This window comes from Thalia democratica, chromosome 6, assembly GCF_965202585.1.
Source record: "Thalia democratica chromosome 6, ktThaDemo2.hap1.1, whole genome shotgun sequence".
Classification (NCBI taxonomy): domain Eukaryota; kingdom Metazoa; phylum Chordata; class Thaliacea; order Salpida; family Salpidae; genus Thalia; species Thalia democratica.
Window position 1 is genome coordinate 33,157,401 of NC_139170.1, and position 72,089 is coordinate 33,229,489.

Here is a 72,089-nt window from a genome sequence, read left to right on the forward strand (position 1 = left end):
AAGCTTGGACATTGTAACCTAAAAATTAACTCGTTTTAAGTGAGTAAACGAAAATACTTTACACGCCACCAGTTAGTTTTTAGAAATTTTTCTCGTCGACAGTAAAAACAGTTGAAAAGTGTCACAGCTTTTACCTCTTGATTACGTTTATTAACTCGATAATACAACAATCGATAATCGCGCTAATACCCTTTACAATTGTATTAGATGACCGGTGGTTTTTATTTTTTGCACCTGTTATAATCTCCAAAATAACCAAGTTCACCTTGACTACTGATGATGCGTTACTCTATCGTTATAGCAACATATGCGGATAATGACTATCAAATTGTCGTTAGTGGTTGCCATGACTACTACAAAGAGTTACAGAAACTTTTATTGTGTTAGGTGATTTTGATAGTCGAGAAAATTACACCTCAAACTCGATCTGTTGCTAGGCAGCTCGGCACACCTGGTTGTCATTAGCGATACCTGAAATGAAATTAAAAAAACAGCTGAATAATTTCTTAATATTTTTTTGTTTTGAAAAATCAGTTTTGTTTCATTACTTTTGAATTTATAAGTACTTATTTTTCTTATTAATAGTTTTTCATAAACTTTGTATTAGAATTTCTTAGTTATTAATTGCTGTTTATAAAAAGTTTATTAGTTAATCAATAATTTTTTTAGCCGTTGGTAACAAGTTATTTTTTTGATTAACAGTTTAAGATTTAGCATGAATAATGTTTTAAGTTACCAACTTATAAGTATTATACTCGATCTTAAAACTTAAAAAACTTTAATACATATAATTAATTACTTTTTACAAGCATTTTGTTTCGCATTTCTCGGGCCCATACAGTTTGCATGTGAGTAGTTGCTAGAAAATCGAATGGTGTTAAGGTTAAAATTACTTTAAATTATCTTAAATTTTGCATAGAGTGTTTTAATATTTACCAATAAAAAAAAAAGCTGAAAACTCAAAGATCGCCGTATTAATAAGCACCCTAATAAATATAAATAGTTTACAGTTTTCACCGGAAGAACTAAATCTGTTTTTTGTTTTCAAGAGCTCGGTAGACTGAGACCAGTTTCGTCCTATCTATTTATCAAAAGTTGCACGTTGTTTCATGTAAAAGCATTATAGTCCGTTTGTAGGTTGATGACTGGAAGTTTTTTAATTGTGACTGACTGATGAGTCATAATAAGGACGAAACTGGTCTCAGTATACCGAAGGCTTTAGTATAAAGTTTGAATTGGTATGATAAACCAATTTTTTAGTACAACTTATTAACTCATTTTGTTTATACGTCATGATAAACTTAATTCTTTAATTGACAAAAAAATTATTTGTACGATATATTAGTTTTAGTGGTGTAACTTTTCTTTAAAAAAATGATAAAAAAGTTGCGTTTGATCAATTTTCTAAAAATTAAGAAAAAATAAGCTAATATATGAAATATTGTTGCAGCGTTTTGTGTTATGTTAGGAAACATTTGCCTAACGCGGCGCCGATTGTAACCAAAATATCACAAACAAACAAATATAAACCAAATTAAGCGAGTCAAAGTGACAGTTTGTATGAAAACAAAAGCTACTTACGATTTTGTTTTCTTGTTAATTCCTTTTAAATGATGTTACATTATAAAAAGTAATCCTTTGAAATTTAAGATAACAAGATTTCAAATGGAGAACGAAAGCTGATCTCATTGAATCGAGAAATTTCTATGTGTTAAAAAAATAAACTGGTTTAAAGGCTTTGTATTACTATGTTTAAAATGTATAATATTTTTATCTATTTTATATAAAACTAAACTAAACGTTTAGAAAACGTGAAATCGTATTAGATTAAATGATACGATTAGATTTTAAATGTATAATACTAAACTAATTAGAAAACCATTAAAATTTTTGTCAAATTAAATTTTCAATAATTGATTATTCATAAACATATTACTGAATTCAAATCAATCAAACTTTATCAAAAATAATAAAGACAAAATTTTGAAAAACATTATATATACTAATAAATTAACAAGTTTAATTTTTGTGCATAAATTAATTGAACTTTAAAAAAAAAGTTTTTTGTTTCTTTAAGTTTTAAGAGTTTTTTTGGTTAATGCTTCAAAACTTAAAAAAATAAGAATTAATGATTTACATGAAAATAATCCTGTTTAAAAAAAATTACATGTTTTTTAAGAAGAATGTGTTTAAACTACTTTAGAAAATGTGTTTTGAAACTATTTTAAACTTTTTTTTAAGAAAAGATTAAAATAATATGAAATCTAATGTAAAAACATTTCATTAACTTTATGAGGTAATAAAAGACTTTGATAACTTATTTTTAAATGCAAAAAAAAAATTTTTGTTGTTTGTTGTGCTATTAACAAAAGCTGTTTTACTTCACTAAATTAGATGTAATAAAAAATAAAATTGATTTGACGTAGGTTTTATAATCGAAAATTGATTTGTTTTAGTAATGTTTGCCAATCAATAAATGAGACAAACATATTTACGATCTCATATCATGTTCAGTAATTAATTGATGTTTTATTGGTCGTTTAGTCTGTTAATTTGTCTTGTATTTGGTTTAATTGACATAGATATTAGTAACTAGTTTTCAATATATAAGTTCTCAAACATTTACATAAAAAAGTTTTATAGTTATTTTACATTCTAATGTAATAGCCATGTAAAAATAACTAAAACAGTTACAAATTTTTCAAATTCATTGAAGTTTATTGTTTCAGTTTAATAGCTAATCAAAGTAATTTGATGTTTCTTATTTTCAATGATAATTAAGTTTGAAAACAAAATAGTTTAAACAGATTGTTAGGCTTTCAAAAACAATTAAAAATATATCCAGTTTCAAAATTTAAGAATGTTTTTCAATAATTGTTTAGTATTTCAGACGTTCGTCATAACACATGGTTTTTAATATAAATAAAACTACAAGTATGTTTATTCTAGTACTAAAAACATTTGCTACAAATTTAGATGTCAAAGTTAATAAAATGTTAAGGTGCTATAAAAGTTTAAAATGACAAAAAAATTCATTTAGTTAAAATAAAAAGCTAATTTATTGGTAAGCCACTGATTTTTTATCGTCATTAGTTGCTTTAAAAAGGCCAATTTCGGTTAAAACACAAGTTGGAAAACATGATAACACAATCTTGTATAAATACCTATAAAACTAAAGATTAATAAAAATATATTTTGAATATAAAAATTCGTTGTAAAAACATTAATTGCTTAAAAGATAAAAGCTAAAAAGCTATTAATCTTTTTCTGAAAAATAAATCGGTAATCTTTTTTAGTTATTGAAACGTAATAATTTAAGTTATTTATTACCTGTTATCGAAAGTTAAATTTCTTTTCTGCATTACTTGTGGTTGCAATTAAAAAACTAGTATATTTTTATATAATTTGTAATTTATTAGTAAATTAATGAAATAATAAATTTGTAAAGAAATTCCATTTGAAAGTTCTAGGATTAAATTAACATTAGTTGGTCAACTTGTGCTAAATTGGCCGAATTTATAAGCATATTTATTATTGAGTAATTCTTATGGGGTTCACTGCAATATATACCAATTATTTTTATTTCTCGAAGTTATAAAGATAAGTTAATTTAAAAACATAGTAAAAAGTTTTCTACAAGAAAAATAAGAAAACAAATTATTTCAACATTTTGTTTAAGTTCTACGGCGTTTTTCTACTGTTTGGTCGACGTAATATTAATACAAATGTCAATTAAAAATTTATAAAAAAGCAACGTTTTCACAGTGACCACTTAATAGTTGCACTTGTGACGTCATAAAATATAATATTTGGAATTATTTGCTTGCAATATTTTAAGTGCCTAAGTATTCTTGAGAAAATTTAATTTATTCTTTGCACAGCGTGTCTTGCCAGTGAACTCTGATTTGAACTCTTAACAAAAATCTCTTATTCAATAAGATATAAAAAGCTTGATTATTAGTTTATCAAATTATCATTAGGCTCATTAGCCATAAAATCAACTGATTATATAAAGCTAATCTACTACAAAGACAAAAGCGTCTGTAAAGGTCACGATTACTTCAAATGCAGCGCTAATTACCGTTTAATGATTATCGCGGATCGTGAATTCTTTTCAACCTTGAATGTTTGTTTAAAGGTGAGCATTTAAATCATTATTTATTCTTTAGGTCATGTATATACTTTAATCAGATCACATAAGCTTTTACTTACAAAAATATATTATTAAGTCAAAATGTTTTTGCAAAAAGACTTAATGATATTGAACAAAATATAACTAAGAAGTAACCATTTCGATAAAAATTTAATTAAGTTCAAAACAAAATACGTAATCCTGTTTAATGTAATAAACTGCATTTTTTTCTGACTTTTTTGGCATTTTTCAAACAAATTATATTTACTTTCAAGTGTTGTTTCAGAACCAAAAATCAAATGGCAGAAGCTTCACGCCGCCGATATGGCCACGGCAAATAAACGTCAGGACTGTGAAGTAGATGAGAAAATTCTCGACGACGACAGCAGAAAACATGAAAGTGTTATGACGTCACAATCTACACTCTACAGAATCCTTCTTTCCAAATCACTTATAAGAGAAGAGATTTCCTAGACGACAGTGGATTGACTAAAAAAGGTGAGGATTTAGAAAACAGCAACACTTACCAAAACAACTCTTCCCAATATTTACTTGAAAATCACCACGGAGGTTTCCATGGTAACCAGCAATAGCCAATCAAATTCGTTAAATCCGATGACTAACTTGTTTTCGGGATTTTACAGGCAAAATGTAACTCAAAACAATTCACTGGGTGTCACCGTGTTTGGAGAAGGAGAAAGTATTCATCAGGGATTTTCCCAACAAAGAAAGATTGCTAAAAGCTAATATTTATTACACTTCTGCTGATATTTACTTTGTAAAGCGTATTACAGTTTTAATTTATTAATAAAAATTTACGTACAACCAAGCTGTTTAGTAAGAAAACCAATTAATTTACTGCAATTTAAAAAAACTCTTTAAAAGTGTTTATAATTTCTTATTTGAGTTTTTATAGAATATATTTATCTTGCTATTTTTACTATATAAAAATACTTTGATTTTTTGATAGTAAATTTTAAAATTTATTCAACGTGATTAAATAGTTTGAAAAAATTATGATAAAAGACAAACACTTATGATTTAAAAATAATTTGTTTACCTCAATACTTCGATTTCTTTATAGGGTTATATCACAGTGATTGACCTTTATCGTGCTAAATAAAAACAAATCAAAATTTCTTTTGACCACCTAAAAACGTCAAATTGATATTTAAAGAGATCTGAATGAAAGTTTCATTAACATTTTTAGAATGAAATCAAATAAACTTATTTAAGGGCGGAAATTTATTTATTGAAGTTTTTAAACACAAAAAGCAATCCATCTTCAGACAAAGATCGCTAAATTTGTTTTTGACTACGTAACTAATTTCTTGAGTGGCAAAATTTCATTATTGATTACTTAAAAAAAACAGATTTGAAATTAAAAAATAATTCTAATAAATTTTTTAGCAGTTTTAGCTCACTCCGATTTTTTTAAGATATGTGCTGTTATTGCTGAATTTACTCAAAAGTTTTTAAAAACATATTATTAAATTACTATTTTGAAGTGACTTTATTAAACGCTTAAACTACTTTAATGCGATCATTTAAAACTCTTTTATTTGATGTATTAAGAATTGAGGTATCTGTTTTTGAGTTAAATAGTTCACCATACGTTTTTAAAAAAGAGTATGTTTTTAGACTTTACTTTACTAATTCATTTTTGTGGTTTGTGTGGTTTGTCTTTAAAATTAATACTTAATTTTTAAAAACTAAGCAGTTAGAAAATACTTCAAGCCTCTTCTTCACTGTGTCTTTATTGTTTGCTTTCTATACCTGTTATCTGGTTAATTTGAAATTTATATCTTTTTTATATTATAAACTTTAAACTAAAATGCTTTTCTTTTTCAATTTATAATTATATAAAGTCTAATTGATTGAAAAATCAAAATGAAGTTTGAAACTTAACTAAGTTATTTTAAGAAGTTCACATTATAAATATTCATTACTGTTTTTCATTTAGTTTCAGATGTTTTTTTTTTTAATTTTTACCAATAGTTTGTTTTTTATTTTTACCATTTATTTTATCAAAAAAGTAAACCAAAAAAAAAAAAAAACAACTAAAAATTTTATAAACTATAGTTAGATAGACTGTAAAATAAACTAACCTTAAACATTATTCATAAAGTAGAAATTTATTATATTATGAGTGGCGGAAGTAAACTAGTTTATTAAATCTTTTTTTTTATAAACTTAAGAAATTTAGAACCATGTAGAGATACATGTAGCGTTTTATAGAATATTTACGACTACAGTACAAAATGCTCACTGTATTTTATTTATAATAAAAAAAAAGCTGAATAATAATAGTTATAACTTAAAATTTATTTTTTGAGTAACCATAAACTATAGCATTAATCTTAGTTTTGTTTTTGTGTTTTTTTTTCTTTTTGCATTATTTAAAAACATCATTACAATAAAAACCAAAATTCTGCTAGTAGTGTTTACTAATAGCTTAAAAACTTAAAATACATGATAGTTAAATAGTTCTTTTTAAATATAATCCCTTAACAAAGCTTCTGTGAACTTATTACTGTATACAGTGTTAGAAATCGTACATTGAACAAACTATTTAGTTTTTACTACTAAACTAAAATTTAACGAATTTTAGTTATTTTAAAGAAATATTTAAAATCTCATTTGCTAAAAAAAGATTAATTTTTTACCATAAAACGGTTACAAGACATTTTGAACGCAAACACATTATTTAACTATTAAATTTTCTATCGTTTAAAGCATTGTTACTTCGCAAAGCAACAAAAAATCGTTGTAGCTTTTGATTTACTCTTTGTCCTGCATAATTTGATTTAACACTCATGTTTTAATATCGAATATCAATAAAAGTGAGTTTTCGTGATGAGATGGTGCGTGAACGGCATTAAAATGGCTCGTAGCTATGAATGAGGGTGTTAAAAGAATGATCACAAACAGTAATGCTTATCTGTCTGCAGTTTGACAAGAATTAAAGACAATTAAAAAAATTATATGAACAATTTTTTAAAAAGTATAAACTGTCACATGTTTTTTTTTTGTACGAATAACAAATAAGTTTGTACTAGTTTGTACTTTAATTTAGTTTTCAGTAAATTTTATAATATTTTTGAATTCACATTATTGTTTTAAAAAATTACTTTTAGTTTGGCCTAGTAAAATCGGTAATTTTAAACAATGAAAAATTTGTTAAATTAAGTTAAAAATTTTTGTCATTTTGAAGACAATTTATTGTAAAAATGTTTAAAAAGTATGTTTTTATTGAAATAATGTTTTGTTTTTGTTGTAATAAAATTGTAATAAAACCTTACTTGCAAGTTATAGTAAATATATAGTTGATTTTTTTAACTATTTTTAAACTTATGAAATTAAAAACTCATAAGCCCTAAGTGTTTTTTTTAGTTTAGAAAGGGTTCAAATAATTTTTTTTTCATTAAATAACCTGTTATATAATTAGCGAATCTGTAAATGTTTTGAGTTGTTTAATACATAATAATAGTTAATTGTCAAAAATATCGACAAATTAGGCTCATTTTGTTATTAAATTACTTTCAAGCCGTCTTCAGCAAGCAATAAAAAGTTTGTAATACATACTATGTATTACTATTGTGTATTATATTTTCATAACCTTTAAAAATTGTTGCCACAAAGTACGCTATCGAGTTAAAATGTAGTAAACGTCTGAAGATTTTCTCTTCGACAATATAAACAGTTTACAAAATTTTACAGCTTTTCATTGTCGATGATTTTTTTTTAATAGATAATACAACAACAAATGAATTTCTTTTCGCAATAATTAGACTACAAATAACGCTACTAATAACCTTAAAAACTGCGTAAGGTAATCGATAGTTATTTTTGTGCACCTGTTATCACCTCCATAGCAACCAAGTTCACCCTGACAATATGACCAAGCGTAACTTTGTCTTGACAACAACACATGCGGATGATGACCATCTAATTGTCATTAGTGATCGCCTTGCCTTTTTGATTGTCATGACAACTGTAAAGATATACAGAAGAATTTATTGTTCTAGGGAGTTTGGGTGTTGCAAAACTATATTTAGAACTCGATTTGTTGCTAGGCAGTTTAGCACACCTGGTTGTAATTAGAAATGCCTGAAATTTTCAAATAAGAGCTGAAATAAGTTTAAAAAGTTTTTTTTTTTTAAGCTGGGCTCATGTTTACCTGAGTCTGTGATTTGTTATTAGGTGTTTACTAACTTTGTTTTTGTAATAAAACTGAATGCGTTTAAAGTAAAGCGTATTGACTAGTTGTTTACAAGCTTATTTGATTAACGTGATCTTTTTAAATAGTTTTCAATATAGTTTCAAGTTCAAAGCTCTCGATTATAAACTTAGTCTGCATTCTTGAGTTATATTTCTTAAGTTACAAGGCAAAAATGAAGCAGCAAAAATATGTTGAAAATTGTAATGATGTGAACGTATGAACAATTGATTAGTAAGTTAGTAAATGCACAAAATGTATATTTATAGTGTTCTTTCTAACAAACAAACAAGTAACTTCTAGAATGTGAGTTTAAGCTACATTAAGTTAGTGTATAAATAAATGTTCTAGATACTAATCGTTATTTACCAAATATTTCAATTTTACTTTACACGAATCTTTTTTACTACTGATAAAATATTTTTTATAACAGTTTAAGATTTACAAATACTAACTTCTAATTTATTTTCTTGGTTTTATAATTTTAAAACCAAATAACTGTATATGATTTATTTACAGTTTCCTAAAAATATTAAATGGTAAAAATGCTTTTTAAATAACACTTCGTGCAATTATGAATTAATTGTTTCTTTTTTAAAGTCAATTCAAAATTTAAACACATGTTATAACTGCAAATCATATGACAATCCTTATGCCTTTGAAAAGAAGTTAAACAGACTGATGGGAAAATAAAATGAATAACTAATTTAGAGTTTTTCATCGCTGTAAAAACATCTTTTAGAAATAACTAAGAAAAAAGATTTAATTTCTAAATATTGACACGTTTCAAATTTATGCATTACAAACTCAATTCAAATTAAATTCAATTTAAATTGACGCTATAAGTAATTAAAATCTGTAGATAATAATAAAAATATTTATTCACTTGCGTCTGGGGATGCATGAAATAAAAACTTTTATATTTGTAAACGCCTAAACATTTTACACATTTGCCAAGTTTTTTTTTTAGTTTCTAAAGTTTAACTTTTTATTTATTGACGTGAGTCCAAATAATTATTTTGAAGTTAATTTGCTTTGATATGCTTTGCAGCTTTGGTATTATTTGAAGTAATTCGGTTAAGGATGATTTAATTAGTTGATAATTTGTTTATAAAATTGATATAAAAATGTTTATATACATTTTATTATTTAATAATTTAATTATAATTAACCAAAAATGCATTAAAGAATACTTTTTCATTTAATAAACTTGAAAATGTTTTTAATAAACTATTAACAGTTGATTGTTCGTAAACAATTTAAGCTTAATTGAAAGCCAGTTGTGACTTGCATTCCTACATTTTCAACAAATTTAGTACTATCTGTATTGACATTTAGTTAAAATATAAAAATAATTAATGTTAATAAGTTTATTAAGAGAATACTTAAATCCATATCATCATTGCCCATCTCTTAGCAACGAAGTTTGACGACTCTTTGTTGCTAGGCAACACGCACAAAGGTTTGTTGCTAAGCAAGTTGAGAACACCTGGGCCTAACGTGCGTCTATGATGACTTAAGGTTGTGAGATGAAATTGGTTAAGACAATATCTCGACGTTTTTATTCAAAACCTGACCTTTTTCTAAAAGCACCTTTTATATTCATGCCGCTTATGACAGACTGTTTTTTTATTTCAACTTAAAATTGTGTTGATCTTATACTAAGCTTCTGTTTAAGATAATTTGCTGATTATTAAAACTTAAACAGCCTCGCTAATAATCGATAAAAACTTTTATCAATTTTATAAAACATTTTGATTCGAACGAGTAGTTTACAAAAGCCAGAATTTTTAATAATAAAACGTGACAATTTAACGCGGTTCGATGCTTACCGTGTTTGTTCGTGCAAATATTAACCAGGAAACTTTATGACGTCATTATTCAATCAAGTAGCTTGTAAATCGCAACTCTTTACAGCTGATTTACTGGAAGAAAAATTAAATCATTCTCTTTCATAAATTTTTCCAATTTCTTGCATCATTGTAACTCTTGTAGTTTTTGTATGACAAGCTTAATAGTAGGATATTATATACTTGTTTATATTTAATTGATTTTGTTGTGTTAATCATATATCTGAATTTCGTGAACGTAAGTTGTTTTAACATGATGCAATCAAAGAAGCAAACTGGTTTAACAATGTTTTAAAGTAGATAATATTTAGCCCTTCGGTTTAAATATTGTATGAAACTATTGTCTTTTTTCGCTCGTAACAAAAAAAAGCAAAACCAAAAAAACTTGTTGTGTGAACTGTTAAGCTGTTTTAAAGCTCAATACAATTTTGATAGCATATAAATTAAAAACTAACCGGCATTATCTATGAATTTTTTTAACTACAAATGGGTGCACATTATTGTACTATAAATCAGAGTTGCTTAGTTTTTTCCATTTGTTTAGAATAAAAATTTAAATTTGAGCACAATATTAAGTAACTAAAAAAATGAAAAACTTCACATAAAAGCATTTGCTAGAAAAAGCGACGTAAAAATTACAGGCGAGCAAAAAAAGAAAACTTTTTTTTGAGAGAGAAAGCAAGAGACTTGTATTCAAAAATAACATCAGTCACTACAAGCAGACGATGATATGTACAGCAAAGTTGTAAAAAATTGAATGCATTTTAAATATTTTTTTATTTATTTGGAATAAAATTTATTTTCACATGTTTTTAAACTTTAAGCAGAAATTTTTTTTGGTAATAGAAAAACATGCTGTTTTTTTAGTTATCGCGTGATTGGTGGTATTTGGCAACAAACAATAATTGTATATTTTTTGCAATCAGAGCACATGTTGGTTTATGCGATTTTTTTATATTATAATTATGTTAACTATATCAAGTGTTTGTTTTTTTAGAGCTTTATAACTTATTGTGCATAAAAACTGTCGAATTTCCTTAGTTTTTGCAGTTTTTGAGTGATTTAGTGAAAACTCACATTAGTTTTAAACATTTAAAAAATAAATTTTTTAAGTTTTACTTTTTGTTGTAACATAAATTAAACTTTTATCTTCTGATAATTATGTGTAGTTTTTGAACTCAGTATGAACTCCGAGTAAGATTTTCAAGATAACATTTGAAATAATGTTTGTTTATATAACACAACCTTAATGGTTTAAAATTAATAAGTAATTCACAATTCAGTGCTAAAACATAAAATAGAATTTATGAGGCTTTTTGACTTTATTTTTATCTAAGCGATTTTTTTTTACTATTTTTTAAGCAGCTGTTTTGAGTTCACTTTAAGAAATAAAGTTCAATTGAAATTTAGTGTTTCAAGCTAAAACCTTTTTATGGACGTTTTCATTTCGTTGTTTGAATAATACATTAACCAAAAAATTTTTTTAATATACTTTTTTCAAAACATCTTTACTGGTAATTACGCAACACTCTGAAACTAATAACAGTTTTCTAGTTAAAATAAAACTTAAAACAGTTTATATTCCATATTGCTTTTAAAATAATTAGTATTTATTAATAACTGAAGTGCAAATGAAATATTAAAATTTTTCGTTGTTTTATAATATGTGAATTATATATTCATATACTTTATATATCAGAATGCGTAATATTTTAATGTGGCCATTTACTAAGCACTTCAATATTTCATCTTTTTTAATTTAAAGGGTTAATAGATTAAGTTAATACGATCATCAAATGACTACAGTTTTTATTTGCAATTTCCTATTAAATGTTGATAGAAGTTTAGAACTCTTCAAAGAGTTAATTAGTAGATTATAAAAAATCATTTTTATTTAGTTTTTATGACATATGGCTTTAAATAAGCGTTATTTTATTCTTGTTTTTGAACTAATTTGATTCAGTTTTCAATAAATAGACAGTGAATTTTTAGTAAACGTACTTATTTATGTTAAGATTGAAAACAATTTAATAAAAAAAAAATTAACTTCTTAAAATAGAGTTTAAAACTTAAAATAACTAGAAACTAAGTTTCTATTTGAAAAAAAAAAAAGGAAATTGGTTAACAGTAATGAATAAATACAACATAGGGTTATCCCAACAAGAATGTATAAAGATATGTATTTTTATACATTCTAAGGGAATATATTTAATATGCTAAATATTTGTAATCTTAAAAAAATAGTATCTGTGTTGTAAACTTCAAGTAAAATAAAATTTGTTCTGTTAAAAAGAGCAAAAAAAATCGGTTGTTAAAAATGTGTTGTCTTAAAAAAGCTCTATATATAAAAAATTGTATCCTAATAATATAACAAAAAACTGATTTTAAAGATTTTTTCTAACGTATTTTTAATAAAGTGAATGTAACTTATTTATGCTAAATTCTAATTTTTTTAGCAACCTTTTTAAAGATTGTTTGTGTTTTGACAGAATTAGTTTTTTTTATAATATGAAAGACAACAGAAGTGCGTTTCTCCTCAACAACCAATCAGCAGCTGGTATGATGTCCGCCCTGCACGCCGCGGCAAACTTCATTGAAAAATCCCCGGAATCGATATCAAACACCCACTTTCCATTCTACGCTACCCCGGCAACCCTCCATAGCAACAAACATCACACGCCTCAAGTATCTACCTATGCTCCCCAGATGGCGCCCACTAGTGCCGCCACTCCGTTCGGCATCAATGAAATTCTAAGCAGGACGGAAGTCGCGGGGGTTTCTGCGGGGTGTTTATATGGAAACAAGGTGATTAACGACTTTAAGCTCAATCAGACCCCTAGTTTTGCAACTACCATGGCAACTATGGGTAGCAATCAGGAGGGTAGAACGACCGCTGCTGCTTATGCTGCCAATGCAGCCGCCATGCTCTTCAATAATCACCACGAAATTGGTTGTCATGGCAACCAGCAAGAACAGATGAAATTTACGAAGAAACTCCTAACTGATTCACCGGGACGTCCCCCTAGTTATTGGCCCGGAAATTTGACAAAAGATTTGTACGAAAAAGTGGGAGTGCACGGTTAGTTAAAATATCTTAATTTTATTATTTGTTTGTGACATGGTTAAATGGTTTTTATAATAAAAACACATATATCAATTTATATTTTATTTTGTAAAATTAAATTTCAACTTTTAGTTAACTATCAATTTTTAAATATTTTAAACCGTTGATTTTGTTCACGAGTAAACAACTTTTTGAAGTTATATATGAACATGATTAAATCTGTCAAAAACAGCAGTAGTTATTGTACTAAACATAATATCTGAGTAGGTATACTAACCAAAAAATTCTTTAGTAAATTAAATTAAAGCAAAATATAAACCATTTAGTAAAATTTTGCATTTTATTATTATTTTTTTATTATATATTAAATTGTTATTAAGAGACTTTAGCACAAATAAATTATTTTAATTTGTTCAATTTTTTTTTTTTTTTAAGCTTTAACTTTATTTTAAGAACAACAAGATACATAAAAAATGTTTATATTGTGTATGTTTCAAAATTTATCTACCAGAATTTAATACATAAGCGTTTTTAGCACTTACCTAGTTTTAACAAAGTAATAGGTATAAATACGTATTTGATTAAAAACATTTTTTGTAAATATAGGTTAAATACATAAACATAATATTAGTAAAAATGTACAAATTTTTAGCAAAAAGCAAATAAGAAATTTTTAAAGATAATTTTTACAACTACTTTAAATAAAAATAAAAGCTTTGTGAACTTAATTCAAATTTATCACTTTAAGCTTAATAATTTTTAATAACAGGTTTTAAGTACAAATTTATTTAATGTTACACTGTATAGCTATTGCAATATTAAATTTTTATTGATCGATTTTGTAATGGCTTTGGTACCTTGCTGCTGTTTACACACCATTTTTAGGAATTTTAATGTTTATTACAAAATAAGAATAAAACCGTACGTGCATAAACAAAACTATGTAATAAATTTTTACACTTCTTTTTGTTTTAAATCTAGTAAAAAAATAAGTCATGTTTTTAGTATGATACTTTTATGAGGTTCATTGTACTTCATTAGTTATTTATCATAAAAAAAGTAACCTTTTTTTAGTAACATACTTGGTTTTGATAAAATATTATTAATAATATTTAACATTACCATTACCAGCACGAGCTTTACTTTAGTTGTTATTTTAAAATTATAATTTTTGTCTACTTTTAAATAATAGAAGTTATACTTTGTTTTATGTGATTATAAACTGACTTACTTCACATTTAAAAATGCTTATTTGTAATAAATTTTCAAAAGTATTTACTATTATATAAGTTTAAAATAAATAGTAGTATTTAATTTTGAACAAGTATTTTAAAAAACGATGCTAAAATACGAACATCAGTCAACTTAAAACAAATATCAGGCAACTGTTTTTTATACTTTTACATAAAAAATCAATTACCATTAGATTTTATTGATTTCTTTTCTTTAACAATAAAAAATCTTTGAAAGAAAACTATGAGTATAAAAAATTCTAAACAAACTATTCTTTTATATAATATTCATTTTAACATTTAAGCTATATAAGCTATTATACTGTTATAATACAACTAGATTTTTTTTTAAGTTAAACACAAAAAAATGGTGTGTATTTTTTTCCTTAAATACAAATCTAAATCTTTATGACGCGATATACTAACAATTATGACGTAACAGGTGGAAGCTCACTGATGATGGATAATTTTGGGAGGAAGAAGCACACGAGACCGACGTTCAGTGGACAGCAGATCTTCGCTCTTGAGAAGACATTTGAACAGAGCAAGTATCTTGCAGGTCCTGAAAGGGCAAGATTGGCTTATAATCTGCAAATGACCGAATCACAAGTCAAGGTGAATTATAATTCATGATTTTATATATATTTTTTTTTATGAAACTTTCTAGATAATAAATAAGTTAGTTATAGCTTTAAATGTACAATGAAAGTAATATAATCTGGTTTTAAACTTGTCATTTTTTTTTTCTGAATTTGACCCATTTCCGTAAAAAATAATTAAGAGAGAACCTTAGTGCTGTATAAAACTAATTTTGACCTTATACATATAAAATTTTTATAAAAAATAAATCACAGTCTTTGTCATAATTCAAACTGATAAGTTGACATTTACAAAAATGATAAATAACTAATTCAATCATAGTTGAAAGAAGTAAAACGTATTTGATTTGTACGTCATAATCAACTTAATTGTCTAATGTTATGAAAATTTTGTTATATAATATATTTACTTAAGCTTGTAACTTTTCGTTTAAACATTGTTTAAAAAACTGCGTTAGCTCAATTAAATATAGAAAACAAGCAAAACTGTGAATAAGTCTGCAGTTATTTTCATTATTAGAATAGCTCGCTTAATTCAACGCAGATTATTTTGAAAAAATTTCAAAAACAAAATTGAATTCATTTAAGCGAGCTAAAGTGACGGTTTTGTAAAAATAGGTATTGTTTACAATAGTTTTTTTTTACTAGTTTGTTTTTATTTTTAACATTCAATGCTTTGAATTTTTTAAACAACAAAAATACTTAATAAAGAACGCGAAGTTATTCAGATTGAATCGAAAAAAGTGTATATAAAATAAAAAAGTTAAATAACTTTTAGTTAGTATGTTTAAAATATATAAAGCTTTTATCCTGTTCTAAACAACTTTTAATGTTTAAAATATATTATTTTAAAGATGCAGTACCTTTAACGTTTAAACGCTACAGTGAAGTTTTGATGTATTAGCTAATTAAATCACCATTAGAATTCTTGTCTAAATTAAAAACTCGATATTTTTTTTTTCATTTATACAATACCGAAATCAATTCAGTGAGTCTTTAACATAAAACAAAGTTGATATATTCGTAAACATTATTTTTAACGTAATGAGGTTATAAACTTATTTTTATGACCTCCTTCAATTTACAAAAGCTGTTTTTACTTCACTAAAATTAATGTAAACAAAATCAATAACGGCTTTTTTGATCGACGACTGATTTCTTTTGTAATGTTTGCCAAGCAATAATTAAACCAAACATAGCTATAATCTCCCATCATGTTACAGTAATTAAAACCTATAAAATATTCGTATTACATGCTTTATTGACCTTTAGCTAATTATATTTGATTTGTTTTAGTTTTAGTTGCTGTAAAATTTAAATAATCTTATCATCCTATAAATTTGAAACAGCTTGTTTTAAATATACTTTTATGGTTAGTTTCACTTTTAGTTTGATAATTATGTTAAAAGCAATAAAAAAAATAATAATTCAAAGTTCAATAAAACTTACTTTGTCATTTTAATAGCTTTACAAGGTAACTTTATTAAAATAAAAAAAAAACCAACCAGCTATTTCAACATTTCAAAACAGTTTTAACTTTAATTACCTTATCAGTCAAGTATTTTTGTTTTTAATTATTTGTATATTGGAATAACTCACTTGCACATATTGCATTCATTATTTTTTTAACAAAATTATACAAGTATGTTTATTTCAATTTAATTAGTTTTATAGTTTTATTAAAAATAATCCTATAATTTTGAATAATTTATCTCTGTCAAAAAATGCGCTAATTTATTGGTAAACCACCAAAAATTTTATCTCAATTAAGTTTTCTTAAAATTCACTTACGGTTAGAAGAACGTGTTGAAAACACGATAACACAAACTTGTTTGATTTTTTATAAGAGTAAAGTTAATCAAATATCAATTTATAAAGGTTTGAAAATTTGATGTACAAATTTTTTTTTGTAAAATAATAACAAGATAAAAAAATGTTAGTTTTTATAAGTTAAATCAGTAATCTGATAAATATTTGTAATGTAATTACTGAAAAAAGTTTGATGAACATTCTTTGAAAAAAATAGCTTTTCCTTCTACATTACTCATGTTTAGTAAAAAATTAATTAATTTCAAATTACTTTCCGAAATAAAAAATTTGCTTTAAGTTAATCATAATCGCTCAACATATGTTAAACTAGTAGGAGTTACAAGCATATTTATTACTAAGTATGTTTTGTAGGTTTCACTGCAATTTATTTCTTGCCGTTATCCGGTTCAGTGACATAGTTTAAGAACTTTTTGAATAAATAATGTAAATTTATTTTTAAAGGGAAAATAGAAAACAACTTAAACACAAACTTTAGTTCGACATATATGGAATTTGTTTTTTAATTAATCGATATAACTTTGTTTTAAATTCAAATTCGGCTTTTTAAAATGTAGCTTTGTCAAATGTCCGCTTAATAACTGCATTTGTGACTCCAAATAACAAAATAAACTTTGGCGAGTCGTTCATTTAAATCTTGTAAAGCACCGTGGATTTGTAATCTTGAGAGATTTGAGTTTCTCCTTTGCACAGCGTAATTTGTCAGCGACCCTGGTTTGAATTCTAGACAGAAACTTCTAATTCAATTATATTTTCAAAGCCTAATTATTGAATTATTAGATTATTATTAAGCATATTAACGTACTAATCGACTGATCATTTCAAGCTTATCCAGTACAAAGACAAAAGGAAAAGACAAAAGCGTATTTAAAGGTCATGATTACTTGAAATACAGCGCTAATTAACGTTTAATGAATACTCGGGTCCTGAACTTTTTCAATGGTAAACGTATGTTAAATTGTGGTCATGTTTTACGTTAAAAATTTAATTACCAGAGAAATAATTTGAAATATAATCATGAGACTTTTTAGTAACATGATCAACTATTGGCTTTGGATTAAATGTTTACAAGTTTTTTTACTAAACATTAATTTAATCAACTACATTATGACTTTCAAATTAATGCCAGTATTTACAAAAATAAAGTATGTAAAATGCAAAGTTTAGTTGTTACTACGTTTTTAAAGTTTTGATAAAGTTTAACTTAAAGTATTTAATATTGTTTAAAAAAATAGATAAAGATATAAATTTTTTATAACGTTTTCTTTACGAGCATTAACTAGGCTTGAATTGATTTTTTTATAATTTTTTTTTACCAATCTTTAAAACCACTTATTTTCAATTTCTTTAATGCTAACTTGGAACTTTTTTTTTTATTCTAAAGAACGTTCTTTTACTTAACTTTCCACAACAACTTTTTACGAATTTGAGTTTTAGTTTTGTAGTGGGGCCCCTTTAAAAATGTAATGTTTTTTTTTTCATTTTTTCACTTTGCAACGTTTTACTTCAAAAATAATCTACTACTTCTAATTTTTTATTATTAACATACTTTATAAAATGTGTTTTAAGACTTTTTTTTTTTTCAAAAAAAAATTTTTTTTAACATATGCTTAAAATAATTTTTTCAGAAAAGTTCAAAATTTGAACATTTTTTTTTACATGTTTTTATAGCAAAAGTAAATTAACTTTTTGATAAGTTTTATTTTTAACAGACTTATATTATTAAGTTTTATAACGTTATTATATTTTTTCCAGAATTATTATTACTTTTTAAATATATGACGCATTTAAGTTTTACCTACATTCTTAGTATTTGATCAAGAAATCCGTCAAATTACGTAAACAAACTGGTATGGGACATATATTTGAAAACTGATAATCAGTTGGTAAAAAATATAACAATGTTATAAAACTTAATTACAGTAACCTCTCGCTTATTTACGCACATTGTGTTCACAGAAAAAATGCGTAAAGATATGAGAGTTCGTAAAGATACGAGAGGTACCAAATATACTTACTATAAAGGCTTTTTTTAAATTGCTTCTAGTTAAAAGCAGACTGGGGACTTTTCCATTTTTGATAATTTGTTTACTTTGTTTATAAATATGAAAATAAAAGATAAAACTACACATATATTAAAATAAAATGATTTATATTTGTATAGAATAATAATGTTTGTAGAAAAATTTTACTTATTTTATAATAGGTAGATTTTATCTTTATTTGTATGTGACTTATCTGATACTTAACATTTATATTCTTAGCAAATTCAATTTATTATTAAGCATTTGTTTACAATTAAGAAATGGTGTGGTGTTTATATAAAAATTTGTTTCTGAAACTTTTACAAAAGTATGCATTTGGTGCTTTAATCTGATATACTGAGGTATAACTAAATGTTTATCAATAAGTCAAGGAACATAAGTTGACAAAGTTTAAAGATATCGAGAGGTATGTTAACATTTAAAAACATATTTTAAATAAAAAATATACAGTAAACCTAATTTGTGCAATATTAAAAAAAAAATTGAATTTTTTAGAATTTTAAAATGCGTAACTAAAAGAGAGTGCGTAACGTCACGAGTGCGTAAAGATACGAGAGGTTACTGTATATAAGTCTGTTAGAAATAAAACTTATTTAAAAATAATTTTATTTTTGCTATAAAACCATGTAAAAAAAGAACCAAAACCGTGAAAATTTGGAAATTTTCTAAAAAACTATTTAAGCATTTGAAAATAAAAGAAAATTTTGACTTAAGTTAAAAAAAAAACATTTTTGGAGGAAAACGTTGCAAAGTGAAAAATGCATAAACATTAAATTTTTAAAGGGGCCCTACTACAAAAGTAAAACCCTAATTCGATGAAAATTCTGTGAAAAGATAAGCAAAAGAACGTTCATTAAATAGAAAGAAAGTTCCAAGTTAGCATTACAGAAAATGAAAATAATTGGTTTTAAAGTTTGATTAGAAAAAAAAAACAAAACAAGCCAAGTTAACGCTCGGGTTTTCTTTTCTCTACTGTACACGAATTTTTTCTTTAGGTGTGGTTTCAGAACCGGAGAACAAAATGGCGAAAGCGTCACGCCGCCGACATGGCCACGGCGAAAAAGCGTCAGGAAGGTGAAGTTAGTGAGAAAATTATCGATGACGTCAATAGACAACAATAAATTGCTGTTACGTCACCATCAACAAATATGACATCAAGTTCCAAAAACTCTTTCTCACCAAATCAGATGAAAGAAAACAAATTTTCTCACGAGTGTGGGTCAACTAAAGTAGATGAGAAATCGGAGAAAAGTGAGACAATCACAATCGAGGAGCTTCCATGGCAACCAGCAAAAGCCGATCGAATTCATTCAATCCGATGACTAACTTGTTTTCAGAAGCTTACAAGCAACAAGGAGTTCATAGCAATCCACTGGGTGTCTCGGAGGATGAGGAAGAATTCATCAGAGATTTCCCTAATAAAGGAACTAAATTTAGATCTAAGAATTGTTTGATCATGCATTGTTATTTCATTGAAAAATTTATTGCACCTTTAATTTATTAACTAAATTGTACATGATGTAAAAGCTCTATATAAGTTTAAAATTATTAAGCTGAGCTTTAATGTATTTGTGGTCATCGTGGAAAAGCTAAAACGTTTTCTGTTAAAATACTTTTAGGTTTTTTGAAACTCATACTTTATTTAATATTTAGTTAATTTATCAGAACAAACTTTTTTTTTATTTAATAAAAACTTTTGTGCTAAGAATTTGTATTAAATTTTTAATAAAAAAAAATCTAAAGCTTATTAATATTAATTGTTATTTTTTCTTGAGCTTAGAACTAATTTTGATTTTTACAAACTAAAATATGTAATAATATCTTTGGACCATCTAAAACGTTAAACAGACATTTAAAAATATATTCATGAGAGGTTCATCTAAAATATGAATGAAAATTGACTCGTTCAAAGGCTAAAATCAATTCATTGAAGTTGTATTACATGAAAACCTTTCACTCTTAACAAAATAAAAAAGATATAATTTATAATTTAACACGTAACTAGTGTCTTAAGTAAATATGATTTTTTTAGATAAAACTGATCTATATTAAAACACGATTTTTTAATAACTGTTCAGCGATTTTAGATTATTCTGGTACTTTTAAGACATTTGCTGTCATTATAAGATTACTAAATAATAATTCACAATAAACCTATTGAAGTACAATCTAAAAGTGATTACCGACATTATCAAACGTTTGAACTGCTTTGATGCAACCACTATAAGCTCTTTCATTTCATGTATCAAAAATTAATGAATCTGTTTTTGAGCTTAATGTTTCGCCCTACATTTTTAAAACAAGTATTTTTAAAACAATTTTATTGATTTCAGAATTTATATTTTTTTTCTAAATTTGTATTAAGTTTTAAGTTATTTGTCTTTAAATTTGTGTTTATAGGATGAAAAAAAAACAATCAGATGATTTATGTTATAAGTCTTCTCTACATTGTGTTTATAACTTTTGTTATCATCAAATTTCTTCAAAACTAAGAGTTTATTGAAACTACAATTCATTTTATTTCATAAATCATGTAATTCTGTTTTGTTGTAAAATAAAAAGAATTTAAATGAAATAGAGTTATTCTAAGAAGTTTAAAATTATTTACGATTATTTCAAAAGTAAAACCAAAATAATTAACTTCAGTTTTTGCTTTTTTAATTTCTAGATTCGTTTTGAAATCTCTATAATACATTTTTTTTCGTATATTTTGTCAAGGAAAGAAATGAAAAATATTTGAATTTAAAATTCATAAAATATAAGTACGTAAACTACAAAATTAAAAACATTTGTAGAACAACGTTTTGTTATATAACCAGTAGCCATAATAAACTTAATCATTAAAAATCATTTTACTAAACAAAAAAATTGTACCATATAAAACTACATACAGCTTTTTATATAAGTTAAAACTTAAAGTACTTTAAAGAAGTGCAGAATAAAATGTTATATGGTTTTGTCTTTTTACAGAAGCACCTATAATATACGATAAAAGTTATTTCTTAAAGTTTTGTTTTTAAAAACCTGAGTAAAAAGAAAATACTAACTTAAATAACATTAAATACATAACCCTACTATAGTTTTTACCTATATAAATAGTAATAAATTTTTTTTTAGCAAAAGTTTTGATATATTTTCACTGCAACTCATCAGAAACTTACTGCAGACATTTAAAGTAAAATGATAGTTTTTATTTAAACTAAAAAAAACTTCAGAAAACTACTTATGTAATTAGATTCCTGTAAATAAACAATTTCAATGTAAAAAAGTAATTACCCCAAAAGTTATAATTTTAAGTTACGAAGCTAACAAATAGTTTAAAACAAACAAAACAACTTCTAAGTAAATAAAATAAAAAAACGATGGAAACTTTTAAACAAATTAACTAAAGACAATAATCTTAAATAAATAAAAATACTATATAATCAAACTCTTTCTGCTTACACAGTTCAGGTTTAATAAAAAATATTGAGATTGCTTTTAATCTAACCAAATCAATGGAATTTGTATAATTGTAAATAACCTAAATCTCAACAAATCTTAGTTCTTTGAACAATCAACGTTGTTAATCAGGTGTTGTGCTAACGAAGATCTTTTTGTATTAATCTTAGTTTAATCGCTTTAATGTTAGTCATTACAAAGTGTTACTATTTTTGCACTACTTACAAAACATTGTTTCAAGAAAAACCATAGTTTTGCTAAGGCTAAAATATCAATTGTTTACTAATAGCTTGTTTACTAAGAAAACATTTACATTAACTTGATATGTTCAAACGAGTTTTACTTTTAAAGACCTCTTAATAAAATTTCTACAAATCACAAGTTTTTGTTAAAAATTGAAAGTTTAAACAAATTATTAAACTGTTATTTAAAACTTGGGTTTTATTTCAGTTTTAAACATATTAAAGAATAATGAAAATCGAATTAGAAATAAAATAGATCTTCTTACCTTTAAAAAGTTACAACGCATGTTAAACACAAACACATTATTTTACCTATAAAATTCCCATCGTTTAGAAAACTTTTACTTTGCAAAACAACAAAAACTTGTGTTGCTTTTGATTTATATTTTTGTCTAGCTTAATATAACTTAGGTTCTTCTTGCGATTACAAAACATGCTGATTTTATCATGCTAAATAATAACAAATGAAAGTTTCTTTAAAACCTCGAAACGACATTTAACGAGATTTTTATGAGAGCTTCATTTAAAGTTGTAAGATAAAAAAATTGTCTTGTTTTTGGACGGAAATTGATTTATTTAATTTGCATTACATGAATAGCTTTCTTTTTTACTAAATAAAAATTAAACTTAATAGTTAATACGTAACTAATTTCTTAAGTGGATAAAATACGTAACTGACTTTTCAAAACAAAATTGAGTTCAATAGAATCTCGATGCAATACTGTGCAAATTAAATGGTTTTAAGACATCTGTTTTATCTGATGTCATTACTGAATAATAACTTACATCAAGCCTAACGAGTAACAATTGAAAAGTGACATTACCAAACGTTTAAACTGCTTTAATGCGACCACTAAGCACTTTCATTTGATTTAACAAGAATTAATTATTCTGTCTTTGAGTTTTATGGTCCGCCCTACTTTTGTTAAACAGTTTTGTTTAGTTTAAACTTTTTTGATTTTTTCTACATTTTTTTTATGTTTTAAGTGATTTGTCTTCGAAAATTAATACTTCTGAGATTAACAAAACTAAGTAGAATAATTATGTTTTAAGTATTTTAAACACTGTGTTATAGCTTTTTGTTATTTAAACCTATGAACTATTTTCTTTAAAGTCAGGAGTTTTTTGTAGTGTAAAGCTTTAAATAACTGTTTTCTAATATATACAGTATTGATTATTACTTCAAAAGTAGAATAAAAACAATCCAATCCCATTGCTGCTTTTTTACGTTTTAGATTCTTTTTGAATAATCATTCGTTATATAATGAGTATTTAAAATAAAGTAAGTTATTAAAGTTTCTTCTAGTAATTAAAAAAAACCACATAAAGTTACGTTTAGCTTTTTATAGAACTTTAAATTTGATCTTTTTATTAGAAATAAAGAATGAAATGCTATATGTTTTTAACTTCTTACAGAAACACTTATAACAATTAGTAAAAGTTATTTTTTAAAGTTAAGTTTTGTTTTTTTTAAAGCTGAATAACATGTAAGTACTAGCTATAATTTTAGTTATATTTAAATAATAATATTTTTGCAGTGTTTAAAAAACATTATTACATTAAAAAAACAAAAGTTTTACTAAGAATGAAAATTAACTGTTTACTAATAGCTTAAGAACTTTTTCAATTATATTGAAATGATAATGATTTAAAAAAGTGATTTAAGAAAACACCCATAGTAATTTAATAAGTTTAACGAGATTAGTTTTTGAATATTCCAAAACAAAGTTTCTGCAAAGATAGAAGTTTTTGTTGTAAAAATTTTGGAAACTGTCTATTTTACAAACTTTAAAATTATTATTTTAAAAAGTCTGATTTAACTTTTATTTTCATTTTATTTAAAAAATATTTAAAGTTGTATTAAACATAAATCAAATTTTTACCTTAAAAAGTTACAACGCATACTAAATGCAAACACGTTATTTCACGTATAAAATTCACGTCGTTTAAATAACTTTTAGTTCGCAAAAAAACAAAAACTTGTGTTGCTTTTGATTTATTCTTTGTCCCTGGTAATTTGATTTAACACTCATGTTTTAATATCAAATGTCAATAAAAGTGAGTTTTAGTGATGCGACGGTGCTTAAACGGCAGTAATAAAAAGGTTAATAGCCATGAATAAGGGTTGTTAATAGAATGATTACAAATAGTAATATGTAGCTGTATGCAGTTTGTCCAGTACTTTAAAACAAAAAAAATTATAAATGAAAGATTTTTTTGTGAAATCAATAGATCTCACACGTTTATGCTGTGTATATAAAATATTTTTTTAAACTTGTACTAAATTTAAATCTATCTTAATTATTATATTATTTGTAAAAAATTTTCTTATAATTTGTTAGTTTTAGAATTAATTTTAAGCAATGATTTTTGTATTTTTCTTTGAATATAAAGTGTCATTTTCAATTAATGTTATTGTCTTAAATAGTTTTAAAATATCAATGTGCATCAGCAAAACCGTTTATTTAAACAATAATTATTTGAAAACTTGTATTTTTACTTTAATAATTTACTGTAAAATTTAAATAAAATTTGTTTTAATTTAGATAACTTAGTTAGTTTTGTTGTAATAAAACAATAGTTGCAAATTAATATATATAAGTAGTTTTTAGTTTAAACTATTTTACATATTTATTATTTATTCAAAACAAAATAAACCATTAATTTAAAATAAATGTACTTTTTTTCATAGTTAGGTTTTGGATTTCGTTCCTTTCTATCGAAAAACTAAATTGTAGTTATTTGGAAAATATTGTAATTAGTTTATGCATAAGTAACTGAGTGTATAGCGTTTGTATAAAACTAGTTATATACATAAAAACTGTACAAAATTTTTAGTTAAGCTTATTATATTTTCATAAAATACTTTTAAGCCGTCTTCAGCCTACAATATAAAATATAAACATCATTGGTTTATACTAAAAACTTTGAAATTTATTTTGACATATAACTTTTATATATTTAACAAATGAAGAAGTAAAAAATCATAATCATTTGTTGAGTACCGGGAGTATTTATACAACGAAACTATTTTAATATAAAAGTACTAGCTATAATTACTATTAATATATATATATTATATAATTACTATTAATTATGTTTTACAAACCGCTAAAAACATCTTGCTACATATTAATGCTTCAGAAAAATATAAATAAAAATTTCAACATCTTATCGAGATAGAGAGTAATAATTGTTGAAGATTTTTTTATCGACAACAATTTTTTTTAAATGTCAAGATTTTTTACCGGTTGATATTACCACGATAATACAACAACGGATAAGTGAGAAAAATTCGATAATACGAAAAGGAATTATATCGATAATAACCTTTACGATCGTGTAAGATAACTTTAACTTTTATTGGATGCACCTGTTATCATCAGCACAGTAACCAAATTCATCCTTACAACTGGTGATGTGTTACTTTGTCGTTATAGCGACACATGCAGTTAATGACCATCCAATTGTCATTAGTGATTGCCTTGCGTCTTCGGTTGCCATGAGAACTACAAAGGGTTGCAGATGCATATATTGTGATAGGTAGTTTGTGTGTTGAGAAAACTTCACCTTTAACTCGACCTGTTGCAAGGCAATTGATCTGTTGTCAAGCAATTTGGCACACCTGGTTGTCATTAGAGATACTTGAAAACTACAAAAAACAGCTGACGTAGTATTTTTGCTTTTGTTAACTTGATTTCTTACATTACCAACTGAACTTTTATGAACTTACTTTTGTGCTTTAATAAAAACTGTTTAATAACTTTGTTTTAATAAATGTGTTTTAATTAAGCCTAAATGGAATAATGAGTTATATTTTTTTAGAGTCAAATGAAAATTTATAACACCAGCTATAAATGCAAGACATATGTTAATCCTTATGTGTGTTTAAAATTGATTAAATAGACTGAAAGAAAAAATATACTTAATAGATTTTTAAGAGCGATAATACATATTTTATAGAATATTAATAAAACAAAGTTGAATTGAACTATTTGAAACTTTAGAAATTAAATTCAATTATAATCGACGCGATGAGTAATGTATACATGCAGATATTACAAAATATAAATTATTTATTCAGACTCGTCTGGGGATGCATAAACAGAAAGTTATATATTTATAAACGGCTGAGTATTTTATACATATGCATAATATTTAATTTACTTTAGTTTTTAGAGTTGAACTTTCTAGTTTTTGACTTGATTCCAATAATTTTTTTGACGTTAATTTTCTATCTTAGGCTGTTGAAAAATTTAATTTGGGTTTAATTTGAACTAGTTCGTTTAATGATGAGTTAATTAGTCGATATTGTATGAATTTATCTATCTGCTAACGAACTTTTAGTTGTTCTAATTTGTTTAAGTCACTAGTGACATTCACTTTTGTTATTTTTAAGCGATTAAATTTAAAGATTTTTAATAGTATGTGAATTACTATATAACTAACTTTACCTATTTCGAAATTTAAGTGCACTAAGTAATATTAAGTATTAATTCCGGTTTGTTGAAAACTTTAAATGTTTCAAGTTGTAAGGGTTTCATGATTTCTGATATAAAACTTTTCTTAGTTGTATACTCATAACTTTTATTACCGGTTATTTAGAAATTTAGTGAAATGTTTTAAGCAGTAGAAATAAAACAAAAACAACTTATACTTTTCAAAGTAAAATAAACCCTTTTATTGTTTCTAAGAACCAATTATCATTGAATTTTTTTTTTTTGACAAAAATTTTAAATAGGTTACTTTTGTTTCTGTTTCAGTGAACTGTAGATATAAAAAACGTTATTTTTACTAACAAAAACTTCGCATTGTTAAATTTATTATTATTAAGGTGACATCATCAAAAAAGAGCTATTTGGTAAAAAAAAATAATTTCTGTCTAGTCTTATTTAATGTAAGTTTTACAACACTTCTTAAAATAACTGAAGTTAAAAATTCAAATTACTTAACTTTGTCAATTGTACTAAATTGTTTTTGATACCTAACTTCTGTTTGAAGAATGTCACTAAATAGATTTTTTATTGGATCCTTAATAAGTTCTCTAATGAATTTGATGCGTACTTTTCGGAAAATATCCAACAAAAAAGGTGTAATCAACTATTTAAAAAAAAAAGGATTTGTTTTTTTTGTAAGTATAAAATAAAAAATATACAAAAAACTATTAAAAGTCATTAAACAATTTTTTTTTGAAAAACTAAGTGGTAAATAAAGTATCGAAGTCAAAAGTAAAACATACTACTATTACTTAATTAAAAGTATATGTATAGATAAGAATTAAGTTTTTATAAAAACGTATACTAAACTTAGTAAATAACATATGCACTAAATTGATATTTTTGAAATAAATTTACGTATTTTGTAACTATATGTATATTTTTTGAACTGTATTTGATATAAATACTAAAATGTAGTTAGCGTAAAAATTTGTTAAATTTACGTTTGTATGTTTTACAAACAGGTATGTTGTTTTTACTTACATATTAAGTTGCAAGTAACTAAGATTTTTTCTAAACATATTTTATATACAACTTTTTTTTTATCATAAAACGTATTTGAGCTAGATTATGAATATGCCTAACTTTATGTTTCAAGTTTTTGTAACTTTTTTTTTTTATAAATAAGTTGTTAAAAAATAAAAAAATAATTATTCGAAGAACTTTTCAAGTATTAATTGTTTATTTAAAAATTATTTTTATTTATTGCTTATAAACAGAAATATATATGGGAATCAGGGGCATAGCGTAAGTAGGGACACTGGCGCATGCGTGCCACCCAAAAAAAAGAAAAGAAGTAAAAGCAAAGAATGTAATATCTTTATCCTTTATTGTATAGTTTTTCTACTTAATTTGACTTTTTTCAACTGTGTATATCTAGTATTCGAAAAGTTAAACGAAATTTTGAATACCAATTAGTGACAAGTTAGGGAAATTACTTAATATACTGATTCAGTGCGCAAACGAAAGTGCGCACCGATGTTGATGAAAAACTCCATAAAGAAAATTTTTATAATTTCATTAACTTCATTAGAATTTAAACTCAAAAAGAACGCAACTAATTAGTGCACCGCAGTAGTATAACCTTATGACAGATTTTTCTACAAAAGGTTTACAAAAATACGTCACGCTTGAAGGAAAATTAAACAATTTGACAAGATTTTTTTATGCTACAATAAATGTTAAGATTACTGCTAATTTTCTTATCTTTAATTTTGTAAACATACAAGAAAAAGCGTGTCAGCTTATGAGAAACAAACTTTGTTTGGGATTTTTATTTTAAACAAATACAATAAGATGAATTAAATTTAAAAAGTATACTTTTAACTATTTTACAAAGTTGTAATTAATTGTAATAATAGTTATAAAGTTGGTCTATTTTAACTTCTGTGTAACTTTACTTACACTTATTTACAGATACTTTTGTTTTATTGAATATATTCATTTTTAAAGATCTAAAGTTAATTGTAAGTAGTAAAAACAGTTTTTATTTAGTAAGTCTACATTTGTGCAAGTATAAGTAATTCTTATGATATTTATACTTTTTTTTAAATTTTTTAATTTTGTAATATATAAGTATTTTTAAAAACAGTTACTTCGAACTTATTTTACTTAATGAATTTGTTTCGATTATATTACTTATAAAAAGATATTTTTATAGCTAATTATAAAAGTTTTAATTTAGGGGACTTTTTGAGAAAAAAAATTTCCCACCCCCTGACCAAAATACCACGCTACGCCACTGATGGGAATGATAAACAAAGTAAATTTAGTCTTTAAAAAACAGTATTATAATATAACATTATTATACAATATTATAATATAACATGTCATGAATATATAAATTTTGACGTTGTTGTACTGTATGAACAACATTTATAAATAAAAACTAAATAAAACAAAACCATTAGAGTGTAGGACAAATAAACTAAGAGATCGCTAAAATGCAACGTTGAATTTCTTCAAAAAATACATTGTTAGTATGAACATAATTGGAGCTTTATTTTTAATTGTTTTTTAAATAAAACCAACTTTTTCTACAGACTTCTAATGTTACCGAAATAGATTGTATGTATGCCTAATAATGAGGGTAATAAACGTATATATCTTTATATCATTTAAATGCTGTTTTTGTTAAATCTGTATTTACTTGGAAGTTAACCTTATTTTCCTAACTATTAGTTTTACTTTAGACAAATTGCATAAACTGTTTAGTGTCAGATTAATTTCTGTAAGTTTACTTTTTAAAACTTAAAAAAAATATTATAAAAAAATTACCACGTAGTCTCTTTCTGTAATAAATTCATACAATTTTTCAACAACCATTTCAAAGAGACGAAAATAATCTCACGGTTACAAATTGACACCGTCAAATTTTAATAACTCAATTCAACTGAAAAAGGGAGAAAGAGATAGTGAGAGTTCCTTGACGTCACAATCGACTTGTAATTGAAAGCACTTCCACTTTCATCTAAAACACATATGTACGTCAGTAAATAGTTTTTAATTAATTTAGCTACAAAAATATCTTTTTATGAAGTAGCTACGTGTGCTCAAATGTATTGATTGGTGATTTTTTTAAAGCAATTGATTGATCTATTTTATATATAAGAAGAAGTGCAAAGCTGTCAAGTAAAGTACTTTTACGGCTATAATTATGGTACAAAATTAATGTTTGTTTTATACAGTAGACTACCGCTTAAGTACGCACTTTTTTTGGTACGCACCCCGCCTTAAGTACGCACTTATCCAGAAAGTCAAAAAAAAATTCTAAGTTTTTTATATATTTTTTATTTATTTATATCAACTTTAAATATCAAAATAAAGGAAGTTTATATTAGAACTTCTAATAAAATCCAGTTTTTTTGCCTATATTTTCAATCATCAATTTTTTCCAGATTATTTTATGTTTCCAGGTAGTATGGCCAACCTGCTGAGTTAGCCTGAGACGTTCACAACTTCTAAACTAGAGTGAGTAATCCTGAGTAGTCTAAGTGGCCTGAGATTGTGACAGTCCTGTTATTAAATGCTAATAAAATAAATAATTATGTAGTGGTTGCAGAAAAGTGAAAAGAATAATGATTTTTAAGCTGTAATGCTAAAAAATAAATAAATTTAGAAAATAAAACCTACAAATACAACATATTTAAGTCATAATTTAAATGTACACACATTGATGTTTTAAAAATTTTTGGTAAACACAATTTAGTTTGGTACTTTCCCTCTAACAAAACAAAATATGGAAAATATGGCTTAATATTCTTTTTTATATCATTGACTAACATTTACTTTCTATATTAAATGTATGTATTATGTAGAAACTTTTTACAGAAAAAATAAATCATTTCAAAATCTATCAAAAAATTTTGCAGATTAGAATTATGTATTAAATGTTATTTAAGATAAAAAGACTTGTTTATTTGTTTTAATTATTTGCTGGCTAGTTGTAAGAAAGAAAACAAACAACTAAATTTCATACTATACGACGTCGTCAAAAAGTACGCACTATCTGTTCTAAGTACGCACTTTTTGGTCGGGTTCAATTTGCGTACTTAAGCGGTAGTCTACTGTACTTGAGATCTCAGCCAAATCGAAGTTTAGTGGCCAGCTATACAGATTAAAATAAGCAACATCAAAGCGTTTATAGCTTTTGCAAACAAACATCAACAGTTTGTTGTTTGAAAGTTTTTTTAATTTAGAGCTGAAAAGACATACATGCTTTTAAAAGATGCTTTTATAATAAAATGTTGAGGATATAGTTTTTAAAAACACTAAAAACGTTTGAAACAAATCTATTTTTATATACAGTAGCGTTAGTTAATGAAATAGACTAACAGACTAATAGCTAATAAGAATATACTGGCAAACCTAAAAGCCACCGAATTTTATCGTAATGGAAAAAAAATATTAGTTTTATTCATAAGAAAAAACTATAAAAAGAATCTCTTTTTATTAGTGAGCAATGATTAATCTAGTTAACTAATCATGACTGTGAGTTTGCAAATATTAAACAATCATGTGTGTATACTTATCGCAAAGCGTCGTTTTCTCCACTGACAACTAACAATATGTGCACTTTTATCTGCTTGTCTTTGTACTTGACTTAAACTTGATTTAAATTTCAAGCCATCATTTATCTTGTACAACTAAAAATGAATGCTTCAAACTATTGTACCTTTCTAAATATAAAAGACCCACACAAAAAACATGATAATTAATGAAAATTTTCTGAATAACAACATATGTTAAACTTGCTTTAAAGTAATAAGTTTGCTGAAAATCGAGACTAAATTTCAGAAGTACCTTAAAACCTAGCGGCTGCAAGTTTGTATTGTTAAAAGTTTGTATTTTTTAATTTTTTGTATCTAATATATTACTGATCACTTTAACAAAAAGTTTATTGATTTAAAACTAAAGTCTTTTTACAAAATATTATCTTATTGAGAGGAAAACTCAACTCTATATCTTCATTGCCCATCTCGTTAGTAACGAAATTTGACGACTTTTTGTTGCTAGGCAACGCGCACAAAGGTTTGTTGCTAAGCAAACTGAGAACACCTGGGCCTAACGAGCATCTATGATGACCCAAGCTTGCGAGTTGAAAATGATTGTACCTTAAGGTTTTTTTTTTAAATTTGACTTGCTATTAAAGCTGAGTAAAGAAACATTTCTTTTGTTCTTGCAGCTTACGACAGCTCTTTGATTTTCTACGAAAATGTTAACTTCTTACTAATTTGCTACTTAAGATAAGGCGCTTAATATTTAAACTTCCGAGGCGTCGCTGATACTAAATCTTGTTGATTATTATGATACTTCTTGATTAAGAAGGTGAATTTGTACAAGATGAAATTTCCCATAAATAATACAATTTAACTCGGGTTGATGCCCGTGTTTTTCGGTGCAATTATTAACCATTAAAATTTATGACGTCATCATTAAATCAAGTTGCTTAAAAATTGCAACTTTCTTGTCGAAATTTAATGCAAGAATAAAGGATATTTTCTTTTTGAAACTTTCATATTAAACGATAAATGTTCATTGTAATTTTGTGGTTTTTGTATTATTAGCTTGATAAAAAATACTGTTTATATTTAGTTGCATCATAAAATTTTACAAATCTTTAAGTTTTTAAACCTGATGTTTTAGCGTAATAAAATAAAAAACCTAATTTGCTCTCGTTAGTTTCGAGTGGTTATTATTTGGCCCTTGATTAAAAACTGCAGTAAAAAAAAGTTAAATCGCTTTAAAAAAAAGTAAAAAGAACTCACTCTTATTCGGTCTAGTAAAATAGAGTTTGCATATAAATGTACATTGCATTAGTAAACAAATTACAAAAGAGTTGTTTTTTTGTGTAATTTTTTTTTAAATACTAATGATTATTCGATTCGTTTAAAATTCAAATAGCCGAGAATTATATGCAAAAGCATAATGTGAAACAATTTTAATATTTCTTTCAAGTTTATTAATTGGTGATAAATTATATCTATAATTTATATATAAATTAGTCAGCTTTAGTTTAGTATTTTTTATTAATAAGAGTTAATACATCTTTAACGTTTGTTTAAACTTAACCGAAAACATAAACAGTCAAAAAATACGCACACAAACTTGAAAACTCAAAGGCGGCAAAAACAAAAAACAGACGAAGAAAAAAGGAAATGCACTTTTTTATTTTGAGAGATTAGGAAAATGCTTGATTTTAAAATTCACCTCATTCACTATCAGCAAATAACAGTAAGAACAGCTTAGCTGTAAAAGCTGAAACTACTCTATAAAAGAAAATGAGGTATTCTTTTTTGTTAGCAAGTGATAGAAGGTATTTGGCGGCAAGCAATAATTGTCATTTTTTATTTTTATTTTAGGGCACCTGTGCGGTTATGACGTCATAATTAAAGACTGAAGCGGAGTGACTGGACTATATTTTAAAAGTTTAAGTTAACTCCTGTCTGACAATTTCTTTTTTTATAATTTTTAAACTCTCAGTATAAAAGCGGCAAAATAGCTTAGTTTTATTTTTAATGACTTTTTATTGTAAAATACTTTTTTAAATTAGGCTTGATACTCTGCTTTAAGTTTTAAAGGCCAAAGCTAGCCAATATGTATTTTTAAATTAATATTTATAAAAGTTGTTTAACCTTATAAAATATCTTCGAAATCAATAAACAAATGTCATATTTTTGAACTCCGTATGAACTCTGATTACGATTTCGAAGATCTTAGTTGAAAGAATGTTTGTTTATATAACACTACCGGACTGTCAGCTGGTTTCAAATTAGTGATTAATTCGCAACTGCTGTATAACTTTCAATTTTAAAACACCTATTATTACTTTTTCAATTGTTTTTTATGTTTTTTTAAATAAGAATGTGTTATCTTAAGCAACATAATATCTATCTAGGAACTTATTGCAGATATATTGATTTAACTTTTAAAAAAAATTAAGAGAATCAAGTTACTGTTTATATATAGTTTCTATCTTGTATTCTAAATTCATATATTTGTTTTTAATAAACCAAAATGTTTTTTTTTGTTTATACTTTTGATCATAACAAGTTTCAAACATCTTTATTGGTAAACTGTTAATCAACTTTTTGACTAACAAGCAAGTTTCAGTTTAAAAAAAACGTGTTGTTATAGTTTGTTTTTTGTTCAACTTCTGTAAAATTATCCATATTTTTATAAGGTGAGCATCAGAAAAAATATTTAATTAGTTTTAAAAAAATATATTAACAAGAGAAATGGAATTTCAATCGGCCATTTAATATGCTAATTGATAACTTAATTAAACTTTACAAGGGTCAAAAGATGACATTAATCGATCATCAAAACTTAATAAGTAATTTCCTAATAAGATTGATTAAAAATTGACCACTTATTGAAGAGTTTTAAATAAAAAGATTTGAAAACTCATTATTATTGACTTTTATAACATATAGCTTAAATTTATTGTATTTTAATTTCAATTTAATTTGACTTAAACTAAATTTAGTTAATGAATGTTTTCAAAAACTTACACTTTAAACTTTTAGTACAAATTCTCGATAGTATTATGAAATAAAGTTACTTATAAAAAGTCAGTTTACTTATGAACCAAAATTTAATAAGGTTTAATTTAAAACCTATTCATTCTATTATTATTCTAAGACAAAAAGTTAAATTAAATATTTCAAAGTTACGTCACTTTTGCAAAATTTCTTGTAAAGTATTTTAGTTACATTCAAACTAGCTTAATAAAATAAAACTTACAAAATTTACCTTTATACAGCCACCATAAGAAGAAATGTATATGTTTTAATTTTTTTTTAGAGAACTTATATTATTTACCATATGGAAGACACAGGAAGCTATTTTCTTCTAAGCAACCAATCAGCAGCCAGTATGATTTCCACCCTGACCGCCGCCGCAAACATCAAGTAAAAACCCCGAAATCGATACAAAACACCAACCTCCCCTTTTACGTCACCCTGGCAACCCTTCATAGCAACCAACATCACACACCGCAAGTATCCAACAACTCGCCCCAGATGGCGCCCACTAGCGTCACCACATCAACGACATTCTGAGCAGGACGGCAGCCGCGAAAATTTCCGCTGGAAATTTTTATGGAAACAGACCACTTCAAGTTCAACCATACCCTTAATTCTGCGACTACCACGGGGAGTAAATTAGGGGTTAAAAGGACCGCTGCTGCTGTTGCTGCCCACGCGGCCGCCATGGTCTTCAAAAATTATCACGGAATTGGTTGTCATATTAACCAGCATGGACATATGAAACTTGCAGGGAAAACCCTAACTGATTCACCGGGACGTCCCCCGATTTACTGGCCCGGAGATTTGACGGAAGATTTGCACGAAAAGGTTGGAATGCACGGTTCGTTGAAAAGTATTTTTTTAAAGTTCGAATCCCTATTCAAAGAGCCGGTAAGCTTCTGCCAGCGATTGGTAAAATTTGGTCCGCGAGTAAATCTGACTCGCTAAAAAAAACTTACTCTAGATATTTTTGAACTTGAAAAAAGGAGTAAAACAAAAGGTCATAGGGGTAATTGAAGGTAGATTAGAACCTTACACTAGATAAATGAATCTATTATAAAAAAAAAAGTTTTAGCTTAAACTTCTAGAGTTTTTTTTTCAATATTTATTTTTCGCCATCACAAATGCCTAGCAACCCTTAATCTAGTCAGATAATTTAAAAAAATACGCAAGTGTAACGCAAGATAAACCGAAAAAAAGATTTTATTACTTTAAACTTTAAATAAAAAAAGGAAAATATTAGCCAATCAGAAGCGACTTTAGAAATGCAGCCGACGCTTAAGAAAACAATGACACTTGAAACAAATCAGTAGTTTCATTTGTATCATAAGTAATAATAAATTTATTTCTCTTATTGGTTAAAAGTTGCTTTGTAATCACTTTAGCGATGAAACTTTTGGAAAAAAAGTTTTTTTTTTTAAATTTGCGTCCGATCAACTTCGATTATAAGAAAAAAACAAGCTAATTGTATAAAAATAAAAGACAATTTTGTATGCTATTTCGGAGAAACTTGCTTAATTCAGCGCGAATTGTAATGATAATAACACAAACAAACAAAAATTAAACATATTAAGCTATATAATCTGACGGTTCGAATGAAAGTTAATATTTTTTACGTCTTAATTTTTCCGTTCATTTAAAAAAAATATTTTCATTCATTTTAAACAATCAGTGCTTTGAAATGATATATTTTATGATATCTAATAAAGAACGAGAAATTAGTCCTAAAAATAGAGAAAACTAAATGTTTTTTATTAAAAGTAATGTGATTAAAATGCTTTATATTAATATGTTTCAAACGTACGATATGTTTAGCTATTTTATAAAAGACAAAAATTTTGAATTTAATGTTTTGAGAAACGTGACATCGCGTTAGATTAAATAATACGATTAGGGTTTAATTTTTTTGTCATAAACTGATTAAAAAAACATTAAAATTCATAGAAAAATTAAAAACCCTATAACTGATTATTCAGTAACACATTACCCAATTCAAATTCATCAGACTCTAACGTAAAAATCAAAGATAATTACACATAAGAATATTTTACAAATAATGATGTATTAGAATAACTTTTTTTTCAACAAATTAGCAAAGCCCTTAAAAGGAAATTTTTTCTTTGTTTAGTTCTTTATTTTAATTTATTTTAAGTAAATTAATGCATCGAAAACTTAACATACATTTAACGATAAATTGAAAACATATCATTTTCAATAAATTTTTTTTATAAACAATGTGTTTAAACTATTATAAGTTAATATGTTTTAAATTTATTAAATGTTTATCGAGTTTGTAAAGACATATAATTTTGAACTAGCTTTTGTAAAAAACCTAAATTTATCAAAAAATTATTAATTTAGAATTAGATTAATTATTATTTTTATAAACATTATAGAATTCAAGTAGGTAAAATTTTAACACTTAAAATAAACGATGACTTATTTGTAAAAACATTTTACTACCTTAATGAAATATAAAAATATTTGATAATCTATAAACATTTACACTTATATGTACAAAAGCTCTTTTGTTTATTGTGCTATTAACAAAAGGTCTTTTTACTTACTAAATTTATTTCAATGTAATAAAAAATCAATCGTATTCGATATCGGCTTTTTTAATCGACATAAGATTTATTTTAGTAATGTTTTCCAAACAATTAACAAAACAAACATAGTTATGATCTCATATCATGTTTAACTAATTAAAACCTATGCAACATTTATGCAACATATTGTATTGGTCGTTAGGTTAATTGTATTTGCTTTGTATTTTGTTTAATTAACATAAATGTAAACTAGCTTGTTTTAGTTAAAAAGTTCTCAAAGGCTTACATAAAAAGTATACTGATACTTTATATATATTTTACTGCGATACAATATTAAAATGTTTAATCTCCTCTATAAAAAATTCAAGTTTATAAAACAGTTTCTACTGAGTAGTTTATATAAATATTTTGGTGTATGTTGTTTTTAATTTCCAATTAATTTTAACTATAATCAATTAACGCAATATGTTAAACATTTAAAAACAATTTATAATGTAATCAGTTTTACAAAATAAACATGTTGTATCAATAATTATTTAAGTGTTATAAAAGTTCATTCGAAAATTTATTTTTAATTTTTGTATACAAAATAAAAACAAGTACGTTATATGATTATATATAAATTATAATATATTACTATATAAGGACGTTATATATTACCAATATTAAGAAGACTTGCTCGTAGCACTGAATGTTAGAATATATATAAATTTAATGTGTAATAAAGGTTGAAAGTTTTGACAGGAGTTCAATTATTTGAAAAAAATGCTAATTTGCTGGTAAGCCACTAAATGTTTCATCTTCATTTCTACTTTTTAAAAAGAAAATTTTGGTTTTAAAACGTATTAGAAAGCATGATAGTACAAGCTTTTATAAAGTTTTATAAAATCAAAGTTTCAAAAAACATGCTTTAACACGTTTTAGAGTTAGATGATGCAAAAAATTTCAAGGTAGTAGTTAGAAAGTTGTCATTATTTTTTCTTAATTCTATCATTAGTCTGCTATAGTTTCTTAAACGTAACTATTACACAAAATTTGACCAAAATACTGCGTAAGATTTAATTTGCTTTTCTTTCTAGCTCGTGCATGTTGGACTACTAATAAATTACAAACGAATTTTCCAGCTTGAAATTTTCAAATGTAAATTTCTAACAATCACTTGACATATGCTAAGTTGGTCAAAGTTACAAGCATATTTATTACCAATTAAATCAATGCAAAATATGTAACTTTCTTTTTATTTGTTGCTGTCATACAGTTAAAAGGTTTTAATTACAACTTTTTTCGAGATTACTGTGTGAATAGTTTTATTTTTCAGAATAAAAGTAGGAAGCGAAACTTATATACAATTTAGTTTGAGTCATACGGGATTTGTTTTCTATTTGGTTAAAGTAAAGTATCACGAATGTCAATATAAAGTAGAACTTTGTCTAAATGCTGGCTTAGTAATCTTTTGTGACTTCATTAAACATAATGTTTTTTTTTATTTTAAATTAATTACTTTGATCTTGTTAAGTATTGTGCGTATGTGTTCTTAAGAGATTCTAAATTCTCCCTAGCACAGCGTGTCTTGTCAGTGAACTTAACTTGAACTCTAATAACAACTTTAAAATCCCCGAGGGTTTTCAAAGATTAATTACCAGATTATCGTTAAGCTTATTAACGTACTAATCAACTGATCATATTAAGGTTAGTAAATCAGTACATAGACAAAAGCATCTGTTAAGGTCATATTTACTTCAAGTGAAGCTCTAATTACTGTTTAAATAAAATCGCGAGCCGTGAACTCCATGTAAATGGTAAATAAAGTAATTCAACTATATGTGTTTTTGATTAAAATTGTAGAAGCTTTTACATATAAAAAAATGTTTTTAACTATTAATATGTGTTTGCAGAATCTTTAGCATATTATAAGTTATTTAAATATATTGATGAAAATGTTATTAAAATAAAAAAAAATCTTCTAAACTAATGTTAAGATTAATGACTTTAAGCATTTGAAAATGCCCAATTTTCAAAATGAACAATATAAATTTGAGTAAACTACAATTTATTTCCAATACTGTTTTTATACAAATTATTTTCAGGTTTGGTTTCAGTACCGGAGAACAAAATGGCGGAAGCGTCACGCCGCCGACATGGCCACGACAAAAAATTGACTGTGAACTTAATGAGAAAATTATCAATGACGTCAGCAGGCAACAAGAAGTGTTATGACGTCACAATCCACAGAATCCTTTTCGCCCAATCAAATGCAAGAAAAAAAATCGCAAGAGAGCAAGTCGACTAAAGGAAGTGAGAATTCGGAGAAGAGCAACACTTCCTACAACGAAACCTCTAAAAAATTTCCATGACAACCACCACGGAGGAGTTTCCATGGCAACCAGCAACATCCAGTTGATTTCATTCAATCCGATGACTAATTTGTTCTCGGGAGCTTACAGGCAATAACAAGTTTAAAACATTCCACTGGGTGTCACTATATTTAGAGGAGGAGAAAGTACCCATCAGAGATTTCCTAAACAAAGAAACATTGTTTAAAGCTACGATTTTTTCACATTTTTGCTGATACTAAAGTTTCAAAGTGATTTGAAATTTTAATTTATAAATTAAACTGTTTAATTTGCAAACTTATTATCTTACCGCGACTTATAAAAAGTCTGTAAAAGAATTAAAAATATTTAATATAATCTTACAAAAGCTACAAGTTAACTTTTTTATGGATGCAGTCTTTATGAAAAGGCTTAAACTTTATCTTTAAATACTTTGGTGTTTTCTAAAAACTAAATTTGTATTTAATTTTACTAATTTTTTTTACAAAAAAAAAAATATTATTGTGATAAAAAACGAGTTGTTAAACTAAAAATTGTTGTGACTTTTTTTAATAATATAATTGTGCTTGTTTACTTGCTTATCCTAATTTTATTTTTAGGTTATAGTACATTTTAACCTTTTTTATACTATATAAAACAAACAGTATATTCAATTTGACCACTTGAAAACGTCAAATTGAAGTTTAACGAGATCTAAATGAGAGCTTTATACAATTTTGAAACATAAAAGCAAACAACAACATTTGACTTGTTTAAAGGAAATTGATTTGCTGATGTTGTATTGCACGAACAGATTTTTTCTTTTCATAAACAGTTGTAAAAGTATATCATTGAATACGTAACTAGTTTCTTATGTCGAAAATCACATCATTTGTTGCTTTAATAAACACCAATTTCAATTAAATATTCAGCGCTTTTAATTCATTCTTTTTCTTTAATACATCTGCTCTCATTGCTTAAATAATTAAAAAATAGTTTATAACAAGTTTACCGAATTTTGATAGAAATTAATTTTACCAAACGTTAAAACTGATTTAATTTGATCAATATGAGTTTTTTATTTGTTCAATTATTAATTAATAAATTATTTTTTGAGTTAAATGGTTCGCCCTAAATTTTTAAACAGTCTCGTTGTTTTTATACTTTATAGATTTTTGCTACTTTTAAAACATTTGTAAAGTGATTAATCATGGGAATATAAACTTAATTATAAAGAACTATGTAGATGATTTATATTTAAATCATGATTTACACTGTGTTTAAAGTTTTTTTTTACATTTATCTAATTCTTAAAAACTTTAGAGTTATAAAAAACAAAACTTTTAACAAAATATTTTTTATACGTTTATTAATTGTATAAAAGTAAGTTTGTTGTAAAACAATATAAATTTACTATGAAACTAAGTTTTTTTAAGTAGTTTACGAATATTTACGATAATTTTAAATGTATAGTAAAAATAATCGACTTTCTTTACTGCTTTATTTTTAGTTTAAGATAGAACTTGAAATCTTTACAAGTAAGATTTTCCATCGTTTATAATGTCAAGAAAACAAAACAAAGATAATCAATTTGGAACTTTAATAAAATATATACGTTGATTCTTATGTCAATTATACGCTTATTTATACTTGTAAAATAAATTTGTTACATAATAAATTTCAAATATAAATTAGTTTATTTTAAGCTTATTTTGTTAACCTATAAAAATGTCAAAATTTAGAAATAATTGTCAACAGAAACCTTTAAAAAAAACTTGAAATCAAGCATTTATGAATTATGTAAAAAAACAAATTAAATGTTTTGAACTATTAAAAAAAAAATCTTAATATCAAAAGTTTTTTCTTAAAGTTTTGTTTAATTTTTAAAGTTTGAGTAACAAGTTATTATTTTTTTTAGTTTGAAGTATCTTTAATTGTTTGTTAATTTTTTAACAGTACTCAAAAAACAGTATGACGACAAAAACAAAAAATGCTGGGATTAAATACTATTTGTTTACTTACAGTTTCAGAACTATTTTAAATATATAAAATTAAAAATTAACTTTGATTTTTATAAAAGGTTTTTAGTTAGTTTATGACTTTGTCTAACATAATTTCAAAAAATAAACTAAACATGTTTTTTGTATAGATTAACGTACATTTTGTAAACATTTTTTCAATTAGTTTATTAATCAAACATTTTAACTGCTATTTTTAAAATTCACGTTTAATTACTTTCCACTTATACATTATTTTAAACATATATTTAACAGCATAAAATTTTCTTATTTTGAAAAAGTCGAAACTAATCTTAAAGACAAAAAACTAGGAAAATAAACTTCCCACCGTTGCGAAAATTGTCACTTTGAAAAAGAACTTGTGTTGCTTTTGACACGTAGTTTGTCCTTGATAATTCAATTTAACACTCATGTTTTAATATCAAATGTCAATAAAAGTGAGTATTCGTGTTGCGACAGTGCTAAACGGCGGCATTAAAAAGGTTAATATCAAGGAATAAGGGTTGTTAATAGAATGATTACAAATTGTAAAATGTAGCTGTCTGCAGTTTGACAATAGTTGAAGACAATAAAATTACGCAATTGTCGTAAAGTTTAAAAATTCTCACACGTTTATTTTGTATAATATATAATTATTTATCTAAGTTTGAAAACACTTTAAACTTTATCTTAATAGAAATTTGTTTTTCAAAACTTTTTTCTTATAACTTTTTAATTTTGAGTATAAATTTAAGCATAGATTTTATGTATCTTTGTTTGAGTATAAAGTGTCATTTTTTAGCATATTGTTTTGAATAGTTTAAGATATTAGTTGACATCAGCAAAGGCAGTTATTTTAAACAATAAATATTTAAAAACTTGTTTGTTGTAATTTTTTTTTCTTTTTTTTTTATTAGCATTATTATTTATTTATTAGAATAGCTTAGTTAGTTTTGTTGTAACAAAATAATACTTGCAAAATATTATAAATAAGCAAATTTTTGTTTGTATTGTTTTTTATGTTTATTAGCTATTCAATTTTCTCAAGCCTTAATTTAAATGTTTTTTCATCATAGCTAGGTTTGGAAGTATTATATAGATTTTTTTCTCAATAAAACTAGTTTTTACTCAGTAATATTTTGAGTGTTTTTTTAATAGTTTATGCATAAGTAGCTAAGTATATACATTTTAGACAAAATAATTACATAGGTCTAACTCTAAACACCCTAAAAATTTTTTTGTTAAGCTCATCTATTTTCTTTAATTACTTTAAAGCCGTCTTCAGCAAGCAATAAACCTTAAAGTTTAGAAATTTTTTTGACAAATAATTTGTATGTATTTAACGAATGATGAAGACAAAAATGTGACACATTTTATGCATTATAGGAGGATTAATACAACTAAACATTAAAAAATCTTTTAAGTTACTATTATTAATTATAGTTATATATCTAATTTGCACGAGGTAAAAGATTGCACTAGTGCACAAAATTGCATGAAGATACTTTTAGTATAGTTTAAGCGGCTCATGTTTTAATGCTCGAATCCATCTTTGCACTATAAACTCTAATAACAATAATAATAAATTTAGCGAGCTAAAAGGCGGTTTGTATAAAATTAAAACTCGTTTACGATAAGTTTTTTCTTGATATATTCTTTATTAAACTTGTTTTATTTTGACAATCACTTAATTAAAATTTTAAATAATAAAACATCTTAAAGAGAACGTTAAATTAATTCAATCGGATCGTAAAAAGTATCTATTTATAAAAAGCTAGTGTTTTTAATAATTTTAAGCTAGTTTGTTTAAAATAAGAAAAATATTTTTCTATTTTTAAACAAATTGTATAAGATTGAATTATTTTTTTTTTATGTAGTATCTTATAAAATTTAAAGGCTAAAGTGAAGCTTTTGATGTATTATTAACTATATAAACAACCATTTAAATTTTTGCCTGAATCAAAATCCCAATAAAATATATTTTATTTGTATATCACAGAAATCAAATAAGTGAATCTTTAACACAAAAAAGTATGTTTTATTATTTTAAAGAGGTAATAGACTGACATTTTTGAATTGCTTGTAAATAGAAAAAAAAAAATTTAATTGTTTGTTTTTATTTAGTTGAAACATTGAAAGTAAATAAATGTCGTCTATTTTGATTGAACTATTTAAGTCCTGTTTGCCAAGCAATAATTAATACAAACATAATTATAGTCTCCCATCATGTTACAGTAATTAAAATCTATAAAACACTCTTTAACATGCTATATTTAATGTTAAGCTAATTATATTTGCTTTGTTTTCTATTTAATTGCCTTAACAATTAAATAGTTTTATCATATTATCAACTCTCAAAAGCTTCTTTTAAATATACTTTGATAGTTTACTATACATTTTAACCCTAAAAATTATGTCCAACGCACTAAAAAAATTTAATATTTTGAAGTTAAATAAAATTTTCTTAGTTTTTAGGAGCTTAACAAAGCAATTTTATTAAATAGTGAATTAAATATAACAGCAACAAAAAAAAATTAAACTATTTTTTTTTCAGTCATGTTTTTTAGTCTATAATTAGTTGTATGTCGTAATAGCTCAATTTTACATGTTACATTTAAATATTTTATTTGCTATAATTCTACAAACATGTTTACTTTAATAACAAAAATTTATAATATCAATGAATATTGAAAAAAACTTTAATTTAGCAACTTCTTAGAATTCTAAAAAAATTGAACAAACTCTATCTATTTAATAAAGTGCTAATATACTGGTAAACCACCAAAAGTTTTATCTCAACTAAGTTTTCTTAAAAATCAATTATGGTTACAAAAACGTGTTAAAGACACGATAACACAAACTTGTATGATTTTTTAATAAGGAATAAATGTAATCAAATAATATTTCAAAAGGATTAAAAAAATTTTGATCTACAAAGACTATTTGTAAAATGAAAAACAGAAAAAAAAAAGTTTACTACTGAACCAAGTTTGATCAACAAACTATGCAAAGCCTAATTTTCCCTTCTGTATTACTCAGGTAATTTTATAAACTAATTAGTTTCATATAAGATTCCAAGTAAAAATATCCGATTTAAGTTGTTAACGATCTCTGAAAATATGTCAAATTTGCAGAAATTGCAAGCATATTTATTACAAAGTAAATCTTATGGGTTTTCCTGCAATATATTTTACCTTTTTCATTTGTTACTTGTATCTAAAAAAATGGCTTGAATTAAATTTTTTTTTAATGAAAAGAGTAAATTGGTTTGTGAAGAGAACTTAGGAAAAATCTTATTTAAAATTTTTAGTTCGAAACTTATTTATTACTTAAACGTTATTTTATAACCAAATTAAACCTTATAAATTGCAACTTTGTCACAAGTCTGCTTAATAGCTGTATTTGTGACGTCATAGTTCATAATGTTTTCTGTCAAATTATTTACTTGGATCTTGTTTAGCGCTGTCTCAATGTTATCTTGAGAAATTGATTTTTCTCCTATACACAGCGTGTCTTGCCAGCGACCCTGATTTGAACTGTAAATACAAACTTATAATTCAACAAGATTTTAAGCTTGATTATTCGATCATTAGTATATCATTAAGCTAATTTATGTATTAATCAAATGATCATATCAAGCTTATACAGTAAAAAGACAAAAAGTAAAAAAAAATATCTATAGAGGTCATGATTACATATTATACAACGCTAATTATACATTAATGAACTTCGCGGATCGAGAACCTTTTTGATGGTGAACGAATGTTAAAATAATGCCATGTTGTACATTATAAACTATGTACACCTTATAATTATTTTGAAATATAATCACAAAATATTTTACTAATACAAGTAGAAAATTAAGTTCTACATTATTTATATTGTTAACTACTGTCATATTAGCTAAATTTTACAAGTTCATCTACTAGTCTTAAATTTAATCAACTAGATTTTACTTTTAAATTGATGCAAATCAATAAAAATCCAAAGTATAGAAACTGCAAAGTTAAATTGTTACTACGCCTTTGAAGTTCTAACAAAGTTTAACTTAAAATACTAAATGTTTTTTTTTTTAAATAAATTACAATATCAATTTATTATAATGTTTTTTCTACTAAATACAAGTCGTTTATTTTTCAGGTGTGGTTTATGAACCGGAAAACAAAATAGAGGAAGCGTCACGCCGCCGACATGGCAACGACGAAAAAGCTTTAGGAAGGCGAACTTGGTGAAAAAAATTTTGATGACTTCATCAGACAACAGGTAACTGATATGACGTCACAATCTACAGAAACCATCTTGACCAATCAGATGCAAGAATATTTTCTCACGAGAGCAGGTCGACTAAAGAAAGTGAGTATTCGTAGACAAGCGACACTTCCTCCAATAACTTATCAAATAATTTCCATGACAACCACCACGGAGGAGTCTCCATGACAACCAACAAAAGTAAATCAAATGCGTTCATTCGAAAACTAATTTGTTCTCGGGAGATTACATGAAATAAGTTTTCAGTATTTTTTTATTATATTTCGTCAAGAAAACAAACCATAAATGTTTCTAACTTGAACTTTATAAAATATAAGTACATAGACTGTAAAGTTTATAATATTTGTAGAATAATTTTTTGCTATATAAGACGTGACGAAGGTAAACTAAACCAGTGGTCGGCACGGTGTACACTGGTGCACACTAGTGTACATGAAATTTCTTTTAGAGTGCACGAGACTTTTGGGGTGCATGAAACTTATTTTGGGGTACATAAATTTTTTTTTGCGCAGAAACTAAATTAAAGTTTTTTTTTTTTAATCTTTCTACATTTAAGACATATTCAACCTTGATATCTAATTGACCATTTTGTTGTTAATAAAATGATCATTTTTGTACTCTCCTAATTCTATTCTGGTTACCTTATGTAAAAATTCTTCCACCCTTAGCCGCCCAAAGAAAAACCGAAGTGAGAAAATCTCATAGATTCTTAAAACACAATAAAACGGTTAGAATTCTATTAATGTTTAATTTTTTAATTTTTATTTTTTAAAAGCGTTTTGCTACATTAAAAATCACTATATTAATCAGCTTAATAAATGATATTTGACGAAAAATTAGTTAAGTCAAAACAATTCAATTATGTTTTACTTATAATAAAATTAAAGTATAGGAAGGGTCAATAATACCAGGGCTGTCACATACTTAGTCCTCTAAGAATAATTAAGTCTAATTTTAAATCATGAAAAATTTAGACCAACTGAGGCTAGTTTTAATATATTTACAAAAACTCAGTTTGACTGAGACTAGTTATAAATTTATTAAAATTTTTTGGTTTATTTTGATATCTTTTAAAAATCTTCAACTGTTGCTTTACTTGAAATTTTTTAATTTGTATTTATTTATTAATATTTAAATAATTCAAGATAAATAAATGTCTAATTTAATTGTAATTTAAATTAGTTTTTTAATTATATATACCACTATTTAAGATTAGCTTGTGTACTAAGTCTAGTCTTTAGTCACTCAGGCTTATTTTCTTTTTCAAAAAGTGTTTAAAATGTAATAGTGTCAAACTAACTTAATAAATTTTAAATACTAAAACTCTGGTTTTTGTAAAAACTAGATCATCGATATTAAAAGTTTATTGAAATGGATAAGGTTAACTGGTAAATTTAAAGTTAGAGTGTAAAAATTAACTGGGTGTTACCGAATTATTAGTAAAAAAAAACAATTAAAAGTGTTTACATATTCTTAAACACTATCGGCGCTAAAGAATGCAAATTGGGATGCACATAATTTTAATTTTGTGATTTATGGTTCACGGATTCGAAATAGCGTGCCGACCACTGAACTAAACTATACTAATTTACATTTTAGTAAGTTGAAAAAAATATATAAACCCACATTAAGCTTTTTAAAGAAATTTGAAGTTGAAGTCCTAAGAGAAATGTAGAATAAAATGTTATATGTATTTTAATTGTTACAAAAACATTTATAATAAATTTTAAAAGTAAATTTTATATAAAATATATACTTGTACAAATTTTAAACTTCATCTCTAAAGTAATTTAATTTTGAAACATTTTTCTTGTACTTTGTTTTTGTTTTGGAAGTAATTTTAAGCGAAGTTTTTAGTATATTTGTTTGAATATCCGTGAACCTTAATACGCTAAAATTAATTGGTCCTAGGACCTGGTTCATTCGTTTATCGAGTCGCACACAACGGATGCCTTTTAGTTCCTTGCCCAAGATGTAAATAACATTTAATTTTAAATAGAAGTTTTTTATATTCAACTGACATATTTAATATAGTATCGACTATAATGTTTAATATATATAAAATCATAATATTTTATATATTTCCCAAACGAACAACACTAAAATAAGTCACAAATAGTTGTTGGCATACAAGGATGATTAATACAACAAAAATATTAAAAATACTTTTTTTTATTACTTTTGATAATATTTAATTAACCTCAAGAAAAATATTGTCAATAATTATCTTTTATAAAAATCTAAATGAGTATTTTGACATGAGACAGAATGTAAAAAATTGCTGAAGACCTTTTTCATCGACAATACGAATACTTTCAAATGTCACGACTTTTTACCGGTCGATACTACCACGGTAATACAATAACAGATAACAGAGAAAATTTCAGTAATACGACAACAAAAAATATCGATATTATCTTTACAATTGTGTATGATAACGGAAAAATTTTATTTGTGCACCTGTTATCATCTCCATGGCAACCAAATTCACTCTGAAAACTGATGAAAACTTGGTCCTTATAGCGACGCATGCGGATGATGGCCATCAAATTGTCATTCGTGGTTGGAAGCATCTTAGATTTGTCATGACAATTACAAAGGGTTACAGATGCACTTGAACAACCATTTACAAAATTGCACCTTGACCTTGTTCTGTTACTAGACAACTGATCTGTTGTCAGGTAACTTGGCACACCTGGTTGTCATTAGCGTCACCTGAAAATAATGTTGTTGAAAATAATAGTGTTTTATTTTTGTATGACAAGCTAAGAATGTTTTTTGCATTTTTTAAATTAGTTTTTTTAACAGATATCTTAAAGTTTTTAACTGGAGTTTTTTTTTAACATAACACATTTCAAACTATGGATTTGCTTAAAGTATTAGTATTTTCTTTGTGTTATTTTGTTAAAAACTGGATAATTAAAAATAAATGACGATATTTGGTCACATTCTACATTTCTAGCAACATAAAAACGCAACTAACCGAATTTTGATTTCAAACAGTGAATCAGAGTTGTTTAGCTTTTCTATTTTATGTTTGTTTACGTTCTAAACATAATTATGATTAAAACTTATCTTAAGTTTTTCTAGTTTTTCAAAAATGCATAAACCATTCGCTAACAAAAGCGACAAAAAAAGGTTAAAGGCAAAAAAAGTATTTTTTACGAAAGAGAAGACAAAAAGCTTGTACTGAAAAATCACAACATGGATTACAAGCAGACTATAATAAGAACAGCTAGGCTGTAAAAATTTGAATGCGTATTTTAAAAGTACTTGTATTGAATATCTGTAATAAGGCAGACTTCAATTTGTTAAGCTACTTTGTAAAGGCAGATTTATTAGTGTGAGAAAAATGAGCTATTGTTTTCTATTAGTGCGTGATAAGTGGTATTTGGCAACAAGCAATATATAAGTGTTTATATTTTTATTGCAGTAAAGGGCACCTGTGCGGTTATGACGTCACAATTAAGTTGTTAGTTGGAAAGGTTAAATTATGTTATTGAAATTTGTGTTTACATTTGTACTGGGAATTTTCTTCTATTAATATCATTGCCTTTCAGTATGAAAACTACAAAACAGCTTATTTTTAATTATCTAGTCATAATTTGTTATTAATTAATTTTGTTTTATTATATTATGTGTTATACTTTATTTTAAATCATGTAAGTAAAATTTAAACAAAATATTTATCAATTTTTTTTATTTAATTCTTATACAATATGTTCTAAACTAACAAACAAATGTGCATTTATTAAACTCAGTACAACTCTGATTTAAATATTAAAGATAATAGTTGAAAGCATTTTTGTTCATATAACGCTAATTTTTGTCAGCTGATTTTAAATGTATGAGTAGTTCGCAAGTATTTATTAAGTATATTATTTTTTTGTTAAGTATTTTTGTTGATTTTCAAATCTCGTAAAGTGCTAACTAATCGATAAGTTTTTATAAGAAGCTATTTTTAATTAACTGTAGAAAAACCCACACGAAACAAGTTAATGACTACTATATGTAGTTCGTATTTTGTTTTTTAAGCTGATACTTGTGTTTTTTAATTTTTATAAAACGTCTATACTTGCAAAATAACAAATTTTTCTTTTGACTAATAAGCATTTCTAATTTAAAAAACAAATCTAAAAAATGTTTGTTTTGTGTTCAGCTTTCATAAAGCTATTCATATTATATTTTTATTTAATAAGGAACCAATAAATTTTTGATCGTTTTTTTTCATTAATTTGTGATGTTTGATGTATATGAGTGACGGGATTCTTTTCAATCCGCCATTTAATAAGCACTTTGATAAATTCATTATACTTTATAGGGGTCAATAGATGAAGTTAATTCGATAGTTCAACTTTCATCAGTGGTTTCAAATAAAAATTTTGAAAAAGTTAAACACACTTTAAGATTTAGCTAGCAGATTTGAAAACTCATTACTATTCACTTTTATGACATACGGCTTGAGTCTAATACAATTTTTTATACTCAGTTTGAAATTTGACTTTAAATGATTTAAGTTAGTGTCGGTTTTTAACATTTAGATTAAAATAAAGTTTAGATTTAAAGGCCATTATTTGGACAATTACTTAATTATTTTTCTATAGAATTCTATTTATCAATAATATGGAAAACAACGGAAGTGCATTTCTTCTGATCACCCAATCAGCATCCGGTATAAAGTGCGCACTGCAAGCCGTAGCAAGTATAATATAAAAAACCCCGGCATCGATAATAAACATCCACCTTCCCTTCTACGTCACCCCGGCAGCTCTCCATAGCAACCAATATCACACACCGCAAGTATCCACCAACTCGCCCAAGATGGCGCGCCCACTAGTGCTGCCACCCCGTTCGGCATAAACGACATTCGAAGTAGGACGGCATCTGTGGAGATTACCGCGGGAAATTTTCATGGAAACGGGACGACTGGAGACTTTGAGTTTAATCAGACCCCTAGTTCTGGGAGCAATTTTGAGGGTAGAAGGGCCGCTGCTGCTGTTGCTGCCCGTGCTGCCGCTATTCTCTTCAACAATCACCACAAAATTAGTTGTCATGACAACCAACGACGACATATAACTTTTACGGAAAAACCCCTAACTGATTTACCAGGACGTCCTCCGATTTACTGGCCCGAAGATTTGACGAAATATTGGCACAAAAAAGTTGGAATAAGCGGTTTGTAAAAAGTTATTAATATCATATTATTTATTTAACAAACAATTTCATAGTTATTTTTACAATATATTGAATTAAGTTTTGTTTAATAACAACATATATGATTGTTTATAATGCAAACAATCATTTAAAGTAATCATTATGTTGTTGGTTAGTTAAAAGTTTCACTATATAGATTTTTATACTCGACTGTGACATAGTGACATGAATATTTTATGGGTATTTTATTGTTTTTTTTTTTGTAATAAAAAAGATAAATTATAATTAAACTTAAGTTTGCAGTTTTTAAACATTTGTTCGTGTTTGTAAATAAACAATTACTTGAACTGCTCTGGTATAAACTAGATTAGATCTACTTAAAATATTAGTTTTTGTAACCAACAAGAAGTATATTTAAATAAATAATTTTTTAGGTAATAATTCATTTATTAATATAAATTTAAGCAAAACATAATGAACTACTATCATAAAACTTTGTCCCTTTTTAGAAGACACAATACATTGTATTTTTTATCTAAATTCTAAGTAATAGATTTAAAAATAAATATACATTTTTATTTTGTTCTAATTGTTTAATGTTGCTGTTTGAAGTATTCTAAAAGATCAACTAGTTAGAAAGTAGCATTTTATTATGTCTCTTAAAGTATTAAACTGTATTTTTTACAAAAGAGTCGATTCAGCGACTTTGAGTTTTATAAAAGTTTTGTTGACTCTTGACTTAAAATCACAATTTTAGACAATTCTTAATTTCATTTATATAAATTTGAAGGTATAAATATTTTTTTTAAAACAAGCTCTGAATATAGTTTTTAGTTTTTTTCTTTAACTCATTATATTAATATTAATTCAATTCTTTTTTTAAAAACTAGTACCAGTTTTACACAATTATATGAATTTTTTAATATGTAACATTTTAGTTTTTGTTTATATTTTCCACGCATGAATAAGTTTTTAAATAACACTATAAATAACTAACACTGTTATATGCAGTTTAATAGTTTAATTTTGCTTGAAAAGGTCGCAATTTTTTGCCACTGAAACCGGTCGCGAATAAAATATTTAATTTTCATAAATATTTTTAAATAAGCTCTTTGCATCCCAGTAAATTAAGCATTCTATTTTAGTTGTGGCAAATAAATATAGAACAGCTATGTCCAATTATTTCTTTTTAGTAATCACAAGAAAACTACTACTAGATCGTTGTTCGTTTTATTTTTATTTTAGTAGTTTAACCGATTTCTAAGAAAAATAACAAAGCTAAGTATTATACTATTTTAAAAGTTTATATTAAGTAATAAGAAACTAAACAAGTATAAGAAGACATTTATTAAGTAGAAGCACAAACTAAACAATGTGGAAAAAACTATTATAAACTAAGTTATAAGTTTGTTTTTATTGGTCGTAAAAAATCATAAATTATAAATCTATAAAATGAATTATCTTTTTTTTTAATTTTACTATTTTTACAAATAGGTAACCTATACATATATTTTAACAGAAAAATTTAATTTTATTTTTATAGGTTAGCATAGTTTATGATGTAACCACTTTATCAACTATCATAAACATTACATTACGTTACGACTATATATTTTTTAGTCTATTAGACAAAATATTGTGTTTGTCTTCTTTATGATTAATAAGTTTTAAAAGTGTACTATAAATGTTAGCCTAACAATTAATAATTTTAATGATTTTTTGAAAACTAAAAATAATTGAAAAAAAATTAAAAAAAAATTATCAAAGTTTGTTTTTGTTTACTTTTTCACTTATTTTGACGGAAACGTATATTAAAGTAACACGGGTTGAAAATTATTACAAAAAAATAAAACCAATACAATGTTATAAAAGTTAATACAAAAACTTCGATTAATTTTCGTCTCAATTATAACTAAAAGTGATAAAACAACTATCACAATGCATCTAAAAGTTCTTAAAGCAGTCAAAAGTTGACAAACTTGATAAACTTACTTGATTTATATGTAAAAATTAATCTAATTCTTTAATGCAATAAAACAAATATTTGCGCTATAGTTGTTTAAAAATTTAAATATTTCTACAAAAAACTGTTAATAACTTTCGTTTAATAAGTATTAAAACTAAAAAAAAAAGGTAATACACATACAGAAAGTTGATACATTTTTTTGTGTTATTTTAGTACAATGTGAAGTGCAGGTTATAACTAGAAAAATAAAATAATCATAAGTAAATCAAAATAAAAAAGTTAAATTACAGTTTGTATAAAGCAAATGTGGTTTATTTGTTTTCTTTTAAATTTTGAACTATCTTTAAATAACAGTACTTCAAATTTATTTAAAAGTAAAATATTTCATAAGAATACGAAATTAATCTTATTAAATAACAAAGTATATTGTTTTTATAAAAAAGTGTTTAAAATGGATTAAGCTGTTACTTATGTAATACAAGAAATAGTTTATGTTTTTTAAATAAATAATCATAAAAATTTTTAGCTAAATATTCTAAAAATTTTAAAGTGTTTGAAACTTAATTACTAAAGTTAGGTCTTGATGAACTATAAAAATAATTAAATTATCATTAAAATTTTTAGCTTAAATTAAAACTCGACTAATGTTTGTTCATGAAAAAATTAGTGAGTTTTATTCAGTGAGACTATAACATAAAAAAAGATTAATTTGAAAGTATATTTTATTATACTAATGAGGTAATAAATGACTTTGATGTTTATTTTTAAATCACAAAAATGTACTTTGTGTTGTTTGTTGTGCGATCAACAAAAGCTGTTATTAAATGACGAAACATTAAAATACAAAAAAAAAACGGTGTCGGATGCTTTGATCGACAATCGATTTGATTTAGTGATGTTTGCCAATCAATGAATAAGTCAAACAAGGTAGTTGTTTCATAGCACGTTACAGCAAATAAGATCTATAAATTACTGATGTCACAGGTTATATTGGTTATTAAGCTAATTATGCTTGTTTTACATACGATTTAAGTCACAAAATATAAATTTTTTTTTTTTAAATGAATCACTTATCAAAAGGTTCTTTGATTAATTTGATTTATAACTTAGTCTTGATAAAAATGTCAAAACAACTGTAAAAGTTTGAAACTCATTAAAGTTTATAGCTTTTAATTACTTAATTATCAAAGTATTTGTAAAAGTAAAAGTTGTTAGGCTTTTAAAAACAATTAAGAATGTAAACACTTGTACAAGTTAAGTATGTTTGCTAAACAAATAACAACTAAAACAGTTTATTACGCAAACTCAATATGTTTTTCTTATAGAAAGCAACACTATTTAAATATTTAACCAGTACTTTTTATAAAAATACAAATTGAAAATAAGTTGAAAATACCTTTAAATAAATCTTTTCTTTTTTTAAAGAAGTGCTAATTTGTTGGTATACCACTAAAAATTTTATATTCATTAGTCCTTCCAAAAAACTAAATTCAGTGAAAAAACGTGATAAAAAATACGTAAAGCGAGCCTTTATATAAATAAATACTACTAAACAAAGATTACAAAATGTTATAAAACCTTTTCTACAGAAGTTTTTATTTTCAGAAATTTCAGTTTTACAGAATTTTTCAGAAAAATGGCAATCTGCTAATCATTTGTAACATAATTTATAATCTCAGTTCAAGTATCATATTAAGTAAAACATTATTTTCCTTTCGTACTGCTTATGTGATTTTGACAATTATTAAGTTTCAAAAAAAAATCCAGTTTTAAAGTTTCACACGTAAATAAATACCAATCGCTCAACATTTGTTAAATTTGTGAAAAATACAAGCAAATTTAGTAATAAGTAAATTTTATAAGCTCCACTGCAATATATGCCATACTTGTTTATTTCTCGCAATTTTCTATTTAAATGGTTTGAATTACGATTTATAAGACATTACTGATTAAGTTTTTTGAGAGAAAATAGGAAGGAGTTAAATCTTAGTTCAAATTTATTTAAAGTTAATTAAAATTTTCATAAACCCTAAATATGCATTTATTTCTGTTTGATCGATTTAGTATTATTACGAATGTCGATTTAAACCTTAAAAGGTTCAGTTTTGCAATAATATCCGGTTAATAATTGAACTTATGAAGTCATAAACCGTAGTAGTTTTTGTCGAGCTATTTTCTTAAATATTGTTAAGTGTTGTGCCTATTTGTTCTTGAGAGGTTCGAATTTGTTTTTGTAAAGCGTGTCTTGCCAGCAAACTTAATTTGAACCTTAATAACAACTTTCAACTCCCTGAAGATTTTATAAGGTTGGTTTTCTGAAAACAGATTGTAATTAGACTTTTAACGTTATAATCAATTGTTAAGATCATTTAAAGCTTATTCCATACAAAGAAAAAACGTTTACAAAGGTCATTGTTACTTCAAATGTAGCCCTGCTGCTGAATGATTGTCACTGGTCAATATTTTGAATATTTCTTAAACTGCTGGCATGTATACAGTTTAAGTGCTTTCAATAATATTCGCAGAAGTTGTTACTAGTATAAGTAAAAATTTGTATGGTTAAAATTGTATGCAGTTTTATTAGAATGTTAAAACAATAAAAGTTAATTTTATTAGTCCTCAAATTACATAGTCTAAAATTTTTCTTTTAAGTTAAAGCTAAATTTAATGAAAAATCAAGACTTTAATGCAGGGGTCGGCAGGCAATTGGTTCTCGCGGGCCAAATTTAAAGTTTCAAATTTTTCCGCGGGCTGCAATTTTAGTTTTAATTTTTTAACGGTTTTGGTCACATATAGCTACTTATAGGGGTCTGGCCTATGTAAAATGTATTTTTGTTTTAGAGTCTAAAACTAATATTTAATGTAATAGTTATATCCTAATATTATTTATATATTTATTAAAATAAAATAACAATTTTTTTTTTATTACCATCTAGTTTTTTAACATTGAAATAAGCAATCTATCAGACGTTTTGTGTATGAAAAAGTTTACACGATACACAACAGTAAAAAATCAACTACAAACACATTAACACACGAAAACATTTAATAAAATTCAATATCCATTTCCGCTTCTAGTTCGGTTTCATAAAGTATTGTTTTTTTTTTTGAATTTTGTAGATAGCCATTTCACATGGTAATTTACAAGCAGCTCTCACTGATATCCGTAAAAAACTAAGCTTAAAAACATATGTGGATCACATTGTACACTTTTTATATAATCAACTTTTACTTATTTAGTTACAATTTTCGTTTAAGTTATTGAAAATAATCTATATTTATTCAATACACTGCACAGCATATGTTTAAAGTTTAGGTTATTTTGTAAAGTTTAATAAAATATAAACAAAACATATATTATTATTTTCATTTTAAACAACGCAAGTATTCTTTTAAAACCGTTAAATACTTTAAAAATCTATTTAAAGTTCTTTTAGTTGCAAATTTTTGAAATAAAAAAGTTACAATCAGTTACATCAAACCAGTAAGTGCTTTTAAAAGTTAGAAAAATATAAAAAACCATGATAGAAAAACTTTACCATTTAAACAAAATAATTAACAAAAAACAAAGTTTTAGTAAACAGTTTTTAGTTTCTTTTAAATGTTCATTAGCAAATTTCAATATAGTGATAAAACAAACATACAATTAATATTTTTATAATCATATATCAAACCAAAAATCATAATTATAAAGAATTGAAATTTTAGTAACACACTGTAATGTTTGTGCAGTGTATGTACACAAAAAATCTTTATACTAAAAAAATATTACTTATTGCATTGTCAACTTACTAAATATCGGAAACACTCCAATCTAAGTACGTAAGCTTTTGATTGCTTTCTAAGATGTTGTTCTTTGAAAGGTAAAGCAAAATCTAAACTTTAAAGATAAACTGCTAGAACTGGTTTACTATCATTTCTAACTCGCTATCATTTCTAACCTGATCATTTCTAACCCGATCACTTGTAACCCGATCACTTCTAACCCGATCATTTCTAACCCGATCACTTGTAACCCGATCACTTCTAACCCGATCACTTCTAACCCGATCACTTGTAACCCGATCATTTCTAAACCGATCACTTCTGACCCGATCATTTGTAACCCGATCACTTCTAACCCGATCACTTCTAACCTGATCATTTCTAACCCGATCACTTCTAACCCGATCATTTCTAACCCGATCATTTCTAACCTGATCACTTCTAACCCGATCACTTCTAACCTGATCACTTCTAACCTGATCATTTCTAACCCGATCACTTCTAACCCGATCATTTCTAACCCGATCACTTCTAACCCGATCATTTCTAACAAGATCATTTCTAACCCAATCACTTCTAACCCAATTAAACCCGATCATTTCTAACCCGATTGTTTCTAACCCGATCATATCTAACCCGAAATTTATTTAGACGATCTGTATTAATATATTAATTTATTTTTTTTTAGATAAGGATTTGTTTTAAAAACAAATTAATCTCCACAAAATTGTTTTTTTATGAAGTTTAGTTTATTTTGTTTAAAATAAAACCTAATATTCAGATAGCTTTTGTTAAAAATTAATTGTTGATACTAGTTGGTTTATTTATTGTTTTGACAATAAGATTTAAAATTGGATTATTAGTTAAGTGTAGTTAATTAGTTTTAAAAAGCATTAGAAAAAGTATAAGTCTTTTGTGTTCTAAGGATTAAATATTAAGTTTTGATAGTCGTCAATGTAAGAAATATAATGAGTATCGCAGCGGTTAAAGTCTATTCTGTACTTTCTTTTGAAATGATTCTATATGGTTATATATATTTTTTAGTGTAGAAACCAGATTACCAATTTGCCTCCAAATTCAGGGAGAATTTATATGAAATACAACTTTTTAGAAATATTAATATCAGCGTTTATGAAAATTTAAATAATACAGTTAATAAAATTTAGTAATTGTAATTATAATGGTGGTTTCGTTTAAAGTTAATACCATTGAATTCTAAGTTCTTCAAACGAAAGTGTATACTGTTTAATACAAAACCAAAAGTAGAGGTAGAAGGTTTTTTAAATATTCAGAACTTGTCATTTACTCGAACTTTGATTTAATTTTAATTTTCAAATCAACTGGTAAATTGTATATAAAGATCAACTGTAATTAAGTTATAATTAATTATAATAAACTTAACTATGAAAGTTTAGTGTCAAAAACTTAATATTACGCATTTTTCTTTTTCTTTTGAAATAAAATTTATGTAGGGCAAAATAAATTTACATTTTTCATAAAAATTTAAAAGTTTTCAAAATTTAAAATTGTAAAAACACGATTATTCTCACGATTAATAGTAGATATTTCTAAAATAATTTTCTTGATATCTATTGAAAATTGTTGTTTTACAGGTTTTCAAAAATACAAAAACTTTAGATTATTTAGCGATCATTGATATGAAATGTAAGTATAAATTATTAGAGTAAACTATATAACTTAAAAACCTATAACAAAATAATAAAACCGTTTGTATTTTGAAACCTATTATATAGGTTTAAATTTTTAATTAAGAAAATCTCATCATATTTATAGAAATTTAGAGGTGAAAAAAACACCGAGAATAAAGTCAATAGACTGCAAGCTGGCTTTACAGTAATGAATAAAAAATAAATATGTTTTGCGTCATCATCGTCTGGAAAAAATTTGATTAAAAGAAACAAAGAACTTAATGGAGTTTTAATAAAATTCTGCTCCTAATTAAACTTAATTTAACTAACTATAGAAATTTAGAGGTGAAAAAAACACCGAGAATAAAGTCAATAGACTGCAAGCTGGCTTTACAGTAATGAATAAAAAATAAATATGTTTTGCGTCATCATCGTCTGGAAAAAATTTGATTAAAAGAAACAAAGAACTTAATGGAGTTTTTATAAAATTCTGCTCCTAATTAAACTTAATTTAACTATAATTAATTTATTATTCTATTTCAAAATGTTTTATTTTTAATACTTATTTTGTTTATACTTTCGTTATTTCAACTGCTTATAATAAAGTAATTTTAAAGAAATGTTTGTTAATTATAGTACTAATTTAAGTCGCAATTAAAACATAAGCGAGATTTAATTACCCTCGAACTTGTTATACAAATAAACTTGTCTTTTTAACTATTAGTGTTAAACAATTTTTTTTTCTCTAAAACTAAGTAGGAATTTATTAATGATGTGAAATCTAGATGGTCAATCGACATAACAACTTTTGCGGTTTAGTTATATGACATAACTGTTTTAATAGCTAGTTTCTATTAAAAACCAGGCTTTTCCACTTAATATAACAAAAGTTTTTAATTTCTCCTAATGTTTGTTTGAACTACATTATATTAATAGGCCTATGCAAGTTACATAACAATTTGAATAAGTTAATAAGATGAAACTTAAAACTATCCTACTATAAAAGATTAATACATTAGTAAGCAATAATAAAACATTTACGTCAGACTTTTAATGTAGTTTTTAAACCGTAATACAAAAGTGTTTGTATATGAATATTACAATTGTAAGAGTTTACTTTTTAAAATTTGCTAATGTTAAAACTAATGTAGTCACGTCAATTACAATAAGATCCAATTAAAATATAATTATCACTGCTTATTTTAAATTCCTACAAAGAAGAGTTCAAATACTTTAAAGTAAACAATTTAGTAAATTGTATATGATTAACGAAAAACGTCTCTTAAAGTGTATTGAAAAAACAAATAAAATAATAGAAAAAAACTAAAATTATGTGTAGGTAAAAAAATATAAAAATGAGGTAAAAAAATATATTAAGATTATGTTAAGTTAATACTAAAATTAAAGTTTATACTAAATTTACGTAACACATTAAAATCATTATGTTTTAAAGTAACTAAAAGTTTAATTTCTTTTTATTATTTTAATAACTTCATTAAGACTAGTTTGTTTTTGCATGAAATCCAGATAATAAATTAAAACCTAACATAAGTAAAATGGGTTAGAAACGATCGGGTTAGAAATGATCGGGTTAGAAGTGATCAGGTTAGAAATGATCGGGTTAGAAATGATCGGGTTTAATTGGGTTAGAAGTGATTGGGTTAGAAATGATCTTGTTAGAAATGATCGGGTTAGAAGTGATCGGGTTGAAAATGATCGGGTTAGAAGTGATCGGGTTAGAAGTGATCGGGTTAGAAGTGATTGGGTTAGAAGTGATCAGGTTAGAAGTGATCAGGTTAGAAATGATCAGGTTAGAAGTGATCGGGTTAGAAGTGATCGGGTTTGAAGTGATCGGGTTAGAAGTGATCGGGGTAGAAGTGATCGGGTTAGAAGTGATCGGGTTAGAAGTGATCGGGTTAGAAATGATCGGGTTAGAAGTGATCGGGTTAGATGTGATCGGGTTAGAAGTGATCGGGTTAGAAGTGATCGGGTTAGAAATGATCGGGTTAGAAGTGATCGGGTTAGAAGTGATCGGGTTAGAAGTGATCGGGTTAGAAATGATAGCGGGTTAGAAATGATCGGCTCCCGCTAGAACTACCATCTGTCTTTTTTCACATATTTAAAATTAAAAAGTGCAGATAATAAGCAGTTTTTAAATGATATTCAGGAACTTAAAAACTAAATTACTAAAAATACTTTTTTTTTAAGTCAATTTAAAATATAGTTTTGTTTAGCTGGTCAAATTTACATGCTCGAGGGCCAAGTTTACATGCTCGCGGGCCGCAGCTTTTTCTTTCGCGGGCCGCATTATATTTAAATAAAAAACATGCTCGCGGGCCGCAGATTTACACTTCGAGGGCTACAATTGGCCCGCGGGCCGCAGTTTGCCGACCCCTGCTTTAATGCAACCATTTTTTTCAAACACTTAATAAGTTAACTAAAAAAACTTAATATTGTTTTATTGATGTATTATAATAATTTTTCAATTCTTATTTTTTGTCAATTCTGTACAAGTTATTTACTTATTCAGGTGTGGTTTCAGAACCGGAGAAAAAAAATACGGAGGTGTCACGCCGCCGACATGGCCACGGCGAACAAGCGTCAGAACAATGAAATGTGAGAAAATTATCGATGACGTCAGCGGAAAAAAGGAAGATGCTATTTCGTCTACAGAATCCTTCTCGCCCAACCAAATGCAAGAAAAAAAATTTTCTCACGAATCGAATAAACAAAGTGAGAATTCGGAAAAAGAGCAACACTTCTTCCAACGACTCATCCAAAAATTTCCATGACAACCACCACATAGGAGTTTCCGTGGCAACCGCCACCAGCCAATTGAATTATTTTAATCTGATTACTAACTTATTCGCGGGAGCTTACAGGGAACAAGGATTTCAAAACAATCTACTGTGTGTCGCCATCCTCAAAAGAGGAGAACATACTCTTTATTCTCGACTTTTCCAAAAGAGAAACATCGTTTAAAGCTAATATTTTATTAGAACCCTTTTTGTTATTTATTGACTAAATTCTATCTACCTTTCAAACTGTTTAAATTAAAACTGTATAGTTATTTTTAATGTGTTTTAACGCTAGTACTTTGCTTGTGGTTTATACCAAAAGTACTAGGATTTTATGTTTAAATACTTTGAAATATTTTAGACTCTAATTACTAGTTTTTGAATTTTCTAAACTAAACACGAAAAAAGTTATCACTGAAGTGATAAATAAAACTTTTAACCTATATATAATAATGGAATCTTTAAAATTAAATTAGATTTTAAGCTTAAGTTTTTAGTTTGTTTACTTGCATACTTGACTTTTTTATGAACTAATCACATATTTCAAAATAAATGTGTTAAAAAAAAACGACTGTAACTTTCTTTTGAAAATCTAGATACTTCAAACAGATATAGTTAAAATTTTATTTAAAATTTACACAAATCGACTTTTTTAAGGGTGGAAGTTTGTTATCAAAGTTGTTTTACACGGGTATCTTTCAATATTCACAAAAAACTGATAAATTAATAACTTTTTTATTTTAAAATTTTAACATAAACAAACTAAACCAAACTAAACGTAATTTTTAAAGAGTTGATTGTTTTAAAGAAAACTGAAATGAAAGAACACACGAGTTCTAAATAACCATGCAAGTCTTAGCACATTTTGCTGCTTTTAATAAATCTTTTGCTAAGCTTTACTAAATAGAAAATTAGAAAAGGCCGGAATAAGCTACAACTTTAGTTGATTGGACTTCTAGACTGTTTTTATACTTTTTAGGCTGTTTCACTTGAAGAGTTTATGAATCTGTTTAAAAGTATAAATGGTCAACGTCCTACTTTTTAGAAATATTTTTTTCTCGTTTAGAATTTGCTGATTCTTTTTAACTTTTTGTTATGTTTTATATTACGTTTATTAATTTTTTTTCAGATAATTTTAACTAATAATAGTTGGTTTTTAGAAATTTTAGCCTATAAACGTTTTATGAGTTTTTATCTTTTTGTTATCTAAACTAATAAATATAAATTTTTAAAGCGATTAAAAAAAAAGTATTTTCATAAATTGAGATGGTGAAAAAAAATATTTTTTCAACTAAAACTGAAGAACTATTTTCCAATTAATTTACATTATCTGCAACTATTTTGAAAGTTTAAATAAATAGATTACCTAATTGATTATTCTATTGTATTGTTTTTTTTTCTGAATTTATTTTAGAATTATGTTGTATATAAAACAAAAAACAAAATTAAACTAGTGTAAAACTTTACAAATTATGAATTATTAGGTTGTAAAGTTTCCAAAAGTTAAATCAATACAAAATTTAAAAAGTTAATAGGTTAGTAAAACCTATTATTAATATTCACAGAACTTGAGTTTTCATGTTATTTGTATTTTGGAAAATTTGTTTATGTTTATTTAATGAAAAGCTTCAAAATTTCACAAGTCATTCTATTTTGCCTAAAATCGAAATCTACATATAATTGAAAATAATTCAAAGATCGAATGTTCTTAATAAATCATTTAATGAGTATATAGTTTCAATAAAGTTTCCAACGCAAGTGATTTGATTTATTAACAAAGTATTACCGTTTTTAAAGGTATTGTGTCAATACTAAAAATTTTTTTGCTTATTACACACTTTGTCCCTGATAATTTGATTTAACACTCATGTTTTAATATCGAATATCAATAAAAGTGAGTTTTCGTGATGCAACGGTGCTTAAACGGCAGCATTAAAAAGGTTAATATTCTTGAATAAGGGTGGTTTGTAGAAAAATTACAAATTATAATGTGTAGCTGTCTGCATTTTGAACAAAGCTTTAAACAAAAAAAACGTATCATTGGTTTGTGTGGAAAATAAAAATTATCACACCTATTTTCTTTCTTTTAAATGTAATCTTTATAATATAAATCTGTACAAATATTTAGTATTATTTCGATATTACTTTGAGTTTAGATAAAAGTTTGAGTAAACCATTTTTTTAATAGAGTTGGTTTTACGATAGTGTCTATAATGTATAAATACATTTAGGTGGTGTTTAAACTCATTTTATTTCAAATTATAAATCAAACTAAATGTGTTTGATAAAGTTTATTGTAAAAATTAAATATAACTAAAAATAAATTAAACAAATATAATAATTTAATACTAAAGTTGACACTGAACAATTTTTTTTATAAACAAACCAGGTTGATTTTAGGCTTACTTTATAAAAAAAATATTTTAGTATTACTGAAATGTATATTTGAAAATATTTTATAAAAGCTTAAGCTGTTAGTCGAAATAGACGTTTTGTTACATTATTTTTTTTATAATGCAGTTAAACAGAATAACTTAATATCGTAAATGTATTACATTAAATGAAATCAAGCTTGTTAAAATCAACTGTACTTTTTTTACTTTTTTAAATCTTAAGTTTTGATCACAATGTGTTTTTGAACAGATTATGACAATTTCAAATATTAAAGTTTAAATTTTTTTTCATAACGCTTACGGCAACTAAAGTGTCTTAATAAGAATTTTATGTACATTGTATATGTGATTTTCTTAAAATATTACAGAAAAATTACAAATTTATTAACAAATCATCATGTTTTATATAATAAATAACAAGTTATTACTAAATACTTTTTTTTAATAATTTTTGTGAAAAAGTTCATTGATACTTATGATGTTAATTTTTTTTTCTAGGATTTTTTTAGTCTTCAGTTGTTTATATTTCTTTTGCATAACCTAAAACTAAACAATAAGACGAAAAAAACTAAATGCAGATAGAATGTCATTAACCTTTTTATTCTTATCTCTAATCATGTTACTTGTACTTATAATTTTTACAAAATATGCAAATTAACATTTCAATTGGTAAAAAAAAATAATAAAAAACTCACGAGTAAAGTTAAAAACGTTATCATAGTCTCTTAACTAATATCTAAAGTAACTGTTTACTTTTTAACTCTTTTAGACATACATAGTAGACATTTTTAGTTCTAGTTAAAAAAATATAATATAAATAAAATAAATGTAAGTATTATAAGTGCAAAATTATACTGATTTACTAAAATTTAAAATAACTTGTTTGATCATTTTTTATTCAATTTGTTGCTTTAATTTTTTTAACTAGTAAATATTTTATTGGAAGAGAAATGTTTTAAGGTTATTAGTTTTTTACGCTAACTACGGCTTAAACTTAAAAAAAAATTGCTAAAAGAAAGTTAATGTGCAATATAAAAGATTTAAAAAATCTAACTAAGTTTGAACGAAGTATTAACCTTTTGCTATATTTAAAAAGAAGTAATCAACCCTTTCAATAAAATCTGGTTGGTATTATTTTTCTTGTTTTACTTTCGATTTCAATACAGATTTTTCTATTTAATATTTTGTTGTGTTTCTGAAATAAATTATGTTGTTTCTGCTAATGTATAAAGTGCTTCAGAATTCAATGTTAATATTTTTTTTTGTAACAAAAAGATATTAAATTGTTTTAAGTTGTTTTAAAGTTTTTAAACATACTTTTAAAAGTTAAAAAAAAAATCAATTGTTTTTGCACACGAGCAACTTTTATACATCTAAACACACAAATCTGTAAATAAAAGGTGCCTGAATATGCATTTTCAAAATATTTGGTTATTCAGATTCCAATTTTCAACAAAATAAATATGATTTTAAAGTTGTTACAGTTTTTCCACTAAAATTTTTTTATAAAATCTCGATAGTACGACAGCGTATAATGGCGATAATGACCTCTTCAATCGTGTAAGTTGACCGATAACTATTATCTAAAGCAACTTTTATAATCTCAAAAGCAACCAAATTCACGCCGACAACTAATGATGCGTTACTTGTTCGTGACAGCGACACATGTGGATGACGACCATCAAATTGTCATTAGTGGTTGCCTTGCATCTTCTATTGCTATGACAACTACAAAGGGTTATATAAGCGTTTACAATGTTAGAGAGTTTATGTAGCGAGAAAATTGAACCTGAACCCTATTTGTTGCTAGGCAGTTGATTTGTGGTCAAGCAACTCGGCACACCTGGTTGTCATTAGTGATAAATAAAAATTAAAATTTACGATTAAAACATTTAGTCTCATTCTGTTTACTCCTTTTTAAGCTCCAGTAAAAAGAACTTAATGTATTGTAGTTTTTGAGTATAGAGTTTAACTTATTTCGATGATTTTTGTTATTTTACAAAATGCCTGTTACAGATTAAAATGTTTAATCCAAAGCCAATAAGATATTAATAAAACGATTTTAATTTACTTATATATGTTGTTTTACGTCAGTAATGCAAGATATATACATATTTCTAGGTCTTTTTTAAACAAATATAACAGAGTAAGGGTAAATTTATAAAATCTTATACGTGATCAATTTAAACAAATTATCGCGATTAAATTTTTCCGAAAACAAATAAATACAAGCTTGAACAAAATATCACTAAATAATCTTTTAAATATTTTTATATCTTTTTAAGGGTTTTTTTTTAATTATAAAACAATATTGTGTGACTTAAATGCTATAATTGCAAGATTTATTTTATTTTTTAAAGTTTAACAGTTAATAAAACAGACCGAAAAGGAAAACATAAACCTTTAAAACATAAACATATTTATAATTAAAACATAAACTATAAATAATTAATTTGAAAGTTATCTATCGTGTTAAAACACGTTTAAAAAAAATACTTTAATTTAAATAACATATTTGAATCTTATGCATTACAAATTTAAATTCAATTAAAATCGAATCAATAACTAATCTAAGTCTGTTGGTAGAAACAGAAAAGTTAATTATTTATTAAGTCGCGTCTAAAGGTAAAAGAAAAAGAGAATTTTAATATTTGTAAGCCGTTGGATATTTTTAAGCCGTTGAGTGTTTGTAAGCCGTGGTAAAATTTTCCTAGTCTTTTTGGAACAAACAAGTTAAACTTTTCATATTTTGATGCAGCTCAAATTAATTTTTTAAATGCTTTTTGAAGTTAACTAACTTTGAATTTATTTCTCTTAGGCTTTGGTTTAATTCGGTTAATCATGATTTGATTAGTTGATTAATTTAATTATTAGTTGGTGAAATTTTTATTACGTATCATGGTTTAAGTTTTTAATGATAATAAGTTTAACTACTACAAGGAATACCATTAAAGTTTTTCAATTACTATTGAAGTATTATAAACGTTTCACTAATTTATTTTTAAAGTAAAGTGTAACAAGATTGTAAATAAAAATGATTTCTTTTTCAAGTTTATTATATGTATGTATGTTAGATAGTTATATGTTTTATAAAGTGCTTGATTATAAAATATTTAAAATACTTTTGTTGTAAATATTTATATATTTGTTTTACAAAGTTTAAGAAGTAAAAAAAAAGTAAAAATTAAAGCTTAAGTTTGTTATATTTTGTACTTTAACATAAATTTACTCAATTCTATATCTTTATTGTTTATATTTGAAAAGTTAGTAAATATATTTTTATTACAGATTAAGAAAATTCTTGTAAGAATCTTTTTTTAAATATTTAACTAACTTGATAATTAAAAACGTTAATATTAAATAACACTTAAAGCAAAAGATCATGTATTTTACTACTTTATGATTTAACAAATTAACAACAGTTAGTTTAAGTTACGGAAAACAAATTTAGACTTTTATTTTTTTATTGAAGACTAAAAGTTTAGAGTGAATTTGTAAGAAAAATAAATTATTTTAAACATTAATCAATTAAACTTTGCACCTGTTACTGAAGAAGTTTGAACTTTTATTTGGTTTAATCTGATTATTCATCATTTTTCGGTACAAAATTTATAAACATATTTCTTATTTTTTAAAGTTTAATACCAAAACACTTAAAACTTAAACATAAATGAAAGGTTGATTTTTTGATGATACTTAATTAAGAAAGTTCCTTAATGTTTTATATTTTAAATTAGAAACCGTTTCCGTTTAATACAACGAAATATTTGGTTTATAATAAGGTTCATTAAATTTCAATTCTGTGTTTTTACTTCGTTATAATTTTGTTTTCGATAAATTTTGAATTACTTACTACCTTGTGTTAATTTAAATTTATTTTATGTTTTATTATCCCTTTTATACCAATAATATTTATTTTGTTTTATTTTAGATAAAATTACTGTTTTTAACAAAGTCTGAAGTTAATTTTTTTAGTGGCATTACAAGATTATTATTCATGAAGATTTTACAAATAGCTTTTACATCGTTTAATACTCTTTTATTATTTTCTATGTAAAACAGCTGTTTTTTTTTATTTGTTTAATAAACACTTTAAAACTGCATCTTATAATATTTGTTTAACTTACATACATAAAAGCTGTTATATTGTTTAAAAATAAATTGTCTTTAACATTTATTCAATTTAAAAGTTATTTAAAAATTCACGTATGTTTAAAGTATCATGTTAGAAAATTTATAACAAAGCTTATATTTAAAGAAAAAATATTTGATGAAAAATTAAAAGTAAGGTGTTTAAGTTTAGAACTGAGAATTGGCAAATTAGAAAATACAATCAAGTTAATACTAAGATAGTGCTTGAATTTCCAAAACTAGTTTATAACTTAAAAAGAAACGAATTGAGCCTTGCACTAAAGTTGATAAACAGATTAAACTATGTTAGATTGCTGTATTACCATTTTTAAAGGCTAATAACTAAAAACAAAATTAATCGTTTTTTGAATAAAACGTTTTTATTTTTTTATTTTACGATCTTATAAATAACACTTAACGAAATTCAGACCAAAAGCAAAGTGTACAGCGAAAATCAAGAGTAAATTCTAAATTTAAACAAACAACTATGAAAATACGACTTCGTATGTTTTTTATACGATCAATTAAATATACAAATTAAGTTATTATAAATATAAATGTTAAGATTTAAATCAAATAACTAAATAAAACACATAAACTACAAGTAACGTTTAGAAAACATCCAATTTATATTTTTATTGACTTTTTTAGTATAACTTTATTAAATGCAATAATAACATCTTTATTATAACTATTACTAATTGAAAACTTGTATTTGTTGTTTTTTTCTCTAAAACATATTGTTTTTTTATTTAAGGTACAAAATTTTTATTAAACTAACTGGTATTAGACCAAAAACTATTATCAGATTACCTGTAAGTGCTTTTTATATCTGCCGAACGCATAGCTTAAACTTGACAAACTTGAAATAAAAATCTTATAAAAATTTCTCACGCACAAAACGGCCGTTGAAAAGACATCCGTGTAGTGATGACTAGTGTAATTCTGACATGATCTTGTCAACCAGGGCAACGCAAGGGGTCTTTCACTGCCGCAACTGCACCACCTCAAAATTATGTAAGAAAAATTTAAGTATCTATAACGTTTTACTCATTTTTTAGAATAAAATCTCTTGTAAAACTCCAATTTAGACAAAGACCACTGTTATGCCGCAAACTCTTAGCTACCTGCCGCAAATAAACTCAAAAAAGCAAAATTTCTTCAAGAATTAGTAAGCAACGGTAAGCAAAATCAATATCTTGCGGTAAGTAAGCTAAGTTGAAAATTCCCTAAAACAGTACATGCTTAAGTATCATCAACAAGCTGTTGTAAACAAAAATGAAACTAAATCTAAGCAGAGCAGAAGCAACTCTAGCAGAGGCAACTCAAGTAGAAGTGACTTGAGCACGGGCAACTCGAGCAGAGGCAACTCGAGCAGGGACAACTCTAGCAGAGGCAACTCAAGTAGAGGTGACTTGAGCACGGGCAACTCGAGCAGGGACAACTCGAGCAGGGACAACTCTAGCAGAGGCAACTCGAGCAGGAACAACTCGAGCAGAGGCAACTCGAGCAAGAACAACTCGAGCAGGAAAAACTCGATCAGGAGCAACTCGGCACTTTTTCTTTTAATTTTTTGCACTACCTAAGAAAAATACCACTCGACGCCACTACTATCAATTGTCTGTAAATTATTTTTTTAAGGAAACTACAGTTAAAAAATTAAGTTTTTTAAAGAGCAAAATATAACTAAAGTTTAGTAGCTTGAAAAGCATTATTGACTAATTTTAATCATTCTTTGACTCTTTACATACAGAAATCAGCAACTAATTTTCTTAACCACTTACTAATATTTTAGTGAACAAAGTAACTATTTTTATTTTAAACACAGTTTAGATTTTTTTTGATTTCTAAAGTTATAAAACTTAAATATCTTAAGCTTAAACAATTTAATTATTTTTAGATATTTATTTGTTTTAATATTACGTTTTTTCAAATTAAAACAGTTGTGCATTTAATTTATATAACTAATTTCATTTTATACAATTGTTTTTTGAATTTGAAATGAAGTATTTTTGTTTCTTTGTCTTGATCGTAATTATATAGTCGAGTTTAGTAGAATATATTTTGTAGCAATCAACCATCAAAATAAACATAATAATTTCCTTTAAAGTTATTTTCCGTCAAAAAAAAGCGAGAATATACTACTTTAACTTCTTTGAAAAAAACTAAATGGCTAAAATTCAGACGTTTTAATGACGCTCAGGTGTGCCGAATAGCCTGGCAACACATCGAGTTCAAAGTGCAGTTTTCTTACCACACAAAATTTAAGGAACACTGAACAATTTTGTAGTTGTCATGGCAAACGAAAAGGCACGGCTGCCACTAATGACAATTTGATGGTCATTATCCGCATGTGTCGCTGTCACGACCAAGTAACGCATCATCAATTGTAGGGTGAGTTTGGTTGCTATGCAGATTATAGCAGGTGCACAAGATAAAAGTTATTATTCACCTTACACGAGTTTAAATGTCATTATCGCCATTATTAATTATCGTACTATCGAAACTTTTCCGTAAAAAGTGTTGTAATAAGTAAGTAAAAATTTACCGATAAAAAAACGTGACAACAGTAACTTTATCTTCTTTTTTTTGAAAGTTGAGATCTGACCAATTTAAACTAAATTCAAACAATTTTGCCATCGTGTCAAGGTTTCTATTGTAAAACTTTGTGTTTTAGTGAATTTAAAAAGTTTTTTGCAAAGTTTTTTTTTTAACTTTGTTTAAGTCAGTGGTTTTCACGGCTTGAATTTTTACACAGAACAATATTGTGCATAGCAATTGATTTACTTAATACAGAAAACCTAGCTGATTTTTTTTTAATAAATAGCGTTGTTGTTATCTTTCGTAAAATGAAAAGGACGAAACCGGTCGAAAGTTTTCTTGTTGTTGATGGACGTGTGGTGAAATTTATTATTTATTACAGTACAGTGAAGCTTAGTCAATTATAAGTCAATAGTTCCTTACACGTTATTGATATATCAAGACAATTAAAACAAAAAAAAAAACGGTACTGTAAATTACTGTGAACAAGTATTTTTTAAGTCATCTGTTAAAATCATCTTTTCAAAAAATTGGGCACCATTGATTTAAACAATTAATAGAACAATTTATACAGATATATTTTAGCTCAAAAACTTACTACTTTTTGTTAAACATATGAAAAAAGAAAAAAAAGCTTTTACATTATTAAGTTTGGTAAAAACATTTTTTTACAAAAAAAACTAATAAAAGTTATTAAGCTGAAAAACTTATTCACAAACATTAAAATATTTTTCGATAGCAAGTTAACTTTTAACAACTAAAATAACTCACCAGAACTTTAATATAAAAAAAAAATTTTAGCGAACATTTTATTATGCTTTTTATTTATAATTTAACTGTACGAAAAATATAATTAGGCATATTCTTACAGTATTTTTTATAAACACAGTCTAAAACATGTCTTGCTGAAGTATTTTAACTATTTAAAAAAAAAAAGAAATTTGTATTTTAATATAACTTTTTTTAAACGTTTACTGAAATTTACTAATTTGGTAAAATTGCTTAACGTTTTTTGAAGACTAAACTGTTTTAACTCTAATTACAAAATTTTCATAATTTATTTCTTATCATCAATTCAAAGGTTAATCTTTAGATTTTTTAAACGTCATAAACATAATGGCAACGTAGTTAGAGATAAAAAATAAATAAAAATTTAATGACGTTATAAATGTACTTCATTTATTTCCGCGTTTTCTCGTTTTGTTAAAAAATCTAAAAAGGGTACTACTGGAAAATCACTGGTATAAAAAGTCATATTTTTAATTGAATAATTAGAATAAATACAAGGTTATGTATTTCTCTTGCGTTTCTAAAAATTACTTTGTATTCTGACCTGTACATTTAAAAAGACATATTGCTTATGTAAGTTATCAGAACAAAATTTTTTATGAACACATTAATTTAGTTAATGTTCTAAGTAGCAATTGTTAATGATAAACAGATTTTACTATTTAGTACTTTTTGTGTATAGTATTTCTTTGTTTTTTGAAACTGCATTTTAATCACAAAACGTAAAGTAATTAGTGTATATTAAACTAAGCTTAAAGTTAAACAAGTACAACATTTTCACAATTAGTACTTATACTTAATACGCATCATACAAATTAAAGAATGTGACAGCAATAGTTGTTTAAACATTTTTTGAATCAAGTATTTTATTTACATAAACTGCGAAAAACATATAAACGTAACAAAATATTAAAAAAGTAACTATAGATTCAGATTTTATCAAATAGAAAAATAGTGTTCTATATTTATGTTCAACAAAATTAACTAACTATTCATGATTTTAATAAATGCTTTAATATTTTATACATAATGTGTTTAACATGTTTCTTTAAAATTTAGATTTATTAGTCAAAATTAGGTTAAATAAAGATAAAAACTGA